Genomic DNA, 72,089 nt, shown 5'->3' with positions numbered 1-72,089 from the left:
TCAGTTTAGGGTTTAAAACCCTAATGCTGGCTGAAGGGAAAAAAGTTCAGTTTAGGGTTTAAAACCCTAATGCTGACTAAAGGAAAAAAGTTCAGTTTAGGGTTTAAAACCCTAATGCTGACTAAAGGAAAAAAGTTCAGTTTAGGGTTTAAAACCCTAATGCTGACTAAAGGAAAAATTCAGTTTAGGGTTTAAAACCCTAATGCTGATTGCATGGAAAAAGCTCAGTTTAGGGTTTAAAACCCTAATGCTGGCTGGCTGGGGACAAAGTTCGAGAATACTAAGCAACCTCTTTTTTTGAATTTTCCTGTTTTAGTAGAAGATAAAAGGGAGTTTCGTGGAAACTTACCTTTCGAGTGAATTCCTTGTTGCCAAAATATTTCTTGTACCCATGTATCTTCTTCTTTGGGCGACACCTGCTTCTTGCACGGTTGTCTTCGATTACACTTGTTTCAACTTTTCAGACAAAGGACAATTGTTAGTTCGGAAATGACGGTCGGTTTGGTGACCTTGATCGTTCCCGGTTGCTTTGTTGCGTATTCATTTTTGTTGTGAAGTCCCGCCATTGATTTGATTCATATGTCGAAACCCTTTAGACCGCTCAAGCTTGTATTTCCAGGTTCTGTGATGATTTGCCTCGTAAGGCTCTTTTTCTTTTCTCTCTCTTTACTGTCCCGTTTTGATTGGAGGTTCTCAACGGGGATTTTATTGGAGGTATTCTGTGGGAATTTGTACAAAAGGAAGCTCTGTGGGGGAATATTTACAAAGTGGATTCTTTGTGTGGATTTTGTACAATGGGGCATGCTGGGTATTTGTTTCAAAGCGAGTTTTCCAGGGTTTGTTGGGGTAAGCTTGTTGGGGAATATTTACAAAGGGACTCACTGGGGATGTGCTGAGGAAATTCCAAAGGGGATTTTTTTTTCTTCTTTTATGTATTGGGGAGATTCTGCGGGGGATTGTACAGGAGGAGACTCTGTGGGGATTCGTCCGGAGGCGGACTTGCTGGGGGAAATTTCTCTTTTTCCTCCTTACTTCGAACGCCATCAAACATCATGATTTATCAAGTTTGGACAGACGCACCAACGAAATGGGGTGTTTTCCTTCATGAAACGGAATTCTGTGAAAACAAACCTGCCACCTGCCCTCTCTGGTATATCCTGAACTTGGAGTTAAAACATAAAAAGGGATTCGAAGAGAAACAAAGAAAGGAGAAAACAAATTTCAGGAAGGGAGTGTCCCTTTCGGGACGAGAAAGACTTATCTGAGGAAGATAACGCTGGCTTTAAATGACATGACATGCTCTTTGGACTGGACGCCTGACCTTCCATGAACTTGCGTTTCCCTGAACCAGAACGGATCTGTGATTCCAAACCGGTGGAACTTTGCCGAGACCTCCTTGGGGTGGAGTCATTCTTTTCGGCCAACAGCGCCCTTTGCGGGTTTTCGCCGGCTGACCTCTCTCATTTCTCTTCCTGTCATCGCTTGATAGCACTCTTTGTGAGTTTTTACTAAACAAGCTCTCTCATTTTGGTTTCTCTACTCCCGTCGCCTCGTGGTGCCCGAAGGTTTTCACCGACGAGACTCTCTCATTTTATCTCTCTCAATTCAGAGTGTGCCGGTCTCCATTTGTGACGCTTATTGGTTCCCCACCATCTTTGGTAATTGATTTGAAGGCTTGTGCTTGGTAAAGAGAGGTAGATAATACTAACTTCTCAACTGCTCGACGTGCCCCGGTTTCCATTTCAGGGAGAATGGGATTTTATTGTTGGTGTGACTGAACCTTAGGGAGAGGCTGCCTACGTATCTTTTCGGAATCAAGTCAAACGTAGTTCAGGCCCTTTATCAATGTTTTTGTTTTGTTGTTTTTTTTTTGTGTAAGCGGCTCAAAGGTTTGTAGAGAGAATTGGGTAGTGTTTGGGGAGTAGTGGGGAATAAAACCTTCGTCATTTCGAATGCGTCAAGACTACTGAAGTATAATTCAGACGTAGTATCTCTTGACTGCATCCGCATTTACTGCTGTGTCGGGGTCATTTCCTTCGATATCACCTAAATACAATGCTCCTCTCGGCAATATCTTCCTTATGATGTATGGGCCTTTCCAATTTGGAGCAAACTTCCCTTTTGCTTCCTCATGATGCGGCAGAATACGCCTCAGTACCAGCTGACCTACTTCGAAATTCCTGGGTCGGACTTTCTTGTTGTAAGCACGGGCCATCCTTCGTTGGTACAACTGTCCGTGACAAACCGCGGCCATTCGCTTTTCATCAATCAAAGTTAATTACTCTAACCGAGTCTTGACCCACTCGCTGTCTTCGATTTCTGCTTCGACAATGATTCGAAGCGAAGGAATTTCTACCTCTGCCGGTATTACAGCCTCGGCCCCATAAACCAAAAGATAAGGAGTCGCTCCTACTGATGTGCGTACCGTAGTGCGATACCCCAACAATGCAAATGGTAACTGCTCATTCCACTGTCGGGAACTTTGGATCGTTTTCCTCAAAATCTTCTTGATGTTTTTGTTCGCTGCTTCCACAGCACCATTGGCTTTCGGCCGATAAGGAGTAGAATTCCTATGCGTTATCTTGAATTGCTCGCATACATCTCCCATCAAGTGACTGTTCAAGTTTGCTGCGTTATCTGTAATGATAGTCGCAGGAATACCGAAACGACAGATAAGATTTGAGTGTACAAAATCCACTACAGCTTTTTTAGTGACCGACTTGAGAGTGACAGCTTCTACCCATTTTGTGAAGTAATCGATGGCAACCAGTATAAACCTGTGTCCATTCGAAGCCTTTGGTTCGATTGGTCCAATGACGTCCATGCCCCAGGCGACAAATGGCCAAGGTGCAGACATGGGATGCAGCTCCGTGGGAGGTGCATGAATCAAATCACCGTGCACCTGACACTGATGACACTTCCGAACGAAGCTAAAGCAATCCTTTTCCATGGTCATCCAGTAATAACCTGCTCGAAGGATTTTCTTTGCTAAGACATAACCCGTTCATGTGAGGTCCGCACACACCTGCATGTACTTCGTGCATGATCTTTCTTGCCTCCTCGATATCGACACATCTTAGAAGATTGAGGTCCGGGGTCCTCTTATACAACAATTCACCGCTCAGAAAGAAACCACTTGCATGTCGCCTAATGGTCCTCTTTTGATCTCCAGTAGCGTGCTCGGGGTATTCTTGTGTCTTCAGGAACCTCTTGATGTCATGGTACCAAGGCTGCGTATTTGATCCCGCCTCGATTACATTGCAGTAACCGTGTCTTTCCTTGATTTGGATTTCCAAAGGATCGACGTGGGCGTTGCCTGGGTAGGGTAGCATTGAAGCCAGAGTAGCGAGTGCGTCTGCCAGTTCATTGTGACACCTCGGGATATACCTGAACTCTATTGATGTAAAGCGCTTGCCGAGGTCCTCCACATGCTGTCGGTAAGGGATAAGTTTGACATCCCGAGTTTCCCATTCGCCTTGGGCTTGTCGGATAATCAGGTCAGAATCTCCCATAATCAGTAAGTCTTCGACATCCTGATTGATTGCCATATGCATGCCCATGATGCAGGCTTCATACTCAGCTGTATTATTTGTGCAAAAGAAACGAAGTCTAGCTGTGGCGGGATAATGTTGACCAGAAGGCGAGATCAAAATTGCCCCAATCCCTACACCCTTGGCGTTCACTGCTCCATCAAAGAACATCTTCCAAACATGAGCGTCCTCTGAGACTACTTCTACAGTATTTACCTCTTCATCTGGAAAGTAGGTATCCAATGGCTGGTATTCCTCATCGACTGGATTTTCGGCCAAATGATCTGCTAGCGCCTGGGCTTTCATTGCCGTGCAAGTGACATAGACTATGTCGAATTCTGTAAGCAAGATTTGCCATTTAGCCAGTCTCCCAGTAGGCATTGGTTTCTGAAATATATACTTCAAAGGATCCAACCTGCTTATGAGGAACGTAGTGTGGGCTTGGAGATAATGTCTCAGCTTTTGAGCAACCCACGTGAGAGCGCAACATGTCCTTTCCAGCAGAGTGTATTTGGCCTCGTAGCCGGTGAATTTCTTGCTCAAGTAGTAGATTGCTTGCTCCTTCTTTCCGGTTACGTCGTGTTGCCCGAGGACGCAACCGAAAGAGTTCTCCAAGACTGTCAGATACAAGAAAAGTGGCCTCCCCTGGTTCTGGAGGGACCAAGACTGGGGGATTCGAAAGGTATTCTTTGACTTTATCAAAGGCTTCTTGACACTCAGTTGTCCATTTAATCGCCGCATCTTTCCTTAACAGCTTGAATATGGGCTCACACGTGCTTGTCAGCTGGGCAATAAACCGACTGATGTAGTTCAACCTGCCCAACAGACTCATCACGTCTTTCTTTGTTCTCGGGGGAGGCAGATCTCTGATGGATTTTATCTTAGTTGGATCTAGCTCGATACCTCTCCTGCTTACGACGAAGCCCAAAAGTTTGCCTGACGGAACTCCAAAAGCACATTTGGCTGGGTTCAGCTTCAAGTCATACTTCCTTAGTCTCTCGAAGAATTTCCTCAGGTCTTGGATGTGATTATCCTGCGTCCTGGACTTGACTATCACGTCGTCCACGTACACCTCTATTTCCTGATGCATCATGTCATGAAAAATGGCAGTCATGGCCCTCATGTAAGTAGCCCCAGCATTCTTCAAACCAAATGGCATGACCCGATAACAGTAGGTGCCCCAAGGCGTGGTGAAGGCAGTTTTCTCGGCGTCCTCTTCATCCATCAATACCTGATGATACCCAGCGTAACAATCTACGAAAGACTGTATCTCGTGTTTGGCGCAATTGTCAACGAGGATGTGGAAGTTGGGCAGCGGGAAATTATCTTTAGGACTTGCTTTGTTCAGATCTCGGTAATCTACACATACCCTAGTCTTCCCGTCCTTTTTTGGTACTGGAACCACATTCGCCAACCATGTTGTATATTGGACTACCCGAATCACTCCCGTTTTCAGTTGTTTGGTGATCTCCTCCTTAATCTTGTCACTGACCTCAGTTTTGAACTTTCGTTGCTTTTGTTGAACTGGAGGACAATCAGGATGAATTGGCAATTTATGAACCACTAGATCAACACCTAGTCCCGGCATGTCATCATACGACCAAGCAAACACGTCTTTAAATTCAAAAAGAAGTTGAATTATCGCCTCTCGCATTTTCTTGTCCATGTGAATGCTTATCTTGGTCTCCCAGATTTCTTCTGGGGTTCCTAAATTTACCGGTTCAGTGTCATTCAGATTTGGCTTAGGTTTATTCTCGAAATATTCCAACTCTCGGTTTATCTCCCTAAAAGCTTCTTCCGCATCATATTCTGGTTCTGGGTTCATTAATTCGCAGTTAAATAGCTCATTGTGATCTGGGCGTGAAGTCCGCAAGCATGTCATATTTAAAGCCGCATTATTATAACTGAAAAGAAAGATAAAAGGAAAAATAACAAAAATCAGAACAAAAGAAAGAATGGGAAAGCAATGATGATTTTTTTTTATTTTCTTTGGAAAGCTGGAAGACAACACTGTTTACAACTTAGGAATTCAAAACAACAATTGAAAGGAAGAAAACGTTCAAGTTATGTCCTGGAGATAACTTGTGACACAGGAAAGGTGGCAGGACAGGTCTACCCGGACTTCTGTCTAGTCGGGAATGGCGTGGCCTCCCAGTTTTGAAGTTGGGCGTTCGGCCCCATGTACAGCATTGCAGCAGTGCTTGTGCCTTCACCTGGTTGAACCATGTGGACCTCGTAGAGCATTTCCCTCATCGCCCCACATATCTCCTCGATTTCCTCAGCTGTGAAGACCTCATCATCTTCTTCTTCAACGTACCTTGGCCTGATGAAAGTTACATATAAATCCGGCAGTGGTTGAGGTAACTTCCAACCCTCATTTTTCCTTTTCTTTGCCCACTCTTCGTCTGCTGGAGTAGGTTTGAAACCTAGTCCAAAAGGTTTCTTGATGACTGGCAAAGTAATGGGTTCTGTTATTCCCTGAAGGGTTCGTCCAAGCCCCTTCCCTGGCCTAAATCCATGCCGGATCATCTCTTTGGCCACCATAACCGAGGCGTTAGACAAGAAAGGCTGGGGGCAGGGCATTCCCTCTTCGTGCTGCTCTGCCAGTACAATCTCAAAAGCTTGATAGACCGTATGTTCGCTCCCTTCTCTCGGTTCCAGATATGGGGTGGATGGGTCCCGATAAATAGCATGCTCATCTTCCCCATGGACCACGATCTCTCTGTCTTCGTACTCGAACTTCACCATCTGGTGAAGAGTGGAAGGCACGGCTCCTGCCGCATGGATCCAAGGTCTGCCAAGGAGAAAATTGTAGGATGTATCCATGTCGAGCACCTGGAAGGTTACTTGAAATTCGACTGGTCCTATGACCAACAACAGGTCTATTTCTCCCATGGTATCTCTCTTGATGCCGTCAAAAGCTCTTACGCAGACATTGTTGGGTCGGATTCTTCCGGTCCCAATTTCCATTCTTTGCAGCGTGGAGAGCGGGCAAATGTCAACACCCGAACCCCCATCCAACATTACCCGCTTGACATAATAGTCTTCGCATTTAACTGTTAGATGCAAAGGCTTGTTGTGTGTCGCTCCTTCCGGAGGTAAATCATTCTTGCTGAAAGAGATTTGGTTGACGGCGAAGAATCTTTCTGTCATCCGCTCTAGTTGTTCAACCGAGGTTTCAACTGGCACATATGCTTCATTCAGGGTCTTCAGTAAGATCTTTTGATGCTCGGCCGACCTCATCAATAATGATAGCATGGACACTTGCTCGGGGTACTTGCGCAGTTGATCTATCACTTCGTAATCCGGCATTTTCATTTGTTGGAAGAACACTTCCGCTTCTTCAACACTTACGGGCTTCTTTGGCGGGAAGCGCCTTTGTGTGGCGTTGTTCAGTTCTTGGGTATTTGAATACCTTCCAATGAAAGTATTTTCTGGAAGTTCTCCCATGACCTCTTTACCTTTGTACATTACCAAAGTCTTTTGATAATTCCACGGCACTGTGGACGGGTTGGTCATTGGCTTTTGTGGCACGCGTCCGATAACCACTGGCTCATTCAGCCGAGGTGGTTGAATCGTCCCCCGGACCACATAGGCCCCTTTCGGCACGTACATAGGTTTTGTCTTTTTGATTCCGAAGTTCTGCGTCTTCTCAGCTCGACCTCGTGGTATGTAAAGAACTTCATCCCCTGCCGGTACCACTTTCTTCTCCACCTTCTTTTCAAGTTCTTTCTTTATAGCCTTGGCCTCCTCCCCCTTTCCTGGTTTCTGGTCTGTTTCGGGCCTCTTCCCCGTGTCGACAATGGCAATTATGGCTTTCAAAGCAGGGTCAAATTCTTTGTCTTCGCAAATCATTCCGATCAGCGGCCCATTATTGTGAGCAGGCAATGGATTGTTAGTCACATTTGGGATCTCTTCGTCCCTTAGCACTATTTTCCCTTGCTCTATCAAATTCTCGACCACTCTTTTCAACGACCAGCAATCATTTGTATCATGTCCCTCGGCCCCTGAATGATAGGCGTATCTGACTCCAGCTTTGTAAGAAGGTTACGTCGGGTTTTGCCTTATTTGAGGGATTGGTCGCAAGAAACCCAATTGTACTAGCTTAGGGAACAAAGTAGAGTATTGCTCACCGATGGGCGTGAAAGTCCGCCGTCGAGGTGGCTCCTGAGGGCGAAAGTTATTCTGCGGGGGTTGTGGGTTATAGTGGTTGCGGTAAGGAGGCTGATTTCTGGGAGGTGGAGCTGGGCCTCGGTTGGCTTGTTGTGGTGGATGGGCATAAGGTTGGGCATTCATGACCATATAAGGCTGATGAGCATATGCCAAATTGGAGTGGGGGAAATAGTGTTGTGGGGTTCTTTCCGGGAAACGGGGCCTGGGATGACGATACTCCCTTGCTTCCGAGGCTGCCATAGTTGTTTCTTCTTTCTTCTTCCCTCTGGTCATTCCTCCGGACCCGCTTTGGACGGCCTGGGAGGTTGCCCTTATGGCTGCTTGACTCAGAATCCTACCTGTTTTCAGACCATTTTCTACCATCTCTCCAATCTTGATCGCTTCCGCGAATGGCTTACCCATGGCTGACATCATGTTTTGGAAATAGTCAGATTCTTGAGCCTGGAGAAAAGTAGTGACCATTTCCACTTCATCCATGGGAGGCTTCACTCTTGACGCCTGTTCACGCCACTTAATAGCATATTCCCTGAAGCTTTCTGAAGGTTTCTTCTTCAAATTCGACAGCGAATTTCGGTCTGGCGCAATGTCGATGTTATACTGGAATTGTTTCACAAAATCTCTGGCGAGATCATCCCATATATGCCATCGGGACATTTCCTGGTCCATATACCATTCTGAGGCTATCCCTACTAGACTTTCCCCAAAATATGCCATTAGCAGTTCTTCTTTTCCGCCGGCTCCCCGCAATTGGTTGCAGTATTTCTTAAGATGTGCAATGGGGTCACCGTGCCCATCGTATTTCTCAAACTTCGGGGTCTTGAAACCCGCTGGCAGGTGCACGTGAGGGAACATGCATAGGTCGGCGTAAGAGACGCTCTTTTGTCCGCTCAATCCTTGCATATTCTTCAAACTTTGTTCAAGGCTTCTCATTCTCTTGGCAATCTCATTTTGTTCTGCAATTCTGGGGTTCTGATCTTGCCCAGGTGCAAGCTCACACTGAGGCGGTAGAGGATTAGTGCTGGTAGCGAACCTAGTTGGTTCCATTGAGAACGATGGTGCTTGGAATGTAAAAGAGGATGAGTCAAAGCTTGGCTTGTACGTGGTAGGCTGTGCCGTAATCGGGCAAGGCGATGCAGTAAAGATGTTCATGCTTGCATCAGTGGATGACATTCGGGGATGAGGCTCAGAAGGCGATCCAGCAGAGAAGGCTGAGGTGGCTGGGTACCCGAATGGGGTAGCAGGATAATTTATGGGGACATTAGAAGTCCCACTTGACCTGGAGAATAATTCAGGGAATCCGGGGACGACACTTGGCGGCTCTTTCCCATTATTCCAATCGTCCAGCATTTCCAACATGCGGAGCCGTAGGATTCTATTTTCCTCCGCAGTTGCGGATTCAGGTGTGAGGACGGCTGAGATCGAGCTTTCCTCGGAAACAGGGATTGTTTGCAATGGAATTTCTGAAGACATTTCCACACTTCCTTTTGACCTGGTGAAGTAAGTGTGAGTACTGCTTCTGGTCCTAACAACAGGTAGTTGAACACTTCTCCTTGACCTCGTGAAGTATGAGTGCGAGGCCAGACTTTCACCAAACCAACCGTCTTTCCAAAAACCCTGGAATACTCATCGACAAACGCACGGTTAATTTGCAGCAAATAACAGATAGTTAATCTCACGTTGGGCATGATGCACCTATACAGTTAAGTGGATTACTATATGTTTGCTACGAGAGCATGCGTCATTCCGACATTTTTCCTCTTATTAGTTTTTCCCCTTTTTTTTCTTTTTTTTTCTTTTTTTTTCTTTTTTTTTTGTTTTTCTTTTATTTTTTTTTGTTTTATTTTGCAGTAAAAGAAATGCGACCGGATCCGATGAGGATTGCCTACGTATCACGATGCCTACGTGAATCAGATCATTACGTAGTTCGAAAAACACAAATGAGCGTAAAAGAAGCAACCTCTTTATTGTTGAAATGGTCTATTACAAACTACATTTTGCAAAAGAAAAAGCGAACTTTGAAAATAAACCTAGACTCAAAATAGACTAAAAATCACCCTGATGGGAAAAACAAGCAGAAGATGCTAAGATACAGATTTGACCTATGAGTGCATTATGGTTTTGAAAATTGGTGTCCGCGGGGCATCGTTCGGCCTCACCGCGGTCCTAGGCGTGAGATCCCTCTCAAGTTGCTCCAGCTCATGCATAGTCTGCTTGACATAACCCATTACTGCCGAGAGGACGGTAACGCTGGACATGTTCTCACATCGTAGACATCGTCTGGTGATGGCATGGGCAATGGCCTTGATCCTATCTCTGGTTTGCTTTTTCTCTACGAGTAGGCGTTTTATCTGATCGCTACATATCTTGAATACTTGAGCATCCTGTATATGCTGATGCTTCAGTCGCCGTACTTCCAACTTTATCTGGGCTATTGAGTCGTACCAGTATCTGCTATCAATTTGGAAATCCTTGGCCTGATTAGCTGCTTTGATCTCAAGTGTAGTCATCTCTCTCTTCATTTTAGCAATAGTCTTCTCGTGGTCGCCTTCCAATTGATTCAGGTATCGGCGATGCTCATCTGCTCTTGTATCCCACTGTGCCCTGAGCTCTGCTATGACATTTTCAGATTTCTCCAAACCATCTTGCCATTCCCTGATTTCACTTTTTAGCCTTTTTATCAGCTGCTCGTCTGATCGACGCCTTGGCTGTTTATCCGCATCCACCTTTATCTGTTTGATCTGGGCTCTGAGCATTTCGTTTTCCTGAATTAACTTGTTCCGCTCTCCCAGATTGGTAGCAGCTTGCACGTTGTGCTCATATTTCAAGCCTTCTACTTGTTGCTTTAACCTGCTGATTTCGGCGCAATAGCCTCTTTCCTTTGCTAACCAATCCCACTGCCTTTGCGATGATTCGGTAAAATTCCGGATGTGGGGTCTCTTAGCCGGCCTTTCATGCTCAAATTCCCTTCTATACCATGCAAGGTAACCTGGCGCTGTCTCTCCTTTGGCTCGATCCCGCACGCAAGTATCTGATTTCAAATATTGACACTCACTCCAGATTTGGCGAATCTTTGCTTCTGGGAATTGTCCGTTAGGACTTATCTCAACTGCTTGAGTGCTAAGATCTTCCTCATGAGGTACTGTCTGGCATCTTCCGAACTGTCTCAAAACTCGGCAGGGTGCGTAAGGTTGAATGCTCTTAAGCCCCATTAGTAAGAAATGAGTTTTAGCTGCAGACATATATAGGATCTCATCAACAGGCAACCATCCCAACGTCCATTGTATTTGGCTGGCAGTAAGAGCTTGAAAGAACGAGGTCCATGCCAGGACTCCTTTGGGCAAACTGATCTCTTTGGTTCTCGTGTAAGATTCTTCTATGCAGGTCTTTTCCGGGGAACCATGGCTCAAAATCTCGGAATGATGGCAGAGGTGCTCGGTCATCCATATCTGTAGGAGCAAGTTACAACCTTCGAAGAAATTTCCCCCAGCTTTACAAGCTGTAAGAGCTCGAAAGATGTCAGATACCACCATAGGCGCGAGAGTACTATCACTTTGCGTGAGTAAAGTGCGGACGACCCCGGATACCTTCAAATCAATGTTTCAGTCTTTCCTTGGAAATACCAGAAGGCCCAGGAACATCATCATGAACGCTACCCGTCTGTGCTTGTCCCACTTCTGACGAACTCCTTTGCTGCACAGTTTGTTGATTGGATTATTGAATCCCCCCTCATGACCGTACCTATCATATATGAAGCATGGAGTACAAAATCCGGCTGCCAGATCCGGGTTGTGGACTGTTCTAGGTATCTTCAATGAATCTAGGAACCGATGTACCGTGACGACTCTTGGGGCGACCAAGTATTTTTCCCTCAAGGGAAGTTCAGTATTCCCGATGTATCCGGCCATTTCTTCCAAAGTCGGGGTGAGTTCAAAATCAGAGAAATGGAAAACATTGTGCGCCGGGTCCCAATAGGTAACCAAAGCTCTTATGATATCTCCCCGAGGCTGGATTTCCAACAAACCCACAAGACCTTTCAGATATTTCTTAACCTCATTTTGTCCTTCAACACCTAGATCATTCCACCATAGTCGTAACTTGACAGGGATTTTGGTCATTATTGAAAAATGTTCATTTTGCATCGTGCTCATCCTGCACATTTATTAAGGTGATTTTAACAAAAAATGACTTGACTCAAAATATTTTACAGAGGGGATCAAGTTTTGAACACGGCCTTTAAACACTTCGGGGACGAAGATTTTAAGGCTGTGTGGGTCAACCGGACAAAAATGCTAAACAAGACCCAAAGGTGGCTGTTTATGCAAAGTCAGCCTTCCGGCGTCCCTTTTCGGAATCATTCGGCTATTTACGACAAAACAGCGTCACCTGACTTATTTATGACTCTTTAAAAATTCGACACATCTCTTTTTTATTTATTTATTTATTGATTTTGGCTATTTTAGCAAAATGGAGTTGAACCCGACGAGGGTTGCCTACGTATCTCACATCCGGTGAGAATCAAACCGGCGTAGTTCGGGCATATCATGAATAGAGAAAATCAAATAAACCTAGATATCAAGAATACGTATTTTTATTATTTTTGAAAAGAGATAAAGACTAAAGAAAATATTTATTATTATTTTTTTTTAGAAAATATTTGGATTATTAGTCTGAATTTATAAAAGGGGTACTACAAAAGAAACAACATTTTTTTTTTAAATTATGAATTTTCCGTTTTTTTTTTACTTTTTAAATAAATACCTTCTCTTTTTTGATTTTGAAAATGATAAAAAAGAAAATTTATATATTTTTTTTAAAAAAAAAAATCAAACTAGAAGACAATTCCTTTTTTTATATATATTTTTAGAAGAAATTCCAGCGAGGTTTCGACACTACTCGGACATTGGTTCTATTTTTCCAAAATCAGTAATTATCTCCCTACGCTGCTATTTTCTTTTTTTTAGGAACCGGTCAGCATGCGGAACCGAAGCAAATAAATGCGCAAAACAAATAGGATGCAGCAATGTGGTCTTTTCATTTCTGGTTGCCTGTCCTAGACGGACCCAACCCCTGTGTTGAGTCCCCTAAGTCAAATGCAACATGATGCAAATAAGCGTTCCTACTAGGGATCCGGCATGAAGTCAAGTTATTCTAGGTTCGTAACCTGGGTATTTGTTCTAGACTGTGTACCCGAGCGGACAACTCGAGTCGAGGAGGGGGCTACGTACCGGGGACCCGCGAGATCGTCCGGCTTTGTAACTTGTCCGACCTCTTTCTTATTTCAGGTATTGACACTAACAGAATAGGGAGTCTCGACCAGCGAGCTTCTCCCCGGAGGTAAGAAGAGAAGGGTTTCGGCACAGTTTATATACAGTTCAGATAATATCAAAGCGGTAAAAGACAACATTTAGCACGTTATGCAAAAACATGTAATAAAGATCAGATAATAAAGCCAAATATAACAATTATTCTAAGCTCGAATTCTTGAACCCTGAACCAGTGGTTCTGGGTAAATATTCCCCAGCAGAGTCGCCAGAGCTGTCACACCTCCTTTTTGCGCGCCCGCCCCGAAGGGTTAAACGCGCGAGGGAGTTTTTCCAATTTAAGTGACAATATTCGAAATGGGATTATTTATTTAATTCAGAGTCGCCACTTCGGAAAGGTTTGGCTTTTGGTGTCCCAAGTCACCGGTTTATCTTGAATCCCAAATCGAGGAAATTTTCGACTTTTCCAAATGAAGTCTGCGAACCAGAAATTCTGAGTAAGGAATTCTGTTGACCCGAGGGAAGGTGTTAGGCACCCCCGAATCCCGTGGTTCTAGCACGGTCGCTTAAATTGTTATAATAGCTAAATATCTGATTTAAATACATGTTATGACTTACGTGCTTTTATTAAGTTTAAAACCGTTTTTATCATTATCACCTATTTTTATAGAATTGCAACGTCGCGAAAATGCATCTCGAACCACGTCACAATCAATGCGCCCGTGATCGTCAACACATTTGACTTCGTTGAGATTTGGATTTGGGTCACATCAATGTGCACCCGAATTTAAGAATATGATTTAATTTAGCCGCGCCTAAAGAGTCTAACGCGTTGTTATTTTTTGAGAAGACCATGAGATTCACTAAACGGCCTAGCCTGAATTCTAAATATTATGATTAGTTGTTGAGGGCCCCGCAATTTGCATTTTTATCTAGCAAGGCTTGTCTCATTATTTTAGAAGAGGATATCCTAAAGTGACTACATTTCTATTATTTTTGTTTCCAGAAATAGAAGAAAGAAGGATGTATGCTAATTGAAGTATATGCTTTGGCCTAAACCGGACTCCTATCAATTTCTAATTACTTATAAAGTGAAAAGACGCCATACCTTACGAAAATGCTTTGATTGAACAAAGAAATTACATGTGAGATTGATGAAATGCAATACTCAATCCGACAACATCCATAAGTCGAATCTAAATCAAATTGCTTAAACAGGATTAACAGAGTTCTTTATTAAAAGATGTTACTGATAATGTTCAAAACTAGTCCTATAAACTGCCTAAAGAAATCGAAACTGGATGATTCAAGACTGTATTATATTTGGCTAGATTTAACAGCCATTTGCCCCTACCTATTCAAACATAACTGGAAGAAGAGTTTGAATTAACAATTCTACCAAATGATAGCTCATTCCATAAATTATATGACTACATCACGTGTACTGCCAACAACCATATCGCAGTTTTAGACTAGAATATTTTCAATTAAGTACAAACTTACTAATGTGTTTTCTATTGGACTACAAATAACAGAATTTATACAACTTTAACAATATTCGCAAAGCTGTAAGTAAGGCAACAGATGATTTAAAAATTCTTCAGATCTTTCAATTCATGCCTCTCATGGTTACATCAGTATGAAATGTGTACCTGGATGTTGAATACGACAGAACAAAAGGAAGAAGATAGAGAAAATCAGCAGCAGCAGGAACAAAGTAACAGCAGCAAACAAAACAACACAGCAGAACAGGCTCGAGTGCAAGAATACAACTATAGCCGATAGAAAGAGTGGCCAAATGACAGCAGCACACAGTAGAGTAGAATCAGAACTCCAGGCAGACCAAAACCAGTAGTAAACCAATGAAAACACTCGACTAGTAGACTCAATTGGAACTTCAAAGAATCAGAATTGATTGAACAGGTTGAACAAATGAAACCCAAACAACAATAGGATGAAACAGTTTCTGATTGTTGACTGTATGCTTTCTATCTCTTAACCTCTCTCTATCTGTTCTGATCTCCCAACCCCAGTCCAATCTGAGTTCCCTATGTGTGTTCCCTAATATCAGATGTATTCCTCCCCTATCTCTGTCTCCTATATGTTCTATATGTATGTATTTCAGCTCTCTCCTCTCCCTCTTATGTCTGATCTCCTCTATCTTTTTTCTTAACAATTCCCTCTGTCCCTATGTATATCCTTATCCCTCAATGTGCCTCCTTTTTATAAGCCTAAACCTCAGCCCTTTAACAGCCTGTTAGACCAAAAGAAACCCCTCCCATGTGCCATCTTCTTTTCAGTTTCCACTCAGCTATTTAAGTATTAACCCCATGACATCCCCTTGGCAGGCTTAACTTTTTAGTAATGTTTATTATTTCTGAAACTTAAAGCAGAATATGGGCAGCAGGAATATATCTGACAGCATATGCTGTCAAACCATTTTTAAATCAAAAGCCCTTTATGCAGGAACCAGGCTGTGCACAAATGCACCTGTGGTGCACAAATGCACATGCTGTGCACAAGTGCACATGCCCTCCAATTCAGAACTTAAACAAAACATTCCTTTTACATTTCTGATTCAAATTAACAACTATAAGTAAACAAACTCAGTTCCTAATTGATTCAAACAAATGCTTAGCAGAAGTAAGTCGATTTGTTATTGTTCGGACAACTGAAACTAATTGACGACATATGTCGACTCGACTATACTAGTTATAACACATACAATCGTAACCAAAAATCAGACATTTAACAGTATCACACAAGGGGTTCATATTGCAATGTTAACACAGAAAAGCCCTAGGAACTAAATGAATGACCAATTACGAATTCAATTGAACATACAGTGTATACACACACATTATGAAGAAAGACTTGACTGAATACAGGAGTCCGGGCAAAGGGGGCAATTGACAGTTGACAAAAGAAATTCAGAGACAAATTACACAAAATATGCACAGACCTCTAAACCACACACGTACTGAATAACAAAGAGAAAACAAACTTACCTTAAAAACTTTGAAAGAAGGAACAGAAAATCAGCTTGTGTTTGAACAGACCCTTTTTAAGGTTGAACGGACTTTAATCGAAGGGTTTCTCAGATGAGAAACACCTCGATTAAGGTCCATTAGACCCTAACCTCTTGGCTTAACAGGCACGGACCGGGCTTGGGGTTTTTAGGTTTTGTGGAAGGTAGATTTGGAACTTGAGCTTCCATGGTTAGATTCGGACCAAACCAAGCATGGTTTGGTCACGAGGGGGGTCCGGGGATTGTCTGGTATAAATCTAGGACAGATCGGCGTAGATCGAGTTTTGCTCGAATCTTCAAATGAAGATTCGAGGACCTGGAGGATGATTCGAACTAAACGGTCAACAGGTCCGTGATTAGGGGGGTGAGATGGTCCTGTGGTGTTAAGGTGAAGGCCACCGGCATTCATGCCGCCGGCTTTTATGGTGAAGAATACAGAGGCGGCTCTAGGGTTTGGGGTTCTGGTGAAGACGATGAAGGCTGGGGTTCGGATAGGGGGCAAGGTAAGGTTATGAGTTTATATAGTTAGTGGGTAGGTGGATCCTGGCCGTTGGATGAGATGTGATGAAGGGCCAGGATCCTTCGACTAACAGGGAACGGCGTCGTTTCAAGGGTAAAGGGTTGGGGTCAGTCCGGGTGAGACGGGTCGGGTCTATTAGTGGGTTTGGGGTGAGAGATCTTGGCCGTTGATCAATCTGAGATCAACGGCTTAGATCAGCCTGGATTAAAACGACGTCGTTTGTATGTTCTCGGAGTAGGCTGGTCACGGACCGGGCAGGCCTGGGTTTTGGGCTTAGTTTGTTTGGGCCAATTTATTTAAAATTGGCCCAAGTCCGGAAAAAAGATTTTTTTTATTATTTTCTTTTCTTCTTTATTTTAAAAACAAACCTAAGTAAAATCAAATTAAAATTAAATAAACACTTAATACAATTATTTGCACACACATTAAAATATTTCAAAACAGGTAAAGTCAAACAAAAACAAAATCACGGACAAAGATGCCTATTTATGATTTTCTATTTAACAACCGGATTACGGTTCAAATTATGCATGACACACACATTTTTTGTATTTTGTTTTAATAAAAATAAAAATGGGCAAAAATCATAAATAATTAACAAAGTGCCATGTAAAAATCCAAAAATTGTACAGCGGGACCAATTGTTATTATTTTTTATTTCTTTTGGAGCGATTGTCGCGCGAAACAAAAATCACGTGCTCATAGCGGGTGATTCTACATCAATGCGATTTAACATGGGTTCGGCACCATCTCCATTGAGATTATTTATTTTATCCTCACCCATAACCCTTAAAGCCAATTTCTTACACTCCAATTAATTTCAAAGGCCTGATTTTTCATATTAACACATTGTGCTAGTCTCAAGTGACTATAGCATTTTCGTGCCTACACACATATCAACTTTCTTAATAGTACTTAAGTACTTCGAAATTTTCTGGGGTGTTACATTCTCCCCCACTTAGAATTATTCGTCCTCAAATGAGAAATAGGGTCCGCCCTCAACACATAACATAACTTATCTCTTCCTTTTCCCAACTCAATCTCCCAAAAAAAATTCTAACTCCCAAAATTTTCAGAAATTTCGACAAAGTCTCCCTTGTAATTGGGCCTAACCACCTACTAGAGTAACACTAAAACAACTCCTAACAACACATCCACAACCCAAAGCAACAACACTAATCTCGGCATTACAAGCATTGCATTATCATAATGATATCTAAACGTGAAACACATCATATGAATGCCCATAACCACTTCTCTAGTCTTAATAGTTGTTCATAATCGATTACAACATTTCCAATTATCATCATGTTAACAAAATCTCGTTCAAACGTCTTCTTACTAACAATGAGGCACGAGGCATGACGGCCTCATAATTATTTACTCGAATTAATGAGTCACATTTCATGCTACTTGGGCACTCACCTCGTAGGCTAAAACTCAATAATTACAACACGAATTTTGCAACATATACACAATAACACATAAAAGAATTATCAAATAAGCCTAACAGGCATCACTCCCTTTTAATACTATAATACAAATTAAAATTTTACAAAGCGAGAATTTAAACACTTAAATTTTCACCACAAGGACCTCGTCCTTATATAACTTTCACCGCAGTACATAGCCCAATTTCAACACATCAAATCACATGAAGTCACGAGGGTCTCACTCTCAACTCTGAATCACAAGTAGGATATACATCAAACCAGTTGGAAACTTTCACTAGATCAATTTCCGTCACAAATTACAACAAGTACTGGCTCCCACACTGGTGGAGCATAAATATCACAGCTCATAGTCCAAAATACTCGAAAATCACATCAAGCCTACTGAAATGGACAACGGGAATTTACTACTTGTCTTGTAACTCTCAATAATGAATAGCAACAGACGATAGACATGAGCTATCACTCATAGAACCTCCCAACAGGGCAACACATAACAGAGTGCTAATCATGAAATGCACTCATAAGCGGAGCAACAAATAGGGGAACTTGGTATCCTATGCCCTCATCATAATCATACAATACGGGTCTCAATACCTGAAACCTAACACTTGGTATCCTATGCCCTCATCATACCTCAAAATCGTATTGACAACTCACGTGCCAAATAGAGCCATTCTCACATGGAAGGCAAATAAACAAGGGTATGTGTCTATACTCAGCAATATCAAGAAGCCTCTTATCTGATAAGGGTGCTTAGACACGTGTATGCTTGTGCAAATGTCCTAACATAATTCATACCAGCAAGAAAGCATAAGGAAAAGAACGAACATCACGTAGAATATTTACATAGGCATATGATCAATGAAAAGCATAGCTCAGAACACAATGATAATAACAAGGGATCTCCCAGGATACCGTCTCGTAGTCCCAAATGTAAATGTGCAGGGAGATCTACCGAAATATCGTTCCGTAATCCCAAAGTAAATTTGCAGAATAGGGGGTCTACCGGGATACCGTCCCGTAGTCCAAAACGTAAATGTGCAGGGGGATCTACCGGAATACCATTCCGTAGTCCCAAAGTAAATATGTAGAACAGGGGGATCTACCGGGATACCGTCCCGTAGCCCCAAAGTAAATATGTAGCGCAACCAACAGAAATAATAGTTACAGCACGGCAAAAACCTCGTACATCACCACAACAAGTGCAACAGCAAAAATGACAATAATACAAAGTATGGAGAGTAAATCAACTCAAGAACATTAAATAACAAAGAAACGATAGAACCATTTCACAAGAAATAACCATAGTAAAGAATACTAGGCATAAAGGGAATAGTTCAACAAGGGAAGACAACTATATAGTCACGATCCCACAATATACAAGTCAACAATAAGGAAGTCAACACGAGTCCAATAGTCCTAAATAAAGGCAAGTCAACTAAGATATAGGTTATCTAAACTCCTTTTATGGTTGAGCAATTTATGAAAGATATTCAACAATTCAAATAATAGTAAGCACCAGAAGATAATCATAGCTCCAATTAAGACTAAACAATCATAGGATGAGATAGTAATAATTTCAATTAAAGGTAAACAGTTGTGAAAATATAGCATGACAATAGAAGAGGCAAAATCTTTTATTAAGTCAAATAAGAGTCAAATAGGCAATAAGAGTGAATCATAAGGCAATTAATTCTAATTGAAGCATGTAGAAGTGAAACCAGCAAGTAAGAACTCAAATGTATCACGAACAACTTCACACACAGTTAATATAAGGACCTAAGAACTCTAATGGCCAACTTCCATAAATAAATCTTAGCACGCACTCGTTACCTCACGTACACGGACTACAATTAACATAGAAGACTCAAATCCTAAGTGGAATTCCCTCACACAAGGTTAGGCAAGATACTTACCTCGTTTCGCAACCAAATTCAAGATTCCAATAAACTTTCGCATAGCGAATTTGTTTCCGAAAGCTTCAAATCTAGTCACAAAAAATTCAATATACTCAGTACGAATCATAGAAACTAATTCCATATGCAATTACAAATATTTCGGATTAAAATTCGAAATTCATTTAAAAATCGACAACGGGACCCACATTTCGAATCCTGGAAAACTCACAAAATCTGAACCCTCGTTTCGATACAAGTTCAACCATATAAAAATTATCGAATTCCGACATCGGATTTCCTTTCAAATCTTCAATTAAAGTCTTTGAAGATTTCTACCATTTTCAACCCAATCTTTACTCATTTGAACTCAAAAATCTTCCAACAAACCTTATTTGTACATACATGCATTCATAATACTCTTACAACCAAGAATCATACTCCTAATCACCCATATTTCCCTCCCAAACTCGAAATTAAAGAATAGGGTATGAAATCCTTACCTCTTAGATGAAGATCTTGTGATTAGGTTTCTTGATTCTTGAAGATTGATGCAAGATTGGACGATTTGAATGTTGGGTTTCCTCCTTCTCTCTCTAAAAAGCTCTCACATCTCTCTAGAATGCTCAGAAAATCACCACAAAATAAACCCCAAAGCCTATTTATCAAAATGGGGTCGGGTTATGAAAATAGGAAAATGAAGCCTCAGAAACTAGGTCTGCAATCGCAGAATGCATCGCACAATAGCTATGCGGGTCGCGGAATGGATCGCAAAACAGGTGCCCAGAATTGGGCTACACTAAGCCATTCTGCGACCATTTTGCGATCAAAGAATGATTTTACGGTTCGCATAATTATTTTGCAGTCGCACAATTGGCAGCAGAAATCGCACTTTTCCAGCTTTTGGTAATTTGGTCATAACATTGTGTAGGAGTGCCCAAATGACGAACGGTTTGAAGCACTGGAAACTAGACTCAATTCTCTTTCATTTAATAGGTTGTGCATCATATAACACCTTATATATATATATATATATATATATATATATATATATATATATATATATATATGTGTGTGTGTGTGTGTGTGTAGATATGCTCGTCCAAAGTGTGATCTTGTGCGTACTCATTCGAAACTTTAGACTATCATGTAATTTTCCCACTTGGCATAGACTTAGGTCTTTCCTTAGACCCCATATCTCTTATAATAAGCCTCGTACACTTATTATTATATCCAATTGATATACATCATATTATTAGTCCTCGTCCGCACATAAAATAATATAATTAGAACACGTCAACTTTCTAATTTCGCCAAAATGCGCCAAGTTGTTCTATGGACTTCCAACCCCAATTCCGGACATACGCCTAAGTCCGAAATCATCATAAGAAGCTATTGACATCCTTAAAATTCCATTCTGAGGTCTTTTGCTCAAAAGTCAACTCTCCGGTCAACTCTTTCCATTTAAGCTTCAAAATGAGATTGTTTTTCTTTAAATTTAACTCTGAATCTTACGAAAACCAAACTCAACCATACATGCGGGTCATAATGCATATTACAAAGCTGCTCGAGGCCTTTAGTCGCTGAACTAGGCGTAAATTCTTAAAACGATAAGTCCGGTCGTTACACGAAGAGGCAAACACAAGTGACATACTAACACTCGTTCCGAAAAGTTCTCCCCGTAAACAAGACTCTCAACCCTCTTATGGCTACATTGTGGATGCTACTGAATGAGAAAGAAGGATCCTCAATTTATAGAAACCCAAACCTTTTTCTCCAAGAAAAGGGACTAGCCAAATATGGGAGATTTATCATTTCCTTCTAAAAAAAAAAGGAAAACTCAGTTATGATAAATATGTTGTCCTTTCCTTCAAGAGATAGAAAAATCAAGTATGGTAAGAAAATCAAGACAAACACCTAATACATATAGTCAAGCCAACTAGTTTGAGGTTGAGGCATAGTAGTTGTTATTATTGCTAAGACAGAGCATGTATAGCCATTTAGTGGAAAGAGTTGTCATTGGAGCTATGTGTTTGCTCATGCAAGTGCCATCCATAAGGTCTGTCTAATTTACAGCATGGACTCACTTAGACTTTGATGATGTAAAACCTTTTCTTTATATTGCTATGCTTGAGCATAACATTTAGCTATTTAAGTTGAACGAAAAATTCTATTGATCAACTTATTAGTTGTGTGTGTTTACTGCATATGACAATTTGGATAGTTCATTATTCTTTTTGGAAACTTAAGAACATATAGTATATTATATTCTTAAACCATTTAAAGAAAAAGATAAAGCCAAACGGATGGCATCTTGTTGTTTAAAATGTACACCAAACAGATTTCAGAAGTGGTTTGGTTTGGATTACTTGGAATCATGCTTATACCGTTATACGTACAATAACATAATTTTTAATTATCTTATTATAGTTCTCATCTTAAAGAAGAAGATTGTTATAAATATATTATATTATGGATGTTTATTTAGTACTCCGTTGTAAATAAGCTTCCTGAAGAAGTTTATCCATATGGGACTCCGTCGTAAATATGTTTATTTATTTAGTACTCTATTGGAAATAAATTTCCTGAAGAAGCTTATCACTTCGGTACTCGATTATGGATAAACATTACCCCCGGTAGAAGATTATCCATACCAGGTATAATAAGTTTATCCTTTCGGTACGCGGTTATGGATAAACATTACCCCCGGTAGAAGATTATCCATACCAGGTATAATAAGATTATCATTTCGATACTTTGTTATGGATAAATATTATCCCCAGTAGAAGATTATCCATACCGTGTACAATAAGCTTATCCTTTCAATACTCCGTTATGGATAATCATTACCCCTAGTAGAAGATTATCTATACTGGGTACAATGAGCTTATCCATTCAGTACTCCATTATGGATAAACATTGCTCTCAGTAGAAGATTATCCATATCTGGTATAATAGCAGCTTACACAGCAGCTTGCAGTAGCAGCTTCCTTTCTTCTCTAAATAGAAGAGATTACAGTTCATTATGTACATCAGTTTGAATTCGAATAATATATCAGTTTCTCTCTATACTTGTCTTTACTTTACAGTCTTTATTTTATAACATGTTATCAGCACGAGACTCTGTCATCTCGAGCAAATACTTTGAAAGTATTAGAGGTATGAACTTTCTTTTCCTAAATAATGTCAAATCTTTCTAAACTTGAATTTATAGCCATGGATATATCGGGGAAAAGCTACATGTCTTGTGTGCTTGATGCTGAAATTCATCTTGATGCGATGGGTCTGGCAGACACCATCAAAGACAAAAATCAGGCATCAAACCAAGACCGTGCCAAAACAATGATATTCCTACGCCGTCACCTTGATGAGGGTCTGAAAATGAAGTATCTTACTGTTAAAGATCCAATCATACTGTGGAATAATTTGAAAGATAGATATGGCCACCTGAAGATGGTCGTTCTTCCACATGCACGATATGATTGGACTCATCTAAGGCTACAAGATTTTAAATCTATCAGTGAGTATAATTCTTCTATGTTCAGAATTATTTCCCAATTGAAATTATGTGGTGATAATATTACTGATCATGATATGTTGGAGAAAACTTTCACCACTTTTCATGCCTCGAATATGCTCCTGCAGCAGCAATATCGAGAGATGGGATTTAAAAAGTATTCTGAACTTATCTCACATCTTCTTATAGCAGAGCAACATAATGGGCTATTAATGAAAAATCATGAAAGCCGACCTATTGGTTCTTGTCCATTCCCTGAAGTGAATGAGACGAACTTCCACCAAGCTAAACGTGGAAGAGGTCGTGGCCCCAGTCGTGGTCATGGCCGTGGTCGGGGAAGAAACCCCAATCATGGTAATAATAATGCACCAAAGAAGCCTCCTCACCACCAGCAGTGGAAAAGGAATATCTCGAGTTTAGAATTCTCCTCACGCTTTTTCCATCACGATTTTCTCTTCGAGAACACTCGCCTCGTCGATTCTTCCCCTCGTTCCTTTTATCTTGGACATTGAGATGTTTATGCAAAGCATTCTTTTCTACCCTATGTAGGCGACACAAGCTACGGAGCTGTAGACTTAAGACCTAAGGATATTTCTTTGACGGGTGATCGGGTCTTAGAATCCTCAGGAAAGTGTAAGCACCTGTATACAATTTCTATTTTGCTTTCTATATATAGATATGGCTTTCTCTTGATGGAATATACCAAGCTAAATCTTCTTTTTAGAACCACAACTCAGTGAAGTAGGCGACAACTGCTATTAGGGTCTGTCTTAAGGCATTGGCTCTCTAAAAAAAGGATTTCCTATCGTTGCATGGGTTCCTTTTTGTATAAAACATAATGTTTACTATAATATATTTTATTTATGTTATTTTGAAGAATATGGATAACCCTCAAATTATGTTTGGATCAAAGACAAATCATGAAGATATTTGTGTTATTGATAGTGGAACAACTCATGCCATATTCAACGATCAGAAATACTTTTCTTATTTGCATAAGGAAAAAGCAAATGTTTCAACAATTTCTGGTAATATAAGTTTGATTGAAGGCTCCGGAAGAGCCATAATATTTCTGTCTAAGGGAACAAAACTTATTATAGACAATGCATTGTTCTCCTCCAAGTCCCGAAGAAACTTGTTGAGTTTTATAGATATCCGCCGAAATGGGTATCATGTTGAGACAATAGATGAAATGAACAGGGAATATCTTTGTATTACAAAGAATATTTCTGGCCAGAAATGCATTGTAGAAAAGTTACCAACTTTATCTTCTGGCTTATACTATTCAAAAATTAGTACAATTGAAGCACACTCTATCGTAAACCAGAAGTTTACGGATTCAAATACTTTTGTGCTTTGGCATGGCCGTTTGGGCCATCCCGGATCAATAATGATGAGACGAATTACTGAAAATTCGAGTGGGCATCCATTAAAGAACTTGAAGATTCTTACAAATGACGAATTTTCTTGTGATGCTTGTTATCAAGGAAAAATGATCACTAGACCATCACCAATGAAGGTTGGTATTGAATCCCCTGCCTTTTTAGAGCGTATACATGGGGATATATGTGGACCTATTCACCCACCAAGTGGGTTGTTTAGATATTTTATGGTCCTAATAGATGCATCTTCAAGATGGTCTCATGTGTGCCTACTATCATCTCGCAACCTGGCGTTTGCAAAGCTATTAGCCCAAATAATTCGATTAAGGGCACAATTCCCAGATTATCCTATAAAGGCTATTCGCCTTGATAATGCTGGAGAATTCTCATCTCAAGCTTTTGATGATTATTGTTTATCCGTTGGGATAAAAGTTGAACATCCTGTAGCTTATGTTCATACTCAAAATGGCCTTGCAGAGTCATTTATTAAACGCTTGCAATTGATAGCAAGACCACTACTTATGAAAACAAAATTGCCCACTACTGTTTGGGGCCATGCTATCTTGCATGCAGCATCACTTATCCGTCTCAGACCGACACATTATAATAAATATTCTCCGTCACAATTAGTTTTTGGTCATGAACCAAATATTGCCCATCTACGAATTTTCGGATGTGCTGTATATGTGCCAGTAGCACCACCACAACGTAGTAAGATGGGACCACAGAGAAGGATAGGAATATATGTTGGGTTTGAATCACCCTCTATTATTCGCTATCTTGAACCATTGACAGGAGATTTATTTACTGCTCGATTTGCAGATTGTCGGTTTGATGAAACAAATTTCCCACAATTAGGGGGAGAGAAAAAGGAAATCAAAAGAGAAATTGTGTGGAAAGTTTCATCATTATCTCACTTTGATCCCCGTACCCCTATATGTAATCAGGAGGTCCAGAAGATCATCCATTTACAGAATATAGCAAATCAAATGCCAGACGCATTTACTGATTTGAAAAGGATAACTAAGTCACATATCCCAGCAGAGAATGTGCCTATCCGAATTGATGTCCCAGTAGGACCATCTACTAGCATGAGAGCTAGTGAACCTAAAGCACGCCTGAAGCGTGGTAGGCCTTTGGGTTCTAAGGATCGAAATCCTCGAAAAAGAAAATCGACAAATGATCAAAACGATACTATGAAGGGATCCCCTGAAGAGACCCAAAATCTGATTAGTTCTGAGATTCCTGAAGAAATCAATGAACCTGAAGCTCATGTGAGTGAGGAACTTTTAATAAGTTCGAACGGTGATGGGATTAATTTAAATCGATTTGAAATAGTGGTGGATAATATTTTTGCATATAATGTTGCACTTAATATTATGCAAGATAGTGAGGATCTTGAACCTCGATCTGTCGAAGAATGTCGACAAAGATCTGATTGGCCAAAATGGCAAGAGGCAATTCAATCGGAATTGAAGTCACTTGCTAAAAGAGAGGTCTTTGGACCAGTAGTCCAAACACCTGCTGGTATAAAACCAGTTGGTCATAAATGGGTTTTTGTGCGAAAAAGGAATGATAAAAATGAAGTTGAAAGATACAAAGCTCGCCTTGTTGCACAAGGATTCTCACAACGACCTGGAGTCGATTTTGATGAAACATATTCACCTGTTATGGATGCCATAACATTTCGATATCTCATCAGTTTAGCACTACATGAAAAGCTTGAAATACATCTAATGGATGTAGTTACAGCTTATCTGTACGGTTCACTTGATAATGAAATTTATATGAAAATTCCTGAAGGATTTAAAATGCCTGAAGCAAAATCTCAGGAAATGTATTCAATCAGATTACAAAGATCTTTGTACGGTTTAAAGCAATCTGGGCGCATGTGGTATAATCGCCTTAGTGAATATTTGCTGAAAGAAGGTTACATAAATGATGTTATTTGTCCATGTATTTTTATAAAGAAAATGGCATCAGAATTTGTTATACTTGTTGTTTATGTTGATGACATAAATCTTGTTGGAACTCCAGAAGAGCTCCAAAAGGCAATTGAATATCTTAAGAAAGAATTTGAGATGAAAGATCTTGGAAAGACAAAACTTTGTCTTGGTCTGCAAATTGAACATTTAGCAGACGGGATCTTTATCCATCAATCTGCCTATACAGAAAGGGTCTTAAAACGCTTTTACATGGACAAAGCGCACCCATTGAGTACACTAATGGTTGTTCGATCACTTGAAGTGAATAAGGATTTTTTTCGACCTCCAGAAGAGGACGAGGAACTCCTTGGTCCCGAAATACCCTATCTCAGTGCAATTGCTGCACTAATGTATCTTGTTAATGCTACAAGGCCTGACATAGCATTTTCTGTTAATTTACTAGCAAGATATAGTTCTTCTCCTACATGGAGACATCGTAACGGGATTAAGCATATATTGCGATATTTAAAGGGAACTCTTGATATGGGTTTGTTTTATGCTAACAAAGATAGTGCAGATCTTGTTGGTTATGCATATGCAGGTTATTTATCTGATCCCCATAAAGCTCGATCTCAAACCGGGTACGTATTTACATATGGAGGTACTGTCATATCATGGCGCTCCACAAAGCAATCTATTGTTGCTACTTCTTCAAATCACACTGAGATAATAGCTATTCATGAAGCAAGTAGGGAATGCGTATGGTTGAGATCAATAATTCATTTTATTCGAGAAAAATGTGATTTGGAATGTGAGAAAAGACCCACAATTTTATACGAAAACAATGTTGCATGCATAGCCCAATTAAAGGGAGGATTTATAAAACGAGATAGAACGAAGCACATTTCACCAAAATTATTCTACACACACGATCTTCAGAAAAGTGGCGACATTGATGTGCAACAAATCCGTTCAAGTGATAATCCAGCAGATTTATTCACTAAATCTTTGCCAACTTCAACTTTTGAGAAGATGGCATACAAGATTGGAATGTGGAGACTCAAATATTTGAAACAAGGTTTTCATCAGGGGAGTAAAATACGCGATGCACTCTTTTTCCCTTACTAAGGTTTTTTCCCATGGAGTTTTCCTTATAAGGTTTTTAATGAGGCACCTAGCAATGCGTATTACTAAATATGTGTACTCTTTTTCCTTCACTAGGATTTTTTTCCCACGTGATTTTCCTAGTAAGGTTTTAATGAGGCACATTATCTTTTAATGAACATCCAAGGGGGAGTGTTATAAATATATTATATCATGGATGTTCATTTAGTACTTCGTTGTAAATAAGCTTCCTGAAGAAGCTTATTCATATGGGACTCTGCCGTAAATATGTTTATCTATTTAGTACTCTATTGGAAATAAACTTCCTGAAGAATCTTATCACTTCGGTACCCGGTTATGGATAAATATTACCCCCGATATAAGATTATCCATACTAGGTATAATAAGTTTATCCTTTCGGTACCCGGTTATGGATAAACATTACTCCTGGTAGAAGATTATCCATACCAGGTATAATAAGCTTATCCTTTCGATACTCCGTTATGGATAAACATTATCCCCAGTAGAAGATTATCCATACCGGGTACAATTAGTTTATTCTTTCAATACTCCGTTATGGATAATCATTACCCCTAGTAGAATATTATCTATACTGGGTACAATGAGCTTATCCATTCAGTACTCCGTTATGGATAAACATTGCTCTCAGTAGATCCATATCTGGTATAATAGCAGCTTATACAGCAGTTTGTAGTAGCAGCTTACACAGCAGCTTCCTTTCTTCTATAAATAGAAGAGATTATAGTTCAGTATGTACATCAGTTTGAATTCGAATAATATATCAGTTTCTCTCTATACTTATTTTTACTTTACGGTCTTTATTTTATAACAAAAATAATATAATCTAAGTCTCTTTTTAATTTTCCTTTTTTACATACTTTAGGATGAATTGCTAAAGCTCAAAAATACATATGAGTTTATGACTCCTGAAGATACTGGACGTAATCGTTTTAATGAAGCTGGTATTGTTTTCGAGAAACTCAGTTATTCTTTTGCATTTTATATTTACTTGTAGTATAGATCCATGAACTTCATGCTATCACTATTTGAAGAAGTAACGAGTAAATTTCACGAGTGTTATTCAATTTTGTGTTCATTATCCAAAATTCGCTTTTCTTTCTTTTTGTTATTTCAAAGTTATTCAATTTTATGTTCATTACCCAAAAATTATTTTTCATTCTTTTGTTATACAAAAATCACGTGACTATGCTATAGTTATCACAATAATCACTTTGATCAGATTTTATAATTTTTTCACCTGAAAAGTTTATTATGCCCTTGATATTATAAATCATCCCATTTATGTAATACCTTCCATATTATATGTTATATAATATACTTTTACCTAGGTATTTTACTTATAATTAAAATAACTTAATGTTATTTTATTTATTATTTTTATAATTTATTCATACATTTAATTTTTTTCTTAACATTAATTTTCAAGATAAATAAATAGCATTATTAAATTTGTCAGTAATATTACCGTGAACAGATCTCAAGTCCACGATCTTAACCATGCTTAATGAAATACTTTTAGTGAAAATTATAAAATCAAAACTTACTGATTTATCAGCCAAGCCATACTCACTAATCCAATAAATAAAATACCCTTATTTATCATAATGACATATCAGAATAATACTTTTAAATAAATAATATTAACAGATAAAGCTTTAAAAATCTTAATATTAAACACAAATATCTTTGAAACTTTTTTTAAAATTTGTATTGACTATAAAAAAAAACTATCATTTGTTAAACAAATCTATTTGTTATTATTTCAAATAAATATTAAAAATAAATATTTTTATGGTTTTTATATTTTAAAAAATTTCATGTTTAAATATGATTACACAAATTAAGTGTCGTAAAAAATTAAATATATGGATATATTATACAAATAATAAATAAAATAATTTAAAGTTATTTTAATTATAAGTAAAATACCTAGTTAAAAAATATATTATATAGTATATAATATAGAAGGTATTACATAAATGAGAGGATATATAATGTCAAGGGCATAATAGACTTTTCAAGTAAAAGTATTGTAAAAATCTGGTCAAGATGACTTTTGTGATAAACAGAGCAAAGTATAATGATTTTTGTGTAACAAAAGAAAGAAAAGTGACTTTTAGGTAATGACTAATGAACACAAAGTTAAATGATTTTTACATAACAAAAAGAAAAAAAGTGATTTTTGCGTAACGAACACAAAGTTGAGTGATCATCCATAAAATTTACTCAAGAAGTAATTAGTTATGATACACTGATATAAGAAGTAATTAATGCTTGTTATATCTTCTCCCTCCTAATTTCTCTATTGAAGACATTCACATGATGACAATTTTTGTAAAGTGGACGCCATGCATTGTAATCCAAAATTCTTGAGGTAAGTTGTATATATACCCTATGAATTACATATACTTCTTATATTATAATAATATTATGGCTAAATGATTTGAATCAAAGGAAAAGATCTTGAGGACCTCTTTTGGCGATTCAAGTCAGTGGCTAAGAGGGAAAAGGTGAATTAAGTTGCTGACATTTGCATTGTGCAACACTCAAAAATTTTTATAGGAACCTTTTATTCATATAGTTTGCGCATAGTTTTTCCTGTTCATTTGTGAGGCTTACCTGGAAAAATAAAGTTTTACCTGTGTCGACACAATATAATGTTCATATATCTTCCCTACCTCTCTTTTATAAAATTACGGACGATGACTTAAGAGCACTTGAATTTCCAGGCAACTTGTGGAGATGTAGAGGTACATGTAAATACAACTTCATGTGTTTTTGCTAGTCTCAATTAGTTGTGTATTGAAAAGGAATTAATGTTCACTTAATTCAAATGACTTGCTGTTTAATGTACAGATTAATTACCTGTGGGAGTGTTGGCCATTCTACAGCAAATGTTAAGCCTATTGACAGTACCAGTTAATGCAGCTTATAAGGCAATTGACCTCACTGTAAAGGTAATTCTTTATTGAACTGAAACTCTCATAATTTCAGATCATGTCACACTAGTAGCCATATATAATCTATTGCTAGCAGTTATGTAGGAATGTATCCCAACTTTGCAGTTGCTTAATTTGTCTGGTTAAAAAAAAACTTGTTATTATTGTTACAAGAATGAATCTAATTGGGATTGCTTTTCATGAAAGGCAAAAATTCCTCTTACAGCAGCCTAAAGTTTTGTCACAGTTATTAATAACTGAAACTTATGTTAGATATGCATCTCCCCACACATTTAGATTTCTAACTCACAATCTGGTATCTATCTAATTGGAACAAAAAACAAGCTCTTGTTCTGGGAGAAGTCTTCTGTAACCAATAAAGCAGTACTCAAGTTTCTCATTAGTTCTGAAACTATTGATGCTGTGCTTTATACTTGTTGGAACTTGAGCGGATATGGACATTGTTTTCTCAAGTGTCTATGCCTATGTTGGTGCATTGAACAAAATGTTGAGTTTCAAATAGCTGGTTTGAAGACAATAAGCCTGAAGATAGTGTGGTTGCATAAATAATGGTAGTATTGAGTTTCTTGCGACTGTTTGGAAGCTCTGGCCTGGAAGAAGTGCAAATAAGTTGTAATGCATTTTCATTTACTCCTATCTCTCCATTCTTCTGCATGTTGATGTAAACCTTGTAGTTTATTCTTGAAAAAATTATGCTTAAATGTCTCAGTATGTGATGATCATTTAAGCTTTGCATTGTCCCAATTAAACACAGATACATAATGTCACATTGTCAATTTTAAGGGACCATAATGTTTTCTCGCTGAAATAAGAAACAGCCTTTCTTGACTTATATTTCTTTTTTATTCAGGTTGTCACTCTTTCTACACTCAGTTGATTTATGGCTATGGCCAGTAAGAATACATTGATCCATCACTTTAATTCCTGAGTTTTGTTGCATTGCTATTGTTCCAATTAGTGTTGAATATTTCGGGAATTTTTTGTTGCCAAGAGTTGATGCCTTTGGATGATGATTGGAAATTGGACTGTGGAATTGAAGAAGCAACGCCTTCTGTACATCTAAGATACAACTCAATTAATTCAAGTCTTAGAAAATCTCTAGTCAAAACCGAAAGGAAAGATAGTGTGTACGTCAGTTGGTTTTGAATTAGAGCTGGGTGAAGTGTGAGCATTTGAATGCTTTGTTTCTAAAGTTGTAAAGTGAATCTTGACACATAATGATGTATGGTCAAAGCCTAAGATTTAGATAAGGTAAGTTAAATGCGGTCAACAACATCAATTAAATTTTCTTTTAACTGCTGGCTGCATCTTGTTCATGCATTGGACAGCACACCCTGTTTTATGCTAAACCACATTTGTTTACCATAATTAAGTTATAAAATTGATGTCCGTATGTGTATCAATTAATAATACTAAGTGATAACATAGAATAATAGTAAGTGATCGATAACAGTGTATGTAACGGCACATGTTATTCATTGGATCGGTAAAAACACAGTGTGGATAAGTTTTTCCCGATAAGGAAAAAGTAAGTACTGCCTGGAGAGGAGCTGCTCCCAGATTGATGAGATGAGACGATAAATTTCTATTTTTGCATTTGAAAAGAGCAATATTGAGAAAAGCATATATTGAGGACACCAGAAAAAATCAGCTATCATTAATACAAATATTGTGTCCATAGATTATAAAAGCGCACCACTTGACCTCCGTTTGGGGAATAGGGTGCAGTTGCTATCAAAAGATTGTGATGAAATTACATGGACTTATAGTACTATTTTACTTGCAAAGAAACAAAACAGAAATATGGAACACTTACAAGATTCCTAAGACTAAGTATACCTTACCCTAAACTAGCAGTTTCTTAAGTAACGGAAGGCCCAGACGCAACGTTTTGTGTTTCACTTCCTGAGTTTCTGGATTCAACATATGAACGAGCCATTTGGATCATTGTCGAAACCTCCTTCTTGTACTGCATAGGGGAGGTGAAAGACAGTAAAGGAGAAAAAGAAGCCATATCAATCTCTTGTAAGTCACCTTAGCTATACTAAATGGAAAAGGATCCTTCCAAAGGTGATAATTACCTCGTCAACAGCTCCTGCCTTAATTTTAGACTGCATAATGCACCATTTCTTGAAATGTGCACCTGTTCAAATCTTGGAAGTTAGTTCACCTTTACAGTATCATATCCCCATTCTTGAATATGCTGTTGAAACTCTAGGTTCTAATCTTCCCGGTTCTACCGCAATGTTCACAATACCCATTACGTAACACAATAGACACCTATAACTACGCATTTGCCTGCATCATGCTAATACTTCACACAGATACATAGACATAAATAATGACGACAATGCAAATACTGAACAATCAGCTTGGACTACTGCAACTTAAGATTAGATGATCTTAGAAGGTGGAACTTGGGAAGAACAAGTGAAGGCACTAACCATTGCACCAGACAAGCAGTTTCTCACTTGACTTAAAATCTAAGTGTAATAAATGATAAGGGTAGAACCTAAGTTGCTCTGACATGGCAGTTTAGGTGCCGTACCCGTGTCGACACGGCGCTAGTATGAGTGTGGGTATGGGATCCGTACCGGATTTAGTCAAACAATTTTGGGTACTTTGACCACTACGAACGGAACAATTTGAGGCAAGATACAATTTGATTCTCGAATTCAAAACCAAAACCACGGTAAATTTGAAATATCTTATCTAGGAAATCAATCCTTTACGTATCTACAACTTGAGAATAAAAAAGAAATACACACTTTACAAGCTATACGTAAGTATTCCACAAAATTTCTCATAATTTAAAGATATTTTTATAGTTTTTTTTTTGAATTATTTTTAGCCGGATCCCCGCACCCGTATCCGTACTAGGATCCATATCCCCAAATCTTGAAATTTACATCTCGAAGAATCCGACCTCTAGATCCGCACCCGTGTCGGACACCCGCACCCGTGTCCGAGCAACTTAGGGTAGAACCCCAAAAGAGTCAACAAAAGAATAATATATTTAAGGCGACTAGTAAGTTAAATGACAGAAAGCATACAGCAAATATAAGCTAGAAGACGGCCAGAACTGTAACACAAGGATGACTTAGAAAGATGAGTGGCCTAAAGATGCACTAGATATTAATGGCAGACTAGTTAATCTCTTAGAGAGGTAACGTTATTCCAGGAGGCGCATATTACAACTGAATAATTAAATATTCCAGATCCGGGTCTGTTTCTAGCAAGAATCTAGTATCAAGGATTGCCAAGAAGAACTGTGATGCCCTTTTCTAAAGAGACGTCTTCAGAATACCATAATGCTTCATTTACAAACCTCATCAGAAAGGACTCGGGACCAGGACCCAGAAAAGTGACAAATGGATTGAACACTACAAACTGAACAAAAAACCATAGCCCAGACGAAACTTACCAACTTTTATGTCTAAAACGCAGGATGATTCAGAAGATGCCTCTAAAGACCACCTACAGTGGACCTGATTCAATATCAAATCTAATCAGTATAAGAAAGATAAATATGGGACAATCCTTAGCGGATAAGCCATGGAACAAAGCAAAAGTGGGGTTATTATCTACAAGGACTTCCATGGAATTGAAACCACGAATACTGGAAAAGAATATGGTCTGATGACCAAACGCAACAGCACCTCAAAGCATGATCCAAATGGGACATCATGTGCCTGTTGTACAGTCTCAAAAACCTAGAGGAAAGGAAAATGGTAAATTAAAACTAATAAGACAAATAATCAAAGCATAAAAGCAACCAGTAAATAGTTGTGGCACGAAATGATGAGAAATACCAGCATGTTCTTATCCGGTGACAAAACGGCATGCTGGTATTCCGTCATTGCTGAATCTGGGGGGCACATGGGACTGTTGCATATGGTTCTGAATGTAATCTCTCTGACTTGACCGTCATACTCATCAGCAGAATGCCATTGACCGATCTAAGAAGATAAAGACATTCGAAAGTTTAGCCACCATTAAGGCCACAGAGGTAAAGCAATTTCTATTTTCGGTAATTGTATCTCAAGACAGGACCAACTGAAACACAAAGTAATGTCTCCTTGCAAAGATAATTTAAATTTTGTTAACAGCATCGCAGGAAAAAACACTTATGCCTGAGACGATGACTAATTTGCTCCATCAAGATAAACAAAATACATCTATGACGGGTCAAATATTTTATTTAGTTCCTTTTCTTCTCGTAGTATGACGTTATGGTGCTTCAAAACTAATTTAATGGATGAATATCAGCAGTGGCCAGTAGAATTTAACAGACAAAGGAACACAGAGGTCTAGTCCACAAGGAACACATCAACTACACTTGAGCAGGAGTTTTCATCATTCTGAAAGCTTGCTTCTTTCTGTTCCATCCAGAAGTAACTCATATTAAACTTTCTTTCCTGTAGTATGCAGAAAGAGTGAATAAAGCTAAATTTAGTTTGCTAAATTGTCCACTCATATTTTGGGTGATTTAGAGCTGTTTAGTAACAGTATAATATAAGAATTTATTCCTTGTTGATCTTAAAATCCTTTAAGTGCAGGAATAGTGTTTAGATATGATAATGCCAGTAACTGCTCTAATTCATCAGACTTTAAAAACAGTTGCCCTTCTTCAGCCCTTTCTCACAGGCCTGGGCATATCCGCACTGAGTAGACTTCATGCAGATTTAGATGTATACACAACATACCATCACATTCAAGCTATGGAGCAAATATATTTCACCAAGTTCACTTTTTCTGGGTACTTGCTTTTCAATAAACAGATAGAGATTAATAAGAAACTGCACTAGAAGCACAAGCACTGCAACCTGATAACCAAATCAGAGGTTCTTCGTGTTTTCTTACTTGCTAATTGCCTCTTGGAACTCAGCTATTACCAACCTTTTTTTACTTTTGACTGGGCCATGACCCAAAAGATGCATTTTAGTTGAGCTAGAAATCATTTTGACATCTAATTCTACTAAAACATCCCCCTTTACCCACAAAAAGACAAAAACTGTAGAACTTATGCTCCGAAATGTATAATTCACAAACGGGTTCTATCTATATGCATATGGAAGGTTGAACTTACATTGATATTAGAATCTTTACGTGCTGTACGATACTCAATGGTATAATTTGAACCATCAGCCAGTAGTAAGTCAAAAACCTGCTGAGGTGTGCATGGGAAAATGTCCTGAAAATTTTTAATAAAATCATGTATCATGTATCAAGAGATTCTAGTTGCTAAAAGATAAGAGCTTAGGTCTCATACATACATTGTATATACCAGAAAGGACTTCTTCTTTAATAAAAGGCTGAGATTTCTCAGTCTTCGACACATTTTCTTTCCGACTCATATCCATCTTTTTACTTCCTTTAACCGAGCTGCTATGTGCACGTAGTGCTGACTGTTCCCTCTCCTAAAAGAAAACAGATAGAAAATTTGGGATTGTCACAACCAAAAAGATAAATGGTAACAGGTAGAGGAAGGAGATTCTGGGGAACAACTGTCAAGACCAAAACACATCTAAGTAATTACAAATTCCTAGCATACAGATTTATGAGAAAATTAAAAACTGCTGAGATTAAAAACATCTCTGCACATGATGTTGCTTCAACAAGCTCACAGCGAAAAAGAGAATCATTACATAAGAACCATTATCTGAGATCAGAAGTATTCAGCGACAATAACAAATTGCTATATAAATGACATAGCAATTTTTTGCAGTCTCCAAATCAAGAGTGTATTGCTTTCTCTTCTGCTTGGACAACAAGTTGATAAGATGTTTAAAAAAAATTGAAACATGAGCTTCATTTTTTTTGTACTAAAGATATTTAGGCAGGCAACAATTAACAGGCAAAGTAAACCCTCCGCATGAATCACACGTTTTCTGAAGCACTTAATAGTTGATTGGGACATTCCTTACAGTTACCCGCTGCATTCACCTTGAAGACACTCGTAAATGGTACTTAAGAGATGTTTGCCTTGGTTTAGAAGCCATAATCCTTCCTACAAAACCCAATATCTGCATGACAAAAAGCTACACTAAAAGTAAAGTCTCAACATGAAAGAGAGACTAGAGATGAAGTTGTTTTTTCCCTGAAATCGCCCATGTCCCCTACTCAAAATGTTAACATTATTGTCTAGGATCATAGCTATACACTTGATCTAGATAAACTCACCCATGAAATGCCCTTTTCCCTTGGAACAAGGGTCTATTTGATTGTAAGCAAGGTTTCTAATGTCATTCTTCTGCGCTACCAGGCGGCCAAATCATTATAAATGTTTTAACACAAGCAAATAAAACACGGTCCATCACAACTCAACACATGTATTCCAGTAATCTAGTCCTTTATTTTTTTTTGTTCTCTCTTTAAATTCTTTAACTATTCTCGTGCTTGGAATGTACATCCACATGCCTCTGTGTTAATCAGCCTAAACGGCTTCCTACCACACTACAGCTCTTCATGAGATCCATGAAAATAGTAATCATACTGCTGTCCAAAGACTACTTCCTACCTTGAGCACAAATAGAGATATTAACTACGCTGGGGGAAGTCTTGCATCAACAAGAAATAAGACAAATAGAAGAAAAACCTATACTTGATGTCTCCTATGCTAATACATTAGAACTTGTATCTTACATGATACCTACCCTATAGCCTACATGAACATTTTGGTACATTTAATTTAGGTAGGAACTATTTCCAATGTAACACAGTGAAGCAAGCGGCAGAGGATGTCAATCACTAACTAATTCTCTGTCCTATTACATACAGATTATGTTGTATGGTCTGGAGCATGATTTGGAGCAGAATGGGTGATACTATAGACTGTAGTAGAGATGCTTCTAGGATTAAAATTAGAAGAGAGAGGAGGATGAGAGCAAAGAGCTCCTCCGGCGCTCATGTGGATAATATGCCGAGAGAAATAGGAGAGCATTTGAAGGGATAGAGAACTTGTTTGTACAGATAATTGGAAATTTTCCGTATTAATGGAGCACTTAGTGATATAGTGTTAGTGTTGATGTTGTTTGAAAATAATCATGCCTTTCTTTTAGATTCTCTACTTTTAAATACACCTTGTATGTGGGATTTCCCAATCTCATCAATAAATCTTCATCAACCCAAAAAAAAAAAGAGAGAAGAAAACACAGTGAAGCAGGCAATTTGATTTCCAGGATGTTGTACAAGCAAGTAACCTTCACTAAAGATGTATAACTGCTTATTGTATCAGATAATCAGAAAAAAGACTAATTAAAAGCACAGAAAAACCTTTTTCTCTGCTTCTAGCATGGCGTGGTAGTCTGTTGCTGACCGTTGCAAGGCTCTAATTGCATGATTCCTATTCCAAAAAGACGCAAACATATATCGTACCCTCCCTGGAAGTTGAAAAGGTATGTGATTAGCAAATAGATATTAACAATCCAGAATGTCAATATAACTCACCCTCTAACATGAGTAACACAAAAAACCTCTCTTCTTTTCAATTTGAATCCCGTAGTCACTTGCAAGAGTATTTGTAGCGGAGATTATTGTGCATATTTTGTAGTTTGTTGTTAACTAGAAGAACATGTGGGGCCAACAGCTTTTAAAGTTCTTTTTTTTTTAAGTCCAAATAGCTTTAGAGTTTTAAGTAGCAGAAATAGGAAACTGTTGCATTGAGAAGTTTAGAACTAGGTCCTGAGTAATTGTTGGGTTATATAATACATGGTATTTCAAAATTTTATTTTTCATAAAAGTAGATACTATTTGATCCAGCCAAGGAGAAAGGTATATGCAACTTGGTAGGTGGTGTTAGATAGGTATGTGTACATAATCCTAGTCCCACATGTAGTAGGAGTAGAATATGTCATAGTCCCATATGTAGTAGGAGTAGAATATGTATTATATATAGGGCTCATTGTATCGTTGTTAATCAATAATAGATTTTTCTCCTGTGCATTCTTACATGGTATTAGAGCTTCAGTGAAAAAATTACGTTGTGTGTCATTCCAGCGACATCCGGGAAGGAAGATCTCGTCGTCGTGCAATTTTGCGGTAACTTCGTCTTGTTCCCAGGATTCATCACTGCTACAGTGATACTGTGCATATACCAGTACCACTATCAGATCTTAAACTCTTGTGCGACCAAAGAAATCTCAGTCCAATAGGAACAGAAAAGTCAATCACCGTGCGTCTTTCCGGTTAACGACTCAAGATTGGTTTGCGTTATCTCCTTATCGGTAAGTGTTGTGCGAAAACCAACACTACCATCTTGTTCTGAAAAGTCTAGCGACAAAACCCTAGTCAATCGCTCCGACAGAAAGTCCCTCAAGCGCCTCCACGCGCCACCAGAACTAGGTTTCCAAAGAGCGTGTCTGACACAGGCTCCAGCGCGTGCAACACTTTCCAACTAGAATTTTCAAAAATTTCTTTAGGACAGTTGTTTCGTGGGGTGGCTCTGAGTATACCAGTACAATTTCCTACAACAGATTACAAGAACTTTGGAATTAGCCAGCGAGCTACAGTAACTTTTCCGGCGCGTGTGAGTCATTCCATCCACTTTTTGACAAAACTTCTTCAGGACAACTAACTCGTCCAATGATTCCGAGCCTACCCATATAAATTACATCGAATTCTGACAAATTTTATTTTTTCGGCGTGACCAGTAATTTCAAGAAAAGTTTCTGTTTTCTGGTGGTGTTTTAAAATCTATTTTGAAGTGTGTAATTTGGCTTAGTCTCACTATTTTCAAATTTCTCCGGCGACTTTTTGGCCAACTTCTAATTATCAACAACCACCTGGTTTTGTGCTCAGAGGGAGTCTAGTGGCCTTGTATATCGCTTGCGCCGATCACTTTATGTAACAAGCTCGGTACATATGATTTGTATGTACCGGTTTGAGGGTGAGTATTAGATAGTTATGTGTAAATAATACTAGTCCCATATAGTAGGAGCAGAATATGTCCTAGTCTCATATATAGTAGGAGTAGAATATGTATTATATATAGGGATCAATATCATTGTTAATCAATAATAGATTTTTCTCCCGTGCATCTCACAAGTGGAAAACTTGGTACGAACAGTCTACAAGAGTTATACACCTCTCCTAACAAATCAATCAATCAATCAATCTACACCTCAAACCCAAATCTGTTTGGGTGGGGCTATATGAATCTTCCATATAAATGAAGAAGAAAAGGAAAAGCTCATTCACTATCCAACGTTCTGGCTCATTTAAATGAAGAAAAAACATTGAAAATAAATGAGATTGAATTAGAAGAATAGGTTGATTTACTAACCATCAGGATTTCCTAAAGGAGGTACCCCATGGCCGCCAGCACCTGTACGTAGAATTATTGTAATAGCAGGGTTAATGAATGCGTGCTGGCTCCTCCTTATCTAAAAGCAAAATAACACTACCATCAATTTTCAAAATATTGCCCAGACAACCATCCCAAGCACTGTGAAAACTTGGAAATGACAAAATCCTGACAACACACACAGATAATATCATACCTCATCAATATCTCCTAACGGAATAACTACCTGTGAAAACAGAAATTTAAGCATGGTTAAATAAGCAGCCCAGTATACACAAGTTTCAGCATTCTTGAGATGAATTAACTACATATAAAAATGTGGGGAGAAAATACGGTCATGACCAGTTACATTCAGGGTTAGAAAGAGAAACATTAGGATATAGAACCACGTCTACGAGGGAAATTAGAAAAGAAATGTCTTCAGCCGGATTCAATATTCTTTTTATCAATCAAGAAAAATTCCAACAAATTTTTGAATAAAACTCTCCAAGGTTCACAATATCCACCAGTAAGGTCACACTAAAAAGAGTTGTAACTAATTCCCTGATTGTATGCAACAAATGCTCGAGAAAGTTCAGAGAGAAGATCCATAAGGTTCCAACTTCCAATTTAGGGCGGAGAAATTTAAGGTGGAACTGACCTTCATCTGCTTTGAGAACACATTTGAGTGGAAGCAAATGTGCCAGGAAGAGACATACATACGTCCATGATACAAAAATGACCTCTCAAGTGCACAAGAGTAACTATGTTCAACAACCTGTATGTAGTGGTTCGTTTAGCAATCAAGCTGAATAGTCCAATTTTCCAACTTAGTGTCCTTTCAAAACCAAGAGACATCTATACAAACACAAATGCGCACTTGCCTCATCAGCAGGGAGACCAAAAATTGTTTGCAAAGGACCAGGTTTCTGATGAACAACAGTAGGTCCTTCTTTATCCAAAGCAATCCTTCTACGAGTATTATCACAACCATTCAAACCCCTAGGAAACCAGAAAGAAAACAAGAGGGAAAGAACATTATCCACCAGCTCCCAGAAAAATTATTTTTTGGTGAGATAGATATGACAGAACTATAATGATTTGTCATCAATAATTTTTCTGATGAATCAAATAATATTCCAGCAATAGAAAGAATAACTAATCCTAAATAGGTCTCCTGCAACTCTCCATTGAAAGCAAGTTTTGTTCAATTTTTGTTCAAAGTGCTATTCACTTATTTTATTTGTAAATGTAAATTAGAAAAGCATTACTAAAGATTGCAACAAAAAAACAGAAGATTACATCTTATTACCCACTCGCCAACAAGTGAAATAGAGAATATAAAGAGTCACTTATCAAAAGGAACTATTAAAAGAGGAGTTCCACAAAAGGGAAAGTACTGTCTAACCACTTTAACGGCTATATAAGCTACGTTCTAAGAACTGTGCTCTACTGACAAATAATGTTGAATGCTTAACAACCATACAAGCTCTCCAGAACAGAACTTAGGGAACTGAAAGAATCCTCCTAGAAACATTCAAGTCATTTTAGAAGACATTTAGAATTTCACAACCTGAACCTAATTCATTAATACATTTGTGAGGACTTTAGCAGGACACAAAGCCACATTTAAATCAGTATTAAACACCAAGGTTTTGGACTTCAAGTACAATCAGAGCGAAGGTTTTAGTGAAAGACGCAACTGAACAAAAAGTAAAACAAATGCATATGTAATATAACCACTAAACCTCAGTGCCGAGCAAGTTAGGATGGCTATATCAATCCTCGATGACCATGTCCATTTAGACTCATCTTAGGCTACTAATATGTAAAATAAAAAAAGTACACCCTCCGTTCTAATTTATTTGGCGAAGTTTGACTTGGCACGGTGTTTAAGAAAGAAAGGAAGATTTTTAAACTTGTGGTCACAAATCATAGATATTTGTGTGGCTATAAAAGAGTCTCATTAAGGGTAAATGGAAAGTTCAAGTTAAATTGCTTCCAAATTTAAAAAGTTATTCTTTTTTTACCGGTTACTATTTGATGCCTACTTTTTCTCCCTTTTTCCTTATTGTCTGTTGTATCCCTCTTCTTTCCTTCTTCTCCCTCTTTCTTCTTCTTCATCTTCCCTTTTCTTCCTTCCCACCTTTTCTTGAGCCGAGAGTCTATCGGAAACAGCTTCTCTAGCTCTCCAGGTAGGGTAAGGTATGCGTAAACCCTACCCTCCCCAGACCCCACCTGTGGGATTATACTGGGTATGTTGTTGTTGTAGTTGTATTCTTTTTTTACCAGATTAAAAAGGAACTGTTGCCTATATAAATTGGAACATAAGGAGTAACAAAATAAAAAGAAAGTATTAGAGTTTATTAATAGTTTCTACTGACGTATAAATCTTTGAAAGACTAAACAACTCCTAGAAAAGCAGGACGTAAAGTAAAAGTGCTAACACGACTAAAATATATTCTCAACTAGTAAGTATCACCGATAAAGTTTTTTTTCTTTCACTTTGTCCTATCTTTTGTCAAATCTGCATGGATCCCAAGAGACTGTAGGTCCTTCGAAACAACTTCCTTCCAAGTGATCTTAGGTCTAGTTCGACTCCTTTTACTACCTAGTCTCACCATGGTGCATCTAGTGGTCGCCGCAGGCAGGGGCGGATTTAGGGGGGCGCAAGGGTGTTCACCCGAACACCCTTCGCCGAAAAATTACACTGTATATATAAGGCACAATCTGTTTTTTATCTCTATATATTAAGTTTTGAACACTCTTAACACAATCCAAAAGTGTAGTTTAGTAGTCAAGGGTAGGGCTGTGCATTTGGATCGGATATCCGAAATCCGATCCGATCCATTCTATTTCGGATTTTCGGATTTCAAATTTCGGATTTTCGGATTGGATACGGATTGTGTTTTATGAAATTTCGGATTTTCGGATTGGATTCGGATTGGTATGATTTTAATCCGATCCGATCCGATATCCGAAATTATATGTACCTATATAAATACACACTAAAATTTTAGGGTTATGCTTATTCATTTTTCACACACCCCCTCACTCACTTAGATTTTTCCGCCTCTCTTGCACCTCTCTTCTCTTCAGTGAAGACTAAAAGAGTCTCAATGACTCAAACTTCCGATTTTACTTTGATTTTATGTCTCTTTCTTCCGCCTCTCTTCTCTTCTCTTCTGTCTTTTATGTCTATTTCATGTTCTATTCTTCAACTTTTGATTTTATTTTGATTTTTTTGTTTGTTTTGGTAGATGGAAGATGAGATAGAGACACCGAATGAACTTTAAATTGTTGAAAATTTTTGTGACAATCTGATCCGACAATCCGAAAAATTATCCGATCCAAAGTTTAAAATCCGATCCAATCCAATGTTAATTCGGATCGGATTCGGATTGCCCTTTTCAGAATCCGAAATCCGAAATCCGAAATCTGAATCCGAAATATGCTAAATTCGATCCAATCCGATCCGTGCACAGCCCTAGTCAAGGGGGTTCAAAATCTACATAAGGTCATGGGTTCAATTCCAACTATCTACAAAAAAAAAAAAAATTGAATCCCCTTCGTGGAGATCCTGCCTCCGCCACTGGCCGCAGGACATGACCATTACCATCTTAAGCAACCTTCTCTGATCTTATCCTCAATAATGTACTACTTGGATCTTCTCATGAATGTGATCATTTCTAATTTTGTCTTGTCTTGTATTCGCACATCCATCTTCGCATCCGCATGTCTGTGACACTCATCTTCTGGATGTTTGGACCTTAGTAGCCCAATATTAACTCTCATTACACATTGTTGGTCTTATAATTGTTCCATAAAACTTACCTTTCTTTTTGGTAGGCATCCTTCTATCACATAGTACCCTGGTAACACTCCTCCATTTCAACCATTTGAATTAAATCTGTGTAACATCGTCATCTATGAATTCATTTTCTTATAACAACGAGCCTAGATATCTGAATTGCTTGCATTTAGGCACTGCAATCCCATCCAATCTCACCTCATTTTCGCTCTTATTATGCTATCTATGCTTACAGTGCATAGAATTAGTTTTACTTCTACTCATCCTAAAACTCTTATTCTCTAGAGTGCTTCTCCATAGGCCAAGCTTTTGGTTGACACTCTCGTCGGTTTCGTCAATTAGCACAATATTACCAGCAAATAGTATACACCATGGGACCTCATCTTGTATTGTGTTGGATAGCTCATTTATAACAAGGGTAAACATGTATGAGCTCAATCTCGATCCCTAATGTACACCTATGGTTACGGGAAACTCCTGTGTTTCTCCTACTATTGTTCTCACGCTAGTGACGACTCCTTCATGCATGTCCTTTGTCGCATATATATTCAATATGATTTACTTTCTTCCCTAATAGCCACCAAAGGACCTCTCTAGGTACTATATCATATGCTTTTTCTAGGTCAATGAATAAGATGTGAAAAAAAAAATATTTTTACAAACAAAGGAATGGAAAACAGACTACAAATAAGTGAAATATTTGAAGTATAAATCATGTCGATTAAGTTCAAAACCATTATGAATTTCCGATCAGATGCAAACGTCACAACATCCCTTGCAGTAGCCCCTACCAAACCAGGATCATACCCAACATTCCTTCCAGGGTAACTCATCAAAAACTTCATTGCAGCATCATTTGCAGCATTCCGCACAGTGAGGAGACTTTAAGAGGAAAGGGGAAGATGAGATTCATTTAACTACTTTTTATCATTACACAGAAACATCTTTGTAAGAAATCCAATCACAAAATTCCTTATTGCACATAAATCCCAACTTCAACTCATCTTTTGAAATAGTATGTGCATTTGAGAAGCAAAGAGTGCTAGCATGAACCAAAAGAAGGGACCCTAATAAGCTAAAATGAGCATTATCAGATTAAGCATTTTAGTAAATAGCATTATCCCCACACAGAATGGTTGAAATCCAAACAGGAAGAAACATACGGCCCCAAAAAAAGAAGGGAGCAGAGCCCTACCTTGAAGAATTGATATTGAGTTTTACTGTTTTAATGTGAAGACAAACCTGTAAAAGAAACGGGCATGATTCAGTTTCATTGGGATAGAACCTCCACAACATCAATCAAAACTATGATGCATTATTCTAAAAAGAAGGGAAAAAAGATGAATCAATCAATAGATACCTGCCCTGACGTGCTATCCAATGTATACCATACAGCACCTGTCTGACCTTCATTTTCAACAGGTACAGTCACCGAACCAAGAACAGCACTTTTCCAAATTATATCCCAATCATATATTGTTACATTTATCTGCCGCACAATCAAGTAAAAGAATTATTGTAAAGAAAATGACCAAGATCACCATGCGCATGTAGCCTCAACTTAATGTAACAAATAGAAATAATAGCAGTATATCCGAAGAGTATTACAAAAACACAGCATTGCACTTGTACTTCAATTGATAAGATGTGTTGAATAGCTTACCTCTGCTGGAAGCTCATCAACTGAAAAGTTGAACTCCTCCCCCCACATAGGATTTCTTGAACCAGGGATCATTGAACTACAACAGGTACAAAAGTAGTACTTGAAATATGTTTAACAGATGCAATAACACATGCTGAGTATATGCTTTCATAAAAGAACTGCGCCAACTTTTGTAAATCCATTCCTCGTTACCCCAAGAATACGTGAGCGCACACGCATATATCTCAAGCCTTGTGAGCATAACCATCTATGTCTCTCTCTCTCCCTCCCCCCCCCCCCCCCCTTCCGAAAGATGAACTTAGGACAAATCTTAGATGTACGCATCGTCAACAAACCAACTTAATGAGAAAAGAATATATGCCCGCAGCTGACCAGAGAAGCTGTGATTGACTTTAAAACTGTCACTCCAATTTTTATTTTTTGTACCTGAAGTGAAACACTACTTTATCTCATTTCTGCAATATTGCCATAGTCATCATTTTATCTAGAAAATCTGAAAGATGATGAAAACCGAGGAAGATTGTCTTACCAGCTAGAAGTAGAACTAGAACGAACTTTCAACGAAAGGAAAGGACTAAGATGTAACAATGTTTTCAAATTGATCGTCAAGTCAAATGAAATGCTTGTTTAAATAAATTTTAATAGCAATCAGAAGGGACCGAGTCAACTAATCTCCCATGTTTCTGTCATATATTGACATTCAATTTGCAGATATATACTCGCAAAAGAAAATCATCATGCTTCCTCTTCAATAATGCAACTTGGTTGCAATCACAGCAATAAAAGGAAGTATAGATATAACTAGGAAACATCACCTAAATAACTGACCCTCCAAGATAACAGGATAACAAAAATATATACAATCACCTAAATCTTTTTTGTGTGCCACAAGTGATGATTACGTATGGATCTGACGTCCCATTCAAATTAGCAGCAATGAGATTTTTAGCAGCTAATAGTTCAACCTGGAATATAGAAAAACACTAGTCAACTATGAATTGCTAACAAAGCTACTACATGCATTTAAATCCCAAGACATAACGCATTACCTTTGTAAGTACTAGCAATAAAATACAATACACCACAATTAGAGATAAGAGTGATAACATATAGCAGGAGCACCAAGTTCAGAAATACCTTGATTATATATGCAGAATTAGTTTGAGGGTCTCCTTTTAACTGGCCCATCTGCAAAATAAGTGTAGAATTACATGTCAAACAAGTGGAAAGTACTCAATGTAAATGGATAATAGGTTTATAACCACAATTCCCAAGAAAGCAATTGAAACAAAAGCCAAAAAGAGGAAAAGGAAACAAACTAAATAAACAACCATCTCAATGTTATCCAGTTCAGGCAAGGTTCATAAAGTTTCAAATCAAGGAAAAATTTATCAAGAAACTCTCAGTGAAGTGGGAGATTCATGTTAACCGTGACTACTAATAAATTTTCTAAAGTAAACATAACATACATTAATGTTAAATTATCAGCCCATTATAAAATTACCTGTATCAAAGAGATGAGTGACATTATTATTGCTTAATTTGACAAAATGTTTTGCATAGAAAATATGTGTCAATTCCAAATCCAAAATTTCTCATTTTAACTTAGCAGTATATTACATCAGTATTTCATTACAAAGATTGTTTATGTTAAGCGAGTGAACAGGTGGGAACCACTGAATACTTTCTGGTTCTTGTGGATTAGAAAGGTAAGACATTCACAGCTACTGTGGGATTTATTAACAAGTCTTCCCATGTTGTTTAACCTATTTAATATCTAGGTAGTCAACGTCAGCCTTCTTCAACGTAGTCTTCTCTAATTATCTTTTCAAAAGTTTTTACCAGTAGTGTTTTCCTCAGATCTTTTAAATTTACAATTTCTATTTAAAGATAAATCAAACATTTTCCAACGCAAAACCGAATGAAGTCAACCATCATAAACTGATCTAGGTCATATGATCTGGGAGGATTCATATGTTGTTAAACTGTAGTTTAGGAGAGTGGTTAATATTGATACTCAAAAAATAAAATAAAAGTATTTAATCTAGAGTAGATGCAGTTTAAAAGAAAAAATCATCAATGCATGGCTGATTAAAAAATCATTAACACATGGTTGATTTCTTCTATTTACTGACTCCTTTAACATGTTCAAACATATTAATCAGCTGGGAAGTTCAAAACTCCAAACATCTATTGCCAACTGCTTTAAATTTTACTAGTTAGCTTTTTCACAAATAACCAAGTGTATACTCCTTTCACTTCAAATTGAGTTTTCGTTTCTAATTTGGTTCTTCAAACTTCAAAGTAATGTCAACTTTCTCGAAATGGAACATTCGCCTTATACATAAAAGCATAAAAAGGTAAAATTGACCAACTTTAGACACTTCCCAAAATCAAAATAAATCAAAATGTAGCTAACTGTAAAATGGGTCCACTAGCTTAAACTAACAAATATGTAAGTTCTAATTCAATAAGCTGCACTACAACTGGTGCTTGGCCCAAGAAATTTTTCTGGAAAAGGTTTAAAAGCAAAAAAGACATCTGTTTGTTAACAAAACAAATTACTTTTCCCAAAGAAATGTTTTCCTGAATAATACAAGAAACCTTTTTCCAAACTTATTCCAGTTAGCCAATAAGAGTTCTTTTTTTTTCTTTTTGATTTATTATATCTTTTCTTATTAATTTTCAAATGTTCTTTCTCCCTGTTATCATTTTCCAGATTTTCAACCTTCCTCTTATGCTATTCTTTTCAAAGCGAAAAATTATAATTTACTTTTCCTTTTTTACCTTTTTATACTGCTATGGCCCAAATAAATAGTTCTACTGCACATGTTCGTCATATTACTGTAATGCTTATATGGTGAAGGTGAAACAAATAATATGTCGAGACTTTAAACCAGAAACATCTAATCAAACATGTAGTACAAACATAATTATTTTTTAAATAAGTTTGAACAAGAAAAAACTAGTCATATACACATTTCCAACAAAAGATTTTTCTAAATTCAAAATAAAATAAAATAAAAAATTCATAAACACCATCCAAGTGCACCTCCATCGGAATTTTCATCTTTAAAAAAGATTGGAGTTCCTAAGTGACGCGCTGAAAAAGGAAAACAACCCTGCAACATTCAAACTTTTGGAGACAAGAAAGTAAACTTACACAATCAATCAACCAACTATGCCTCATCGATAAAAAAAAAATTCCACTTTATCATATTCACTTTTCCTTGAAGTTAACAGGTAAAGTAGCTGCCATGTGACCATCATGGGTTCGAACCGTGGAAACAGCTTCTTGCAGAAATACAGGGTAAGACGCCATACAATAGACCCTTGTGGTTGGCCCTTCCCCAGACCCCACGCATAGCGCAAGCTTAGTGCACTGGGCTGCCCTTTTTTTACTTTTTCTTCACGGAAGAATAACACTGAATGAAATATTTTACTACTGTATAGATGTTCATCGACACCGCTAGGGAATTCAATGAAGTATAAAGATTGCCCATCTGCTAATAAGGCAGGCAATGCTATCATTAGTTGTTTCACGGAGAAAAAAGGGGTTATCTGTGGTCTGCACAATATAAAGGCCATAGAACACAAAACAATAATATTGCCACATTACACATCATTACATCTCCACGTTATACCACAATATGTTGTTAGGTTTCTGAAATGTTTAGGACATACTCTAACTTATAAGTTACACATCATTACTATGCCTCAATCGCAAACCAGTTTAAAATCTCCAGAAAAAATGTAATTTCACACGTACTGGCATTTATAAGGAGACCAAGTGACCACCGACCACAATTCCCTAGCCTAACCCTTTCAAGGCAGCAATTTTAACAAGCATATAAACAAATATGACATTTAACGAAGTCAATCAAGCAGAGACGCGATCGTATTTCCCGATTCTTGGCACCTTTTCCTTACCGAGATACTCAAGTAAGCAATGGCAAAACCAAAGTGAATTTGGCCGTTTCCTACCTAGAAATAAGTAGAAAGGCAAAGTTTTGCTTTTTCAAAAGAGCAACCTAATTAGAAAGGCCTAACTTTACCTTTTCAAACCAGCAACCAAAGAAGCCTTCTTTCTCAGTTTGGCCTACTACTTCCAAAGGAAATCTTTTCTTATTAAGCATCACTAAATGCAACATGATTCTTCAACTTTTCTATCTAATTGCTATTACGCAATAACAAAGTCACTTTCTATCACTAATTCCAAAAAAGACAACTCTTCCCACTTAAATAACTTGTAAAATACTGCTAAATTACCCCCAAAATCCCGTCATCAGTGCCCAATAAAAAGAATTATAACTGAGAAATCCCCGAGGGTCAGTGGCTCACAGATCAAAGTCATAATAGGCCCATTCCTTTATCATTTTCCACTTAAATACTAGGCTTTTGTCAGCTGCAGGGTCCGATGCCCTACTTATCCCGTGAATAAATCATCAATACCTTACAACCTTTATCACTAAAATTAAAATCGTTAACAACAAGCAATTACTTAAAATTCTGTCCATATACATTTCTACAACAATTCCAAAATCACAAAAAAACCATCAGATAACATAAATTCAAAATAGGCACGCAAAAAAAAAGTCTAAAAAACCTTTTGTTTATCCTCAACGGCACCACCGGAATCATCGGCGGAAACGCGATCATCACCGCAGGCAGAGCCGCCGCCGAGTGCAAAGCACCAGTAAGAAAATATGAGGAATGCCGTGGCGGCGACGGTGACTTTCACCTCCCACCACGACGGCACTAATACCTCCAACGCCGCCTCCACAATCATCTGCTTTACTGAAACTTTTTTTTAGACGCTATTTGAAGTCAATTGGGTGGTGACAAATTCGGTATTTGAAATTGTTGAGAAAAAATGTACACATATATATATAGTTGGAAAGAAAACAGTGGATCAAAGGAAAATGGCGGAAAATTCCAAGCAGACAAAAATTCCTACTGTGTGTATAATATATATGTATCGTATATATACACGCAGTGAGTGTGTGAGCGTGTGAAAGAGACAGACAGGGTCAATGTCAAAGAAGGGAGGAGGAGGACGACGACGACGAAGAAGAAGAAGAAAGAGGGGGAGTTGTAAATTGGACATTGTTGAAAGTTAGAGCGTAGAAAAGAGGATTAAATAGTCTGTATTTAAATGACAGTTTTAGCCCTATTGTTTGTGAAGCTGATTTGGACTTCCTAACTTGAATAGTAGGGAGGATAAGGGATATTGTTGGAAATATGGACTTTATAGCGTCTAGAAGGGAGTTTAGTGGAAAGTTAGAATTCAAAGTTAGAAAGTTTATCCTTTTTTTTCTTTCTAAAAAGCCGTCCACGTGAGTTTTGGTGGAATTTCCGGCTATGTGCTTCTTCTTGGGGGCAAACAGGTCTTCTTTTAGCAAGTCGAGACTATTTACCTTTCAACTATCGAAAATAAACTAATTTTATCAAAATTTTGGTATAAAAATATCCTTGCCGTCTTACAGCTTGTTTGGACGGTTATTCACGTTCTATCGTATTATATTATTATCCCAAAATAAATTTATTTTAATTATTTTATTAAAATTAATTGTATTATATTATTAAATATATTAATTCAGAATAATAAAAAGTCCCCTTCTTTTAAACAACCGGTTTAATGTGGTGGGATTGTTTCCTATTTTTCTTTTCAGATATGCCCTAACTTATTACTTCACAATTCTATTTTACCGGTTACCTTTTTTCTATTTTAACTCCAAATCTCCAACCTATATTCTATTTTATTTTTTTCAAGAACTTCTGCCACCAACGTTAAAAGTATTTTGCCGTCTTCTCTTTTATTTTTTCTCCTAATTTGTTTTTAACTCAATCATAATTAGTTGTGCTTCTTTGTTTTGCCTTCTTCAGCCTCACGCTTTGTTCTGTTTTCTTAAGGTATTTTGTCTTCTTCTGTTTTATTTTTTAAAATTATTTTTATGCATAATTTTTAATAAATTTAATATTTAAACAATGGAGGGTATCTTAGTCAATTTATCAGTTATAATACAGTACGATACAATCAAACCAAACAGCAAAATATTATTTAACAATAACAAACAATACAATCTATCCAAACATTGTATTTATAAAACGATACGATACAATACGATATAATACAATACAATACATTATAAAATGATGAGGAATAATGATCCAAACAGAGTGTTAATATTAGATCATTTCTACCCATATTTGCTGATGATTGAATCGTAAGCTCTAAAATTTGTCTAATTAGAATTAAAGCATAGTTGAAGGGTAATATTGATCCTTTTCCAAAATTTTAATCCTCTTTTTTAAATTCATTTAATATTTTTATTTCTATTAGATTAATTAGCATAGTAGAAGTGGTCTTTTTACAATTGAAATATAAAAAAATAGTTTTAAATTTTTTGAAAAAATACTAGAAAAACAAGAAATTCCATACCTTCTATGATTAGTTAGTCAAAATTTTCATTGATAAAGTTTAAAAATTATCTCAATTGAAGAAAATTTCAAGATTGCAAATGTGTCAAAAAATAACTTTGGGGGGGGGGGGAATTGGGGCCAAAAAATCTTGTTTTATTCCTTGAATGTTGTGACGAACTGATAGGTCGTTTTGAGTACTAGCTTTTGTTTCTGTGTTCCAAGGCCTTTACTAGCTTCATTTAATATTTCTGTATTTGTGAGTGTGGTCTGTGTCGTTTTCCGGAAAACTTTTACGTAAAATTTGAAGAAAAAGTAATTTTTGGCTTAAAATGGGACTTGAGTTGACCGCGATCAATATTCTTGATAAACCACCTCAGATCGATATTTTGGCTATTCCGGTAATTTTGGTTGGGGTCCATGGTGACCCGCGCGCATTTCAGCACATTTTGTGAAAATGAGTTTTCAAGTTGAAAATCATGAGTTTTGATGATCGATTCTTGTTATTTGATATTATTTTGATGACTTGAGGTAGCGAGAAAGTTTATATGATGTTATTAAACTTGTGTGCATGTTTGGTTTGGAGCCCGAGTGGCTCGGGTAAATTTCGGATGTGTTACAGATGAGTTTTGATGGTTTGAGAACTGCTGGTGCATCTCCTGTTTCTGGTGTCTGTTGCAGATCTCACAATTGCGAGGTCTGGCTTGCATTTGCGAGCAGGGGCCTGGGCTGGGTGACCTCGCATTTGGGAGGAAAAGGTTCATTTTTGCAAGCTGTCAGAGGCCGTTTTTACGAACATCTTGGTCGCATTTGCGATCGCTGCAACATAGGTCAACATCACATTTGCAAAACTTTTAGGCACATTTGCGATGGAGGTACCTTCGCATTTGCAAACAATTTGTCGCATTTGTGAAATCTGGTCAGCTGACACATTGATCGCATTTGTGATCCATGCTTCGCACTTGCGGTGTTCGCAATTACAATACCTGCAGCTGGGTAAAAAGAGGGGAAATAGGACTTAGCTCATTTTACACCATTTCTCTACCCTAAACACTTTAGAAGCAATTTTTGAAGAACTTTTTCTTCCCAAATTCATAGGTAAGCAACTCTAATCCACTTTCTTTCAATTCCCCATTACTTTTTAAGAGTTTTAACATCAAATCTAAGATTTTCATGGTAAAAATTAGGGATTTGGGTAGAATTTAGGAATTTTACAAAATTGAGTTTTAGACCTCAAATTGAGATCGAATTTCAAAATAAATCACATAAAAGGGCTCAGGGGTGAATGGGTAATTGTGGTCCAAATCTCGGATTTTAACCAAGCGGGTCGGGATTGACTTTTGTTGACTTTTTCAGTTTCTTCAAATATTGAATCTTTTCATTAATTGGTAGTTTCTAAAGCCTATTTTGAATTGTTTGAACGATAATTGACTAGATTTGATTGGTTTGGAGGTTTGTTCGAAAGGCAAGATAGTGGTTGGTTGGTTGATTTGGTTGTGGAGTGAGGTAAGTGTCGTGTCTAACTTTGACTTGAGGAAATTAGAATTTATTGGTTGTTTGTTACGAGAATTATGTGAGAAAATGACGTATATGCGAGGTGATGAGTGTATATGCGATGTCATGGGGTTAAAGCATGCGGGGTTAGGCTATTTACTTCCGTGTCTTTATTTATTCCATATTATCTCTTGTTACAATCTTTAGTTGCTACATGTTCTTACTTGTTATCCATGTTTTACTTGTTATTTGTTATTTACTTGTTACTTGTTTCGATTTGTACATTTCTCACCCAATACCTGCTTGCCTGCTACATGCTTTTAATTGCATTAATTGTATAATTTTTCTGTCTCATGTTTTACTTGCTTTTATTATCCTTATTTTACTTGAAGCACTCTATTACGTCATTTCGTTTATGTGAGCCATTTAGCTATTTTAGTATTAATATTTTGCCAAGGTTTGGGATTACGAAGTATTGGCTATTCTCCATTTGTAGTGGTAGTTCCTTTTTGTTTTGCACATTTCATTTCTCTTTTGTGTTGATTTTTTGTAAATCGTGGTGTTGAGTTATTTATGATAATAAATTAATATTGGGGGAACAGGTTGCACACCGTAATGGTATTGAAATGAATTAATATTAGGGGATCGTGTTGCATGCCGTAATATAAAATGATATGATATGATATTGGGATGGGGTTGCACGTTGCAATAGATATTATGTTGAGTGATGGGATCAAGTTGCACACCGCAACAGATTTGATGTGTTGTAGTTGTTTGTGGATGTAGAGTTTATTCTCGGTATTGTGATATAAGTTTTGAGATTATGTTATTCTGGGACTCTCTAGTAGTTGACTTTCGGGTCCGTTTATATGAGTTTTTCGTTTTATCTATATTTCTGTATTCCGTTATTATTATTCATATAGGTTTTTTGTAAGTGTCTTGTCATAGCCTCACTGCTATTTTTTCTAGGTTAGGCTCGGTACTTACAGAGTACATGGGGTCGGTTGTACTCATGCCACACTTTTGTACTTCTTGTGCAGATACTAGTGTTAGTATCAGCGACATGTGGAGGAGTTCTTGCCCGGATCGACTTACAGCAGGAGACTTGAGGTAGAGCTGATGGCGTTCACAGTGCCTGAAGTCCCCTTCTATTTTGTCTTTATCGTTTATCTTATTTTAAACGGTTGTATTTCATTTGACTTTATTTGTAGAACTCTAGTATGATCATGTATTCGTGACTCCAGATTTTTTAAATATATTTAGACGCGATACGGTTGTATCTATCACATCTAATTCAGTTTATTTTAGTTTCATATTATTAAAGTTCTGCTTGAAAAATTGTTAAATAATTTGCTAATGTTAGCTTGCTTAGCAAGGGGATGTTATGCGCCATCACGACCCCACGGTGGGGATTTTGGTTCCTGATAAGTTGGTATCAGAGTACTAGGTTGTCTAGGTCTCACGAGTCATGAGCATGCTTAGTAGAGTCTAGAGGATCGGTACGGAGACGTCTGTACTTATCTTCTAGGGTTGATAGGGATTAAAGAAAATTTCACTTATTTCCTTCTCTATCATGCGATTTTGTTCTATCATTGAAGTTTGAACTATTCTATTCTTGTTCCCTTGCAGATGGTGAGGACACGCACAACATTCACAGCTAGGCAGGAGCTGGAGCCCCAGGTTGCAGCCACTATCAGGGGTAGGGGCCAAGTCTGAGGCTGAGGCAAAGCTCAGCCTAGAGCACGTGCAGCAGTACCTACAACAGAGCCCCAGATCAAGCAGGAAGGGTAGGTCCCTGTTCGGACCGTGCTAGTTGGACAAACTTAGGTTCTGAAGGGGTTCATTGCCACTCTCGTACTTCAGGACGCCCTAGTCCAAAAAGTGGGCATTATGGACAGCATGGCCTAGGCTGGTGTATTTTCTATAGCACCAATTGTCTCTCAGGCTGGGGGGGGAGCCCAGACTCCCGCTACTCACACTTCGGAGTAGATGGTTCCCATATATTAGACTCCGGCAGTTCCAGCAGTTAGAGTGGTTCAGCCTGTCATTGCTACACAGCCAGAGAGAGGCCCGCAATGTCTTCTAAGGGATTGAAGAGGTTGGATAAGTTCACCAATCTCTTTCATATTCATTTTGGTGGTACACTTTCTGAGGACCCACAAGATTATTTGTATTGTTTCCATGAGGTGTTATGCAACATGGGTATTGTGGAGTCAAATGGATTCGACTTTGTAATGTTTCAGATGACTGACTCTGCCAAGAGATGGTGGCAAGACTACGTTCTAGGCAGACCAGCAGATTCACCTCCACTTATTTGAGATCAGTTCTCATAGCTATTCTTGGAGAAGTTCATTCGTTTTACTCTGAAAGAGGAGTACCAAACTAGTTCAAGCATCTACAGTAGGGTAACATGACTGTTACCTAGTACGAGATCAGATTTGCGAATCTATCTCGCCATGCACTTATCTGATCCCTACTGAGAAGGAGAGGGTGAGGAGATTCACAGATGGCCTTACTTTTGGTATCAGGCTACAGATGGCTAAGGATATTGGTGATGATATTTCTTTTCAACGAGTTATAGAGATTGCTAGACGGATTGAGAGGGTTCGTGGTCAGGGTAGAGAGGCGGTATCTGAGAAGAGGCCTCGTCATTTTGGTGGTTTTAGTGGTGCCTCATCTGGAGGCAGAGGTTCATTTAGTAGAGGCCATCCTCGTAGTCTGATTTAGTCAGCGCTTCAGGTAGCAAATGATTCTTTGAGAAGTCGTGGTTCTTTAGGTCTCGTCCTGAGCATCCAATATCTAGTATACATTCAGCTCATATTAGTGCACCACCGCTACAGAGTTACTACGATGGTCATTTAGGTCATCAAGGATCGTCTCAGAATCAGCAGTTATGCCAGCCGCGAGGGTTGCTTTGAGTGCAGTGACGAATGTCATATTAGGAGGTATTGTCCTAGATTGAGGAGCAGCACCGCAACAGGGTACCAGAGCCATGATTCTGACACTAGTTTCTCCACCGCCTGCACAGCCACCTAGACAGGGGTCAGGTAGCTAAAGGTGGTGGTCAGGCCGTTAGAGGTGGAGGCCAGGCAATTAGAGGTCGTCCAAGAGGCAGAGGCCAGAGTGGTGGGGCTCAGCCCCATTTCTATACATTCCCAGCTAGACCTAAGGCAAAGTCGTTGGATGCTATCATCGCAGGTATTATTCCAGTTTGCCATAGAGATGCATCAGTTCTATTTAATTTGGGTTCCACTTATTCATATGTGTCATCCTATTTTGCTTCATATTTGGATATGTCTCATGATTCTTTGAGTGTTCCTGTTCATCTGTTTGCAACTGTCGGAGATTCTATTATGGTAGACCTGGTATATCGTGCTTGTTTGATCACTATCAGGAGCTATGAGACTAGGGTAAGCCTTCTGATCCTTGATATGGTAGATTTTGACGTGATATTAGGCATGCATTTATTGTCACCTTATCACGCTATTTTGGACTATTGCACCATGATTGTGACATTATCCATGCCGGTGTTACCTCAATTAGAGTGGAGAAAGTCTCTTGTCCATTCTACTAGCAGGGTCATTTCATATGTGAAGGCTCGATGTATGATTAAGAAGGGGTGTCTGGCATATTTGGCCTATATCCATGATTCTAGTGTGGAGGTTCCTTTAATGGATTTAGTACTAGTTGTGCATGAGTTTGTAGAGGTGTTTTCTATATATTTTTCGGGGATGCCACCGACAGAGATGTCGATTTTTACATTGACTTGGTTTCGGGCACTCAGCCCATTTCTACCACACGATACCGTATGGCCTCAGTTAAGTTGAAAGAATTGAAGGAGCAGTTGCAGGATTTTCTTGATAAGAGGTTCATTAGACCTAGTGTCTCACCTTGAGGGTTCACCGGTGTTGCTTGTGAAGAAAACGTATGGGACGATGAGGATGTGTATAGATTATCTGTAGTTGAACAAAGTTACTATCAAGAACAAGTATCTGTTACGGAGGATGATGAATTATTTGATCAGCTTTAGGGTGCCAAGGTGTTTTCCAAGATTGACTTGAGATCTGGCTACCATCAATTGAAGATTAGGGCATCGAATGTCCCTAAGATAGCTTTTCGGACTCGGTATGGTCACTACGAGTTCTTTGTGATGTCATTTGGCTTAGCTAATTCCCCAGAAACCTTTATGGATTTGATGAATCGAGTGTTCAATCCCCATTTGGATTCTTTTGTGATCGTCTTCATTGATGATATTTTGGTTTATTCCTGCAGTCAAGAAGAGCATGAGTAGCATCTATGGATCGTACTTCAGACTCTGAGAGATTGTTAGTTATATGCCAAATTTTCAAAGTTTGAGTTTTGGTTGAACTCGGTTGTCTTTTTGGGCCATGTTGTATCTTCCGAGGGTATTTAGGTGGATCCTAAGAATATTGAGGCAGTTCAGAACTGGCCTAGGCCTACTTCAGCTACAAAGACTCAGAGCTTCTTGGGTTTGGCAGGTTATTATCTTGTGGGGGTTTTCATCTATCTCATCCCTATTGACCAAGTTAACCCAGAAGGGTACTCTTTTCAGATGGTCCGACGAGTATGAGTTGAGATTTCAGAAGCTCAAGAGTGTATTAACTATAGCCCAGTATTGGTGTTTCCTATAGGTTCAGGATCCTACACCGTGTATTATGATGCAACGCCTATTATGCTTGGCATAATATTGATGTAAGATGGTAGAGTGATTGCCTACGCGTCTCGATAGTTGAAGATTTATGAGAAGAATTACCCTGTGTATGATTCAGAGTTGGCAGCCATTGTTCACGCATTGAAGATTTAGAGGCACTATCTATACGGCGTTCCATGTGAGGTCTATACTGACAATCGGAGTCTCCAACACTGTTCAAGCAGAAAGACCTTAATTTGCAGCAGCGGATATGGTTAGAGTTGTTGAAAGACTATGATATCACCATATTATATCATTTGGGGAAGGTCAACATAGCGGTCGATGCATTGAGTAGGAAGGCGGAGAGCATGGGTAGTTTGGCATATTTACTAGTAGCAGAGAGGCCACTAGCCATGTATATTCAGGCATTGGCCAATCGGTTTGTGAGATTGGATGTCTCGAAGCCTAGCTAGGTTCTTACTTGTGTTGTGGCACAGTCTTCATTGTTGGAGCATATCAAGGCTCGCAAGTTTGATGATCCTTACTTGTTGGTGTTGAAGGATACAGTGTAGTAGGGAGGTGCTAAGGAGATTGTGATTGATGATGATGTTGTTATGCGGCTTCTAGGCCGGATTTGTGTTCCAAATATTGATGAGTTGAGAGAGTTGATCCTTGAGGAGGCTCATAGTTCGGTCCATTCCATTCACCCAGGTGTCACTAAGATGTACCATGACTTTAAACAATACTATTGGTAGCGAAGGATGAAGAAATACATCATTGCTTATGTATCTCGGTGTTTGGAGTGTCAACAGGTGAAGTATGAGCATTAGAAACCGGGTGGGTTGACTTGGAGATTGGAGATACCGGAGTAGAAGTGGGAGCGCATCATCATAGAATTTGTGGTAGGCTTACCACAGACCTTGTAGAAATTTGATGCAGTCTGGGTTATTGTGGACCGGTTGACCAAGTCTGCACACTTTATTCCGGTGGCGACTTCCTATTCTACAAAGCGGTTAGCTGAGATTTACAACCAGGAGATTATTTGCCTACACAGTGTGCCCATTTCCATCATTCCTAACCGAGGCCCGTAGTTCACATTGCATTTTTTGAGATTCATGCAGCATGAGTTAGGCACTCGGGTCAAGCTGCGTATAGCTTTTTATCCTCAAACGGACAGACAATCCGAGCACACTATTCAGATCTTGGAGGACATGTTACGCGCTTGTGTTATGGATTTCGGAGGTTCATGGGACCAGTTCTTAACTCTTGCAGAGTTTGCTTACAACAACTACTACCAGTCAAGTATTCAGATGGTGCCATACGAGACATTATATGGGAGATGATGTCGTTTGTTGATTGGTTGGTTTGAGCCCAGAGAGGCTAGGTTGTTGGGCACTGATTTGGTCCGTGATGCAATGGAAAATGTTAAGGTGATTCAGGAGCAACTTCGCACAACTCAGTATTAGAAGATCTATACAGACCAAAAGGTTCTAGATGTAAATTACATAATGGGTGAGAAGGCTCTTCTCTGAGTATTGCCTATGAAGGGAGTGATGCGGTTTAGGAAGAAGGGAAAGTTGAGCCCGAGGTTTAATGGTCCATTGAGGTCTTGGAGAGAGTTGGGGAGATTGCTTATAGGCTTGTATTTCCTCTTATCCTAGCAGGGATACATTTGGTATTTCATGTTTCCATGCTTCAGAAGTATCATGAGGACAACTCACATGTTTTGTATTTTAGCACAATGTAGCTTGATGAAAATTTGGCCTATGAGGAAGAGCGGATGGTTATTCTAGACCTGCAGGTGTGTAACTTGAGATCTAAGAGTTTTCCTTCTATGAAAGTGCAATGGAGGTGTCATCTGATTGAAGAGGATACGTGGGAGTCCAAGTCCAATATGCAGAGTAGTTAACCCCACCTTCTTCCAATCTAGGTACTTTTTTTATCTTCGTTTGATGATGAATGTTTCTTTAAGAGGTGGAGAATGTGATGATCCGATAGGTCATTTTGAGTAATAGCATTGTATACGGTAAAGTCGGAGGGCTCGATATTTATGATCGTTAGGGCGCCTCGTAGAGACCACCCCCGGAAGGCTCGAAGTTTAGCTTGGAGTTCGCCCCTGAGGGTTCTCAACGGTTGACCCCGAGGCAGTACAAATCGAAGGTATGATGGATAAACGGGAAGTTCCCAAAGCACGTGGTTAAAGCTGACCTAGGCTATTATAGCATGAGCCCGTACCGTGGCATTAAATGGTTGTACCAGCCATATATTTTTGTAATAAATGCATTTGTACTACGTTGGGATTCCCTTTCGTGAGAAAGCACGGGAGAAAATATTATTGATTAATATCGACAATGATACAATGAGCCATATATATATATATATATATATATATATATATAATACATGTCCTACTCCTAATACATATGGGATAACTAACACTCCCCCTCAAGCTGGTGCATATAAATCATATGTACTGAGCTTGTTACATATATAACTAATATGAGTACCAGTGAGGGAGTTGGTGAAAATATCAGCAAGCTGATCATTCGACTTCACAAATTTTGTAGCAATATCTTCCAGGAGTATCTTTCCTCTAACAAAGTGACAGTCAATCTCGATGTGTTTAGTTCTCTCATGGAATACTGGATTTGACGCAATATGAAGAATAACTTGATTATCACACACAAGTCCCATCTGACTAATCTCACCAAATTTCAACTCCTTGAGCAACTATTTGATCCAAATTAGCTAGCATGTGGCCATAGCCATTGCTCGATATTCTGCTTCTGCACTAGACCGAGCAACCACATTCTATTTCTTGCTCTTCCAAGAAACCAATTTCCTCTTACTAAGACATAATATCCAGACATAGAATGTCTATCAGAAGGTGATCTTGCCCCATTAGCATCTAAGTATCCAACGATCTGCTCATGGCCTCGATCCTCAAACAATAAGCATTTGCCTAGAGCTAATTTTATATACCAAAGAATGCGAACAGCTGCATCCCGATGACTATCATAGGGAGAATCCATAAATTGACTCACACCACTCATAGGAAAGGAAATGTCAGGTCTAGTCACTATGAGGTAATTTAATTTACCAACCAACCTCCTATATCTTGCAGGATCGCTAAAAGCTCCCCTTGTCCTGGAAGAAGTTTAGAATTCGAATCCATTAGAGTATTAACAGGTCTATAACCTGTCATTCCTATCTCCTCAAGAATATCTAAGGCATACTTCCGTTATGATATCACAATAACTGAGCTAGACTGAGTGGCCTCAATACCTAAAAAATACTTTAATCTGCCCAGATCCTTAGTCTGAAAGTGCTGAAAGAGATGTTGCTTCAACTTACTAATACCATCCTGATCATTGCCGGAATAACAATATCATCAACATAAACGACCAGATAAATACAGAGATTTGAAGTAGAATGTCGATAAAATACAAAGTGATCAGCTTTACTACAAGTTAGGCCAAACTCATGAATAACTGTGCTGAACTTACCAAACCAGGCTCGAGGAGACTGCTTTAGACCAGATAAATACAGAGATTTGAAGAAGAATGTCGATAAAATATAGAACGAGTCATGCCAAACTCCTGAATAACTGAGTTGAACTTACCAAACTAGGCTCGAGGAGACTGCTTTAGACCATAGAGGGACCGACACAATGACATACAAGGCCACTAGACTACCCTTGAGCAACAAAACCAGGTGGTTGCTCTATATAAACCTCATCCTCAAGGTCACCATGAAGAAAAGCATTCTTAATGTCCAACTGATAGAGAGGCCAATAGCGAACGACAGCCATGGATAGAAAAGGCGGACTGATGCAATTTTAGCCACGAGAGAGAAAGTATCACTATAATCGAGTCCAAATATCTAAGAATATCCTTTGGCAATAAGACGAGCCTTAAGTCGATCAACCTAGCCATCTGAACCAACTTTTACTACATATACCCAACGACAACCAATAGTCAATTTACCCGAAGGAAGAGGAACATCTCGTCAATCATAGCCTGTCGCCATCTGGGATGAGACATTGCTTCACCTGTAGACTTAGGGATGGAAACAGAGGACAAAGATGACACAAATACACAATGGGATGATGAGAGACGATGGTAACTTAAACCGACATAATGAGGATTAGGATTAAATATGGACCGTATACCTTTTTGTAGTGCAATCGATTGATTAAGAGGAGATAAATCCGTAGCATTAGCAGGGTCAGGTGCAGGACATGAATTAGCTGGGCGTGTTGCTGGGCACAGACGACGATGATAAGTCAAGAGTAGTGGAGCTGTAGAAGGTTGAACTGGACTAAGTGGTGGCATTAGAGCTATAGTTGGTAGAACTGGACTAGGTGGTGGCACTGGAGCTATAGTTGATGAAACTAGACTAGGTGGTGGCACTAGACTTGGTGGTGGAACTGGAGCTATAGGTGGTGGAGCTGTAACTGGAACTGTAGGCGGTGGAGCTATGGAGGAAGATGAATAGGAGATAGGGATTGAATCTCCAAAAGAAGGAACTGGTAGCACCTCAGAAATATCTAAGTGATTTACTGGACCTGTGAAGTATGATTGGGTTTCAAAGAAGGTAACATCAGTAGACATAAGAAATCTCTGAAGGTTAGGAGAATAACAACGATATCCCTTTTGCGTTCTCGAGTAACCCAGAAATATGCACTTAAAAGCATGAGGAGCTAACTTATCTTTTCCTGGAGTAAGGTCATGAACGAAGCACGTACTCCCAAAGACACGGGGTGGAAGAGAGAACAAAGGTAAGTGGGGAAACAGGATAGAGAATGGAACTTGATTTTGGATAGCTGAAGATGACATACGATTAATAAGATAACAAGATGTAAGAACTGCATCCCCCTAAAAACACAGCGGAATGTGAGATTGTATGAGTAAGATACGAGCAGTTTCAATAAGATGTCTATTCTTTCTTTCAACTACCCCATTTTGTTGGGATATGTACGGACAAGATGTTTGATGAATAATCCCATGGGAGTTCATAAACTACTGAAATGGGGAAGACAAAATACTCTAGGTCATTATTACTACGAAATGTGCGGATAGAAACCCCAAATTGATTTGAATTTCAGCGTGGAAGGTCTGGAAAATAGAAAGCAGCTCAAATCAATTTTTCATCAAAAATATCCAAGTGCACCTGGAATAATCATCAATGAAACTGACAAAGTAGCGGAATCTCAAGGTAGAACTAACCCGACTAGGACCCCAAACATCTAGATGGACTAAATTAAAAGGTGACTCTGCTCGATTATCAAGATGTCATGGGAAATGGGAGCGGGTATGCTTACCGAGATGACATGACTCACATTCTAGAGTGGACAAGTGAGATAAGCCAGGTACCATTTTCTGAAGTTTTAACAAACTTGGATGTCCTAACCGTTTATGTAATTGGCTCGAGCAAGGGCGGATGAGCGTGACGCTCGATCACTTCTTGCCGACGTCGCGGAGGGCTAATTCGACAAGCTGTAGCCCTTTAGTGCGGAGTGTAGATTTTTCCGTTTTGTCACTTTGTTTCTGATATATGTAGAGCATGCTTGTAGATGGAGCATGCGCCCTTTTTGTACATATAATATATAGGAAGAAACTTGAAGCTTTATTTCTTCTGTACCTCTTTTTTGTTATTGCTTTTTGACCGGGCAGGCCGGTTTTGGTGTTTAGCGGGATCCTCATAGGTCCAAAACTGGTTGGATAGACCCGGGAGCTCTTAAGTGTGATCCTTGATGTGAGCAGGTGGTAGGGCCTCCGTGCTTGGCCCGATTGTTTTAGGCTTAGTCTCCGAGTTGGTCTTCGACTTGAGCCTTCTTGCCCTTGAATCGTTTATGCCTCCGTGGGCAGGCAGTAATTGTTTTTATTTCTTTCCCTTGGGTATTTGCCGTTTTGACTATTTTGGATCCAGTTTCCGAGTAGCACTGTGATTCGAGCTTCAATTGATCCTCAAGCTCTTTCCTGCCCGCATGGGCGGATGATGATGGCCTTTTGTGCTCCGGGTCGAAGTGACCTTATAGTCGTGTGGACCGGAGATTCGCTCAGCTGGCGATAGTGGCATTTATGTCGTGCCCTTAGGCATATTGCAATTTAACTATTCCGGGTCCAGTCTCCGAGTTGCGTCGCGACTTGAGCTTTAATTGACCCTCAAGTACCTTTAGTTTTTAGACTGGCGAAAGCGCCTCTTACGCTGTTTTGGTCATTGAGACCTTTCAATATGTGGCCCAGAGGCTTGCATAGTTAACTATTTTAGATCAGGTCTCCGAATAGGGTTGCGATTTGAGCTCATTTTAATCCTCAAGTTGTCAATTATTTAGCTGGCGGCAATGGCTCTTACGCTGTTTGGTTGTAGAGACCTTTTAATATGTGTCTCGGAGGCTTGCTTAGCTGGTGACAATGGCTCTTACGTTGTTTTGCCCGTGGACTTTTTGTAGGTTTTGTTTTTCGCTCGTTAAGGTTTTTTGAAATAGTTTTTCCTGACTCGTCGTCGATTCTGGAAGAACCTCAATGTCAAGTCATTGTCGGTGATGTTTTGAGCACCTCTAAAGGTTCATAGCTCGTGGGTCGAGTAGATCGACGCTTTTGCGATTTGGAGCCGACATGGTCGGAGCTTGTTTTTGCCAGTTGAGGGAAACCTGTTTTAACCGGTTCTTGCCGAAGTATATTCAGAGTAGTGGCCTATGATTTTAGCGATAGTTGGGCATCCCCGAGTCACGTTATTTTTGTTGTATCAGCCGTTTTGACTATAGTTATGTGCGTTTGGCCGTAGCCATTTTTTATCCCGAGTGATAGTTTAGGTGTCTACGCCGAGGGTATGCCCTTTAGGGATTCTTATAAATGTGACGTATAACCTAAACTTCAGGATTTTCATGCCTGTTGAGGTCTTATAGTTTATCATGCCTGTTGAGGTCTTACAGTTTGTCATGCCTGTTGAGGTTTTACAATTTGTCATACCTGTTGAGGTCTTACATTTTGTGTAATATAGAATAGATCTGGTTACGCCGAGGCTGCACGCTAGGGATCTTACAGTTTCAGGTTTTCCAGTGTATGGCGATTAATGGTAGTCTCCGAGTCATCGAGTTTTGTTTAAGCTTGAAAACCACTCCTCATGAGCTCGGAGTTGCCTTATGGGGGCTTCTTGAGCCCAGAGTTCCGACCCTGGGGTTGTGTGGGTGTTAATTGCTGATGCTAAGTCTCCGAGTATCTCGGGACGCATTCGGCGGAGAGGCCCTTGCTGCGGTATGCTAAAATCCCCTTTTCCGAAGTACGAAATGCCGAAAGGATATTCTTCATTACTTGGCATAAATATATGTTGTAAATACATATTGTCTTGTCATTGCGAGCTCGGTCCGCGTAGGTACGACTTTTCGGAGCATCTAATTCAATACAAGGTTCCCTCTTGAAACTCAGTCTGCCATTTTCGGTCCTTCCGAGGGAATGGTGCCCTTGAGCGAAGATCATCACCCGTCGTTCGATTGTAGAAAAAGGCCTGTGATCTTGTCGGATCCTGCTGGCGGGACCCTCTTTGGGGGTACGCTGCTCCGCTAATAATCTTGTTGGCGGGACCCTCTTTGGGTCTGAAGTCCGATCGAGGGAAGAGAGCACGGCGGGCCATGCTAAGGCCTTGGATCTCCGGGTGGAGTTAGAACTTTCAAATGCCCCAGCTGATTGCCTGCATATAGGTTAGTAAAAAAATAACAAAGGAGTGAAGTAGTTCTTCCTCACTGTGGGATGTGTAGGCAACCTCTCGAGGTTCGGGATGTTTCTTCCATTCTGAGGTGCGAGCCCTAATACAACCTTCTGTTGTGTTCGACCAGGCTTGGCCGAAGATACAGTCCTGCTTACCCTTTGATCCCTTTGAGGGCGGAGGCGTTGATGCCGGTGATGCGTTACATGGTGAGGGATTTCCTCTCGTCGCGTGCAGCTCCTTGTTGAATACTTTAGTCCTACCCTTGTCGTGGGGTTTCATCCCTTTGGCGGAGTGGGGTCGAAGTTGCCTCCGGGCAATGTGCCCGTTGTCCTCTGAATAAGACGCCTGTGCCTTGCGGGCTCGACATTCCAGTCCGAGCTGAGATAGGCCCTATAGAGGGAGCGGTCTTCCTGATTGTTATAGCGATCGTCGTTTGGAATCCGTCAAACATTCGAGATGTGGGAGTGACTTGGTTCGTTAGTCCAAATATCCCCATTGACTTTGGTCGGACATTGTCGGTATAATTGATTGAACCACCTATATTTATGAACACATGTTTTATTTGGAATAGGTCAAATGAGGGAGAGGGTTACCAAAACGTCAATACGAGGCGAAGTCTCGGCATCCCTTTCCTTGGAAGCAAGGGTGTCCTTTGGAATGTTCCCTGGACCCGTGTTTCCCCTGCGATGAGGACTTTCACTCTACATTTTATGGATCTTTGAAGGGTATCGCTGCCTCTTTCTGTCATGGTAATACGTTGTGGCTTGTCAGCTTCATTCTTCCCGGTCTCCTTCCTCACTTGGAGCTGGATTCGAGCTTGACCGCTCGATGGCACTCGGTGACGATTTTTATTGAATAGCACGGTTGTCGTTCTTTTGAGTCGGTGGCCATTTTTGACCCTGTAGCCACGCGCGCCCTGCGGTTCCTGCGCTGGGCTATGGTTCTTTTGAAGGGGTCTTAATCGAATAGGTCTGAGTTGCCTGGAGTTCTTGTTTTCGCTTAAAGTGATCACGATGTTCGTAAAGCAATGCTAAAATCGTACTCAGCTGAGCGGGGTTCCCCTGGCGGTCGTGCCTTGTCGAATCTGGTTCCACTAAATTGCACATAATTGCAATATTAGTCATTTTAAGGTTTAATTGTGTTTTATAAGCATAAAATCAGATCATGTATTTTTAAATTGTTAATTAGGTATTGTAAATCACTTTAGTACTTTCAAAAACTATTTACTATTTTTTAAAATTGAAAAGGGAAAAAAATGGCTATTTAAAACGTAGCCAAATTGGCTTTCAAATCTAGCCCAAATGAGATCCCAATTCCCCATCCCACTTTTGATTTAAACATGACCCACACCTTTTAAATCCTACCCAAACCCAGATCCCTACCTACCCCAGTCGATCTTGGTCGTTGATCATTCAGATCAACGGTCCCCTTTCCCATTACCATTTTTAAACCCAAATGAACCCCTAACCTAATTCACTTCCTACCAACCCGTTGCCCTTGAATCCCTTTTCCTCTCCAATTCTCTCTGAAACCTAAAGCTAACCCTAGCCGTCGCCACCCAAACTAACCCTAATCCCCTTGGATTCTCACTCAATCCATGGATTCTTATGGCTTTTTGAGACGTATACCAGTCTCCTATGTCTCCTAGTTGCCTGTTTTCGTGATTTCATGGAAAGTTCTCGAAGAGATCTAGTCCAGACCTCGCTCAACTTCTATCCATGGTCTTTTCCGGCCATCCATGGTGATCCGAGTCAGATCCATGGTTTTTCCAACTAAAACCGGTAAAGATATAATGTTCTCTCATCCTTTTTTGGGTTCTCTAAAGCCTTAGCTCTTTAGATCCTTATTTTTCTTTAAAATTTGTCTTCGATCTAGATGTATCCATGGGTTTTAACCGAATTTTTTCTTTGTCTCTACTATTTTCTGAAAAAAACCTAGTTATAAACCTTCCAATCTTTTTAGATCTGTAATGGATCTATGGGTTTCTTAAGGTTTTCACTTGTTTTCCTCAAATGTTTCTCCGATTTCAGGCAGTTTCTTTATTTTTCAAACTAGGTTTCAAAACCCTTTTGCAAAAAATGATTTCTTTCTGAATACTGTGATTTTTAGCATGTTTAGACATTATCTGAGTCTTTCCTTTTGGCTCGATTCATTTTTGTCAAGAAACCCTAATACTTCTAGGTTCGATTCGAAGTTTGAATTTGCTTGCGGTGTGTTTGCATGACTATCATGAACATTCTGGGCTTTATATGTGTGCTATATGCTCTTGTGCTTCTCGTTTTGATTTGTTCTTAAGGTTTCTTTGATTTTGTCAGAAACTGTGTTATTTATAGGTCCGACCATTTGTTTTACTGATTGCTCATACAATTTATGGCGATTCTATATGATCTCTTTATAGCTACACCTTTGATTCTATGTATTTTCCTTGTAACTCTATACTGATTTTCAAAATTGCTTCCTTACTTTTGTGATACTTTCCTTAGTTAGTACTGGTTCCCTGTGATTTTCAATCTCATCTGTGATTCTTTGAACTAATTTTCAGAATCAAATTGTACTCTACCCTATTTATGTGCACAATATGCTGTTATTATACTTTCCTTACTTAAAAATATTCTGTACTTAGTTCCTATTACATGCAACATGCTTTTACTATTCCTATTATAGTAAAATCAGTCTTACAAACAATTATTTTCCTTATTTGATACAACTTATACCCGTTTGAACTATGACTCCTTAATTGAAGGGAGTCTAGGTCTTTAATTGATTCTAATTTGCATTATTTCTATAATTATGATAAGTCAATACTTGTTACCTTATTTTCCTGCCTATTTTCAAAACTATAAATACTCTACCCTCTCTTCTTTAAAGACACGAACAACTAGCTCAGAACACACACACATACACATTCAAACTCTCTTTTCTTTCTCTACTACTTGTGTTATTGCTTTGTCTAATCGGCTGAAAGCCAAGGCTAGACTGTGGAACTCTGATTGCTTTACTTTTTCTACACTTTGCTCCTTCAACTGGTATGTTCTTAAGTTTAAATTCTGAAACTCAACTCTATGTGTTCCCTTGTTTCTTTCTGCACCAGCTTAATGGCCCATGCTATTAAATTGCACTTCTTGTTTATTGCTTTACTCAGCATGCTTAAAATTTTGCCCTCCTTTGTTCAAATGTAATCCGCATGTTTACCTGTTCCTGTTTATGTTCCTCAATTATTATGTCTCTAATGTACTTGATTAACACTAATTCATAACTAATTATGTGTTTCTGATTTGGGTCCTCTATATTCCCAACCCCTACTCCCTTGTTTGTAACTGCTGAAGTTGTACTACTCTCTAAACTTGTTCTGTGTGTGCTTTTGTTGCTCCCATCCCCTTTCCCTTTCAACAACTATTTTCACTAATGCAACTCTTCTGCTATTTACAAACTCATTTCAAACATGCTGATTTCAAAACTGTTTTCCAACTCAACTCTTTTGAGTCTATGTCAAGCACTCCTAGACTACTAGGTTCTGCTCCTTTTGTGTGATCCTTGCCTTGGGACCCTAGAGCTCACTCTAAACTTGGACACATAAGAGCTGGCCCTTCCACAGTTCACTCACTCTGTTTGGTTATACAATCTGCGTGAGCACTGCCCAGAATCCCTTTATTAGGCTTATATTCTTAATTGTTCAATAAAAACCATGCTTAGGATTCATATGATGCATTAGAAATTATGTTCTTAGGACTTATGTTTCTTGCTTCAGCACCTTACTCATTGATCCATGCTCTTTGTCTATGCATTTAGAAATCCTGCTCTTAGGGAAATTCTGCAATCCTGCCATGTGCATTTAGAAATCCTGCTCTTAGGAAATTTTGCAACCTGCCGTATTCATTTAGAAATCCTGCCCTTAGGAAATTCTACAATCCCGCCATATGTATTTAGAAATCCTGCTCTTAGGAATTCTGCGTCATAAGTTTTATACATGCACCTTAGACACCATGTTCTAGGATCTTATTTGCACTTGAATTCACACTTAGTATTGAGATCGATGAAGTCATGGAGGCAATGCGTAAGATGAGAAGGGGCAGAGCTACCGGGCCAGACGAAATTCCGGTTGAACTGTGGAGGTGTGTGGGTAGAGCAGGCTTGGAATGGCTTACTGCATTGTTTAGTGTTATATTCAAGACTAATAGGATGCCTGAAGAGTGGAGGTGGAGTACAATGGTCCCGTTGTATAAGAACAAAGGTGATGTCCAGAGCTGTAACAACTATAGGGGCATCAAATTACTAAGTCATACCATGAAAGTTTGGGAGAGAGTGGTAGAAATGAGAGTGCGAAGGACGGTGTCTATTTCAGACAACCAGTTCGGGTTCATGCCGGGGCGATCTACCACAGAAGCTATCCACCTTATTAGGAGGATGGTGGAACAGTACAGGGATAGGAAGAAGGATCTCCACATGGTGTTTATTGATCTGGAGAAAGCGTACGATAGGGTTCCTAGGGAGGTCTTATGGAGCTGCTTAGAGGATAAAGGGGTCCCGGTTGACTATATTAGGGTGATTAAAGACATGTATGCTGGAGCTAAGACTCGGGTTAGGACAGTAGGAGGCGACTCTGAACACTTTCCAGTTATTACGGGGTTGCACCAAGGGTCTGCGCTCAGCCCATTCCTATTTGCCCTGGTGATGGATGCACTGACTCATCATATTCAAGGGGAGGTGCCATGGTGCATGCTATTTGCTGATGACATTATTCTAATTGACGAGACACGAGGCGGCGTCAACGAGAGGCTAGAGATTTGGAGACATGCTCTTGAGTCTAAAGGTTTCAAGTTGAGCAGGACGAAGACGGAATACCTCGAGTGCAAATTTGGAGTTGAGCCGACGGAAGCGGGAGTTGAAGTGAGGCTTGACTCTCAAGTCATTCCCAAGAGGGGTAGTTTCAAGTACCTTGGATCGGTTATTCAGGGGATCGGGGAGATTGACGAGGATGTCACACACCGTATAGGGGTGGGGTGGATGAAGTGGAGGTTAGCGTCGGGAGTCTTGTGTGACAAGAAAGTGCCACCGTTACTAAAAGGTAAGTTTTATAGAGCAGTGGTTAGGCCTGCCATGTTATATGGAACTGAATGTTGGCCGGTAAAGAACTCACACATCCAGAAGATGAAAGTAGCAGAGATGAGGATGTTGAGGTGGATGTGCGGGCATACAAGGATGGATAAGATTAGGAATGAAGATATTCGAGAGAAGGTGGGCGTGGCCCCCATGGAGGACAAGATGCGGGAAGTAAGACTCAGATGGTTCGGGCATATTCAGAGGAGGAGTACTGATGCACCGGTGAGGAGGTGTGAGCGACTGGCTGTGGTGGGCACGTGGAGAGGTAGAGGGCGACCTAAGAAGTATTGGGGAGAGGTGATCAGATAGGACATGGCACGACTTAGGATTACTGAGGACATGACCCTTGACAAGGGATTATGGAGGTTGAGCATTAAGGTTTTAGGTTAGGGGAAAGTTGTGAATATTTCTACAGCACAATAGAGTGAGACTAGCCAGTTAGGAGTTAGACTAAGAATGTCATTGGTCGTTTATTGATGTAGGGCTTTACCTGCTTGTTTTACTATACCAGCCATATATTTCGTATTACGTATTTCGTATTCTGTATTTAATATCTCTTATATTGAGGTTATTTAATTATGCATTTTTATGGTACTAATATATCGGCTCCTATTGCTTTTTGAGCCAAGGGTCTCCTGGAAACAGCCTCTCTACCCTTCGGGGTAGGGGTAAGGTCTGCGTACATATTACCCTCCCCAGACCCCACTTGTGGGATTATACTAGGTTGTTGTTGTTGCTCTTAGGGTAAAATAAACTCCAAACCATCTTTTAATAATTCTGAATAACTGCTGCATCTCGCTTTGCGCCTATGCAAGCCTTAGGTAATGACTTAAGTAAAACTGGAATTGCCTTTGTTTAATTATCAACTGTTAAAATCAGTAGGCAAACCTGATTCGGACTTTTTTTCTGAGTCACGTAATAAATCTAGTTCTGATGTTACCACTTAAACACCCTGCTTTAGGATTTTAAATTCAGACCTTAATTGTGTATGAGTCATGATGTCTATGTGCATTATTTGTGGAGGCATATCTGAGCCTTCTGCTTGTTTTCTGTGTTTTCCCCCTTTTAAATGTAGTCCTACTTGTTTTGTATGTCACTTTAGTATTTTGCCTTTGAACCTGAGGGTCTGCCTAGAACCTCCTTATATGATAAGAGTCCTAAATTCC

The 72,089-nt window shown here is 39.0% G+C and overlaps 1 protein-coding gene across 1 annotated transcript; it reads right to left on the bottom strand.

Annotated features, from left to right (window-relative positions):
* Positions 1-32,403: 32,403 nt before the first annotated feature.
* Positions 32,404-50,668, bottom strand: LOC104210422 (BAG-associated GRAM protein 1-like). The gene is made up of 18 exons (XM_009759321.2): positions 50,155-50,668; positions 46,686-46,736; positions 46,416-46,513; positions 45,549-45,624; positions 45,246-45,374; positions 45,081-45,127; positions 40,959-41,076; positions 40,736-40,852; positions 40,292-40,321; positions 40,075-40,174; positions 38,067-38,173; positions 36,068-36,211; positions 35,881-35,985; positions 34,604-34,750; positions 34,451-34,504; positions 34,216-34,279; positions 32,873-32,934; positions 32,404-32,760 (listed from the first exon to the last, which is right to left on the bottom strand). Exons 1-18 carry the CDS (start codon positions 50,335-50,337, stop codon positions 32,653-32,655), a joined length of 1,740 nt encoding a protein of 579 aa, XP_009757623.1. The 5' UTR covers positions 50,338-50,668; the 3' UTR covers positions 32,404-32,652.
* Between the last annotated feature and the right edge of the window lie 21,421 nt (positions 50,669-72,089).

This window comes from Nicotiana sylvestris, chromosome 12 (assembly GCF_000393655.2).
Source record: "Nicotiana sylvestris chromosome 12, ASM39365v2, whole genome shotgun sequence".
In the NCBI taxonomy this organism is placed as follows: Eukaryota; Viridiplantae; Streptophyta; class Magnoliopsida; order Solanales; family Solanaceae; genus Nicotiana; species Nicotiana sylvestris.
The sequence above is the reverse complement of the archived record's forward strand: the minus strand, read 5'-3'. Positions and strand labels throughout refer to the sequence as shown.

Excerpts from the sequence above, each read along its gene's own strand:
- LOC104210422 (XM_009759321.2), bottom strand. The coding sequence starts at position 50,337 with ATGATTGTGGAGGCGGCGTTGGAGGTATTAGTGCCGTCGTGGTGGGAG. Across the intron at positions 40,853-40,958 it reads TTGGTCTCCCTGCTGATGAG|GTTGTTGAACATAGTTACTC; the intron begins GCAAGTGCGCAT and ends CACTACATACAG. Across the intron at positions 34,751-35,880 it reads GTAAAGATTCTAATATCAAT|ATCGGTCAATGGCATTCTGC; the intron begins GTAAGTTCAACC and ends TTATCTTCTTAG.